General features: G+C 39.1%; 1 long non-coding RNA gene across 1 annotated transcript; it reads right to left on the bottom strand.

The window, feature by feature from the left end:
- Positions 1–20,118: 20,118 nt before the first annotated feature.
- Positions 20,119–47,339, bottom strand: LOC308064065. Its single transcript, XR_013928193.1, has 2 exons — positions 45,832–47,339; positions 20,119–45,085 (listed from the first exon to the last, which is right to left on the bottom strand). It is a non-coding gene; the product is annotated as an uncharacterized lncRNA (long non-coding RNA).
- Positions 47,340–72,089: the final 24,750 nt, after the last annotated feature.

The following is a 72,089-nucleotide window of genomic DNA, read 5'->3' on the forward strand; positions in this document are numbered from 1 at the left end:
CTCTTTAACCTTCCTGGCAAGAGGGAATAAGGTCTCACATTAATGGCACAGAGTGGGGTAATAGCATTATCCAATGGGTGCTACAAATAAGAGCAGATAAATGATTTAGTTGAGAAGAATCATTGCTGGACATTTCCAAATATGTTTGGTCCTTCGGAACTGCATTGGGAAAGAACTTCTACTCCAAATATACCTTACTGGTATAAGCTTCAGCTGTTTAAACACAGATGCATCTTCCTTGTTTCTGCTTGGGTTTAATAAAGAAAAGAAAAGAAGAAGAATTTTTCTTACATGGAAAATTCTGTTCTGTTGTCACCATGCATCTCAACAATCTTTGCGTTCTATACCTGACTGCTCAGGAAAGCTCTGGCAGATGTCATTGCTATACTACTAGGAGTTCCTATACATGATACTAGTCAGGTTGATTTGTCTTTCAGATAGGTCTCTGAAATTCCAGCAGGCCAGTCTTAGTGCTTGAAAATCAGGACAGAATTAGTCAACATTGTGTTAGCTTAAGTATTGATCAGAAGATGTTAGATATTCCTGACTTGTATCTCTTGATAGAGGATTCAGGCCCTATACATAGAAAAGCTGGTTCTAGAGACAGGTTTTCCTTTTCATTTTTGTATCATTATACCTTTCAACACTGGATAGCTTATAAAACAACAGTTTATAGCTGACACAGCTTTGCTCATGTACGCAAGTGTTGCAAACCTTTATTTTTCATCTTCACATCTCTTCTTTTGCTAACCTTAACCACCAGCTAACATCTGCTAAATAAAGTATCTCTCAATGGGATTTAAAGGCTTGATGTGTCAAGCTTTCCTGGAAAGAGGATGTTACTGCCTGAAGATATTATACACATGGTGCTTGGATGTTGGAGGTTTTTCATCCCTCCCTTTAAAAGTAAATATACAAAAGGGTATGGTCATATTTCCATTTCTCTTTCCTCCCAGTAGGAGTATAAGAAAGCAGTATTTCTATGTGGGGTGCTTGTCTTAAGCCAAGTGTTCAAGCTGGCTGAACTGCAGATTGAGTAACACATGTCAAAAGGATGCTTCAAGTTAAACACATCATCTGGTTGGATACAGTCAGCTTCACACAGACTTGCTAAATTAGGGCTGTGGTCTTGCCTCTATCATTTCCCTTATACACTTGCTCTGAGGGAAACCAGAACGCAAGTTATCTTTCAAGGCAAAGTGCCCAACAATAACAGCCTTTTTAGGAGAGGCTGAGAGTTCTGCAAAATGAAGGGCCAGGCCTGGGCTGTCCCAGCAGAGGTTCATCCTGGTGCTCTCAGTACTGCTTCACAGGATAGCTCCAGTCCCACACCCCTGCAGTTCAGCTCCTCTTCTCCATCTCTATGCATCTAGCACTAACTTGCCATATGCGAATGTTTTGTTTTACTGTAACTTCCAACACCAACATGCAAAATCTTGCTTTTGTTAAAAATGTGCTTTTATTTCTATTTTCTGTTCAAAACAAGCTTTTTGGCATGAAGAGCAAAATCTGTCTCATCAAAGGAGAGCGTATAATACAATCCATTCTCATAACAATGAGGGGAGGCAGAAGGTGGTGTTTAGATATGCTTGTAACTTATTTGCTTTGTGTGCCACACATTCCTGTGGTTGATGGGATGCCAACAGTAGAAATAACACTACCTATGAAATGAAGGGCTGCCTTTCATCTTGAGATCAGAAAAATAGGGCTCATGTACTTTAGGCAGTTTTCAAAAGGCTTTTATTTGTGCACAAAGTGCAACTCTACCAGTTCTGCCATGGTGATAAAAAATTGCTGACCGATATAGGAGAGGACCAGGACTTAGGAAGCATGTTACAAGACTATGTGTAGAATTGTTTGCATGGTTTCCAGGACAACATTTTTTCCACCAAAAATGTCTATTGGTCAAAAGTCCATTCATTCTGGGAAGCAACACTGACTTAAAACACTTGTTTCATAAGAAAAACTGAAAACCAGTTTTGATGCAGTTGAAATCCTGCTGTAGGACTTCTTGAAATAATATTTTATATTGTAGCATTTACAATGAAACCTACAGAAATCAGTCATTACTCTTTATTTGCAGGAAGCTTCCTATTTATTTAAGCCATTGCCAGATGTTCCCCAAAGTACTAGCTCAGACTTCTAGGTTCTCGTAAAAAGTCAGGTCCAGTCTATACTGACTATACTGACTATACTGACTATACTGTCTATACTGTCTAGACTGACATTAATTTAATGATCTCAATGCAAAGGTCCCTTCAGGTGTCTGTGGTATTTTGACTATATAGGCACAGTAATAAAATGGGATGGTTCATCTGTTGTATCCTGACGACATAATAACAAGAGCTGGAAATCTCCTATCAACTAGAAATATATTTCTGTTGTTTCAAATGTAAGAAAAGTCATGATGGAGAGTAGGGTGAGATATGGAAAATGATTATAGGAAGCTATATGAACGGAGAACTTATAAAATACCAGGTATGTTCAAAATTGTTTTCAAAGATTTATGTTTCAGTAAATTCAAAAAGTTTCGGAGGTGAGACTACCATGATTAACATAGATATCTTAGTGACAGATTTTGGATACATTTTTCATAGCCCTTATTAGGGACATAAATTGTGCCAGCTGCAAGTAAGAAAGAAAGAAAGGCTCTGGGGGCAGAGGTGTTGGAAGGCTCTGAGATCTTCTAAGATAGTAACTCAGATCCGTTTCTCCAAGGACCTATCAGAATGTACTATTGGCCTAAGCAAGAACATTTATGGCCTCTGAGTAATTGTTAGGGGAAATTATTTGCAGAATAGAAATAACTAGAGAATAGAAATAAGCAGGTGCATAGATATTACTCTGCTGTGCCCTCATCAACCAAATGTAAAGTAATGGTAGGGTAAAGCAGGAGGCATCGCTTCTCTGTGTAAATATCTGGATTCCACTCCAGTGGAGCCTGTCTTTTTCCATTGACATAGGTTGCTTAGACTATTCTCCCTATGGAAAAATTGTGCTTTGAGACTGGCCTGTGTTGCAGACTAATCAGAAGATAAATCTTTTCATTACTAGCAGCAAAGTTGTGCTCTAAATTACAGCATGAGTGTGCTTCTTGATGTATATCTATGGCATACCATCTACTGAAGAATCTGGTGCTTGCTGTGGGTCTTATGCCCACCCTTTTGAAACCATAGTTGGAAGTGATCACAGGCCCTCTGACATAATATCAGCTGGATTCTTTGGGTCTCTGTCTTCAGCAAACATCATAAAATCATCTGAAGTTAAAGTGTTCCCAGTATATAAAGCACCAGTGAATTTTCTTATTCTCTGACTAAATATCAAGGAAAGAACCACAACTCAACGGCACTTGCAGAACTCAGAATGAGGTTATTTGACAAAAGGAGAAAAGGTTCTCATAGAGGATAGAGCAGTTCTTTTTTCTTGTATCTTGAAAATTGGTACCACTTCTAAAATAATGTCACATCTCATCTTCTATAAATCAGACTTGTGACACTGAAGAAGGAAGTTTTTCTCTTACAGTATCTCACATAGTGTGCTAACCTCTGAGCATAGCAACCAGGATCTTGCTTTTTGATTTCCAGTGAGACTTGCAAGACAAATGAAATGTTGTTGACTTCAGCAAGAAAATGTGTCTGGATTTTCAATGTACTGTTTTCTAAACAATTATGGGAAAATACTTAGTGGAAAATGCTCCTGCCTTCCTGAGAGTTCAAAGATGGGATGTGAAGTCCCTGAAACCTGTATGAGAAATGGTATTAATTACCATCGTCAGTTTGGGGCAATTGACTTATAAAAGTTTTCATTTAGTCTGTTTGTTGGTTATTATTTTTGGTAAAATGCCAAAAGGAAACTACTCACTACTGAGAGTACAGGATGTGAGCCAGAGGCATAACTTCTCACAAAAAGTTTGATCATAGATGGATATAGGATTGGGATGGATAGACCGTTATACACATAATCTTTTCATCACACATTTTTATCAAGCGTTATTGGAAACAGCATACTGTTTTTCTCTTTGGTGTTCCACCAGTTTGTGTCAGTGTGCTGCCCTTGCCAGAGAACACCTTCATTTTTGCAGGAAATGCATCATGCAGATGACTAACAGGTTCCAGAACCACTTACAATTGAGTATCAGGCACACTGTGAATCATCGTGTAGTTGCGTAGTTATTCATGAAGAGAAAAAAGCCCAGTAAAAAAGAGAATTCTAAAGATGAAAAAGGTATCCTTATTTTTCAATTCTGTCATTTCCACCTGTAGATTTTTATGTTTCAACTATCTTATCACAGAATATTTACTGCAAGTCATAGATCAATAAGATGACTCTGCAAAGTTTTATATCTGAATAAAGCATAGGATTATGTAAAATGCTGCAGCTATTTTGCAGAATTGCAATATTAGTAAGTACTAGAGTTAACAATTTACTTATTTTTGTAAGGCTTGCACTCAGTAGGCAGTTGGACTAGAAGAAAAGACTCACTGCAACAATTCTTTAGTTGACTGTTTATATGAAAAGCCTCATTCTGTGTCTGGTTTTGTAACTAACACTATCTATGTAGATAAACTTTTCCTTATCCATCAAGGCTATTCTTACACATGGACCATTAAAGTTATTATGTAAAGAGTGGTCATTTTACAATTATTGTATTTATCAGATAGCAAGTGTTGTATAAAACCTGCCAAGCTGGAGTCTGTCCAACACATCTTCTTGGGAGGGATGTTGATGTATCCATACCATTCCTTTCCAGAGTTCAAACTTGTCTAGAGACAGATTTTGCATTATTAAGTGTTGATTGCTCGTGTGTTGGTTTCATGACTGATCACAAGGCATATACATAGGAGATTTACTCAATTAGGAGTCACTTCATTTGATCCTGGCATCTTAAGATGTATGTTTCCAAGGCTGTGAAAGACTCATTAACGTTCTCCTTGGCTTTTAGAGAAAAAGTTACACTTCTTTGGCTCAGGTTATCTTTGGAAGGAAAGCACTGTCCCAGTAGTTAATCAGCATCCTACCAGATAGTAAGTCTGCAATACATAGTCACTTTTATTGAGTATTCAACCAAAGAAATCTCTTTGCTTTTTAAATGCAAAATTTGACAGCAGTTTAACAAAGAATATTCTGGATATTCTCACACATGCATCATATATTTTTCCTACATTTTCCCCCCAAGTACCACTTCATCCAGTTTTAATCTCCCAAATGTTTCTTTCTCCATTTGTGATTCTCCAATAGAAGTTCATTTCAACATTCTGTTTTAAATGTGTTAGTGATCAAACAGTCTGATTTCAGATCTATAACTCAACTCTTACTGCCACCTTTATATTGCTGTTATTACTTCATTTATACCTTCTTCAGAAAATCAGTGGTACAAGAAAGCAAAGAACTGTAATGCAAGGGTTGCAATATGTACACACAGTGCTGAGACATGCACAAAAGAATGAAATGTAGTGGAGTAATTGTATTTTATTACTCTTTTTCTTTTCTGTCCTCCAGTATTCTCTGTTCAGCATCTGTGCACTTTTTCTTCTGTAAATTCTCTTTCTTCTTCTGTATTGCTATTCTCAAGTATGTTGCTTGGCCCTCCAAAAGCTGGCAGATTGAGCTCAGAAAAGCATGTGGAAGTTCAAAAGTGGTCTCTATATATCCTTATCTCTTTGATCTGAATTTCTCTAAGTACAAGCTTTCCCAGAGACCTTCCTTTCCTTCCTAGGAGGTGCCTGGAAAACATTGTGAGAATCTTCTTTTGCTCTGTATTGCCGAGCTTTCACTCTAGTTCTGTCTTGAATTAGTAAGTGAAAATATGTGTAAAAAAAAAAAAAGTCTATAGAATGTTTTTTAGACATCATACAATATTTCCTGTTCAACTTGTTTTACATTCAACTCATGCTTACAATTGTTGCTGTGTTCCATCCCATTTTGTCAGATACCTGAAAAATTCTTTCTTTTCTCCTGCAACATACAAATTCATAAAATTTCCCCAGTCCTTTATTTCTGCTTCTGCTTTCTGTCTTCCACCCTTCTCCTTATTCATGACATTTTTTTCTTCTCTCCTTGTCCTGCCTGAGTGCTGGACCTTCTTCTAAAATGATAGATGTCCTTCTCCTCTCAAGGGTTTCAACTCTTTATTCCTGTTTTCCTTATATAATATGTAATCTTTCTTATGTTGATTTTTGCACTTCTTTATCCCCTTCTTTTACATTTTACTTGTATGCCTGCCTGACCACACATGGATTTACCCACCCAGAATATTTTAAAAGTTTGCTCCATTATCATTGTTCAAATCATGGACACAGAGTAGGATACACATGTCATGTCATGTGCTGGGTCAGCCCCTGCACTGTGCATCCTGCTGTTGCCCACACAGTCACTGCAGCAAGACTGCTACATGTAAAACAGCATCGATTTTATTTTTTTTTTTTACTTGGCCCTCATCTTGTGTAGTTTCTAATACAAGTTCTGTTTTCAAGTTATATGGGTAAAAAGATGACTGCCTTCATGAAAGCCAGATCTATATAACAAACACAACTTTTTCTTACAGACCTTAATAAGGAACCAGCCCAGGTGTTCCATAGCACAAAATCACAGTCCTATAACTTATGTTTTAGCTGTAGGCATTGAAAGGCAGTGCAAAGAAATCCAGGCAGAGAGACAGAAACTAATGAAGAAATGGAAAAAAGCACAAGACAAGTGATGAAGCAATGAGATTAATGCAGGAATGCTGCTTTTGCCATTCAGGTGCCTGGTTGGCACTAAAGCTTCAGGATAAAATTAACAGATTGGTCACAGTCTACATAAATAGGAGGAGGATGTTTGTTTAATTTCTCATTAACAACACAGATGTGACACTGCAGAGACCATGTGCCCCTGTTAACATCACCTGATGCAGAAAGCACTCCAGGTCATGTGGCTAAGAGATGCTCTACTTCTTAGTACAACCATTCCTCTTCTCCTCTGTCTCCTTCACTTCTTTGACACTATATCCAATTCTGGCCTCAAGCACCAACCTATAAAAATGAGGAGCATAACATTTTCTTGCTGTATTGTAAAACCTTCTGGGCAGAGATTTGTAAGTGTCTGATGGTTAATTTGCTGATTTGTGGTTTGCTATGTATTTTTGTTCCTAGACATAATTTAGCCATAGGTATCAAACATAGACTGGAATAAAGTGTAGTGTAGTATGTATGTATGTATATATGGCAATCTGTTAACATGTACTGCACTGTAGCAGTCAGCTGAATGCTACACTGCTGAGTTCCTTTTCCCCCAGCTTTCACAAGTTATGACATTTCAGACAATTTTACAGAAATGGGATCCATCTCTTAATTTGTTCCCTTCAATTCTTTGTTGCTAGTTATCATTCTTTAACACTTCAGTTCAGCAGCAGTGAAAATCTATGTGCCTACTTGCTAGGCTCCATTTCCCCTTACTTTCATTAATTCCAGACAACTACAATGTTTGTTTAATTACATAGCATGGCAAATTATGCTAATAAATCCTGCTTGCACCCAATTGGGATCCCTCATGATACATAGATGTCTGTAGGTGAAAAATGAAGAGAGACAAAAGTGATTAACTCAATAATTCATCATCCTAGAAGCATGTCCAGACCAAACTTCCTCTGCAGGCTCCTGTCCAACCTGAAAAGCTTGGATCCGAGATACGTTCTGAAACCTTTCCCTGAGGGAGGCTGCTAAACTACTGAAAAGATCTTTAGAGTGTCTGAGCTCTTTATAAATAGTTAACAGTTTATGTTTATATTTCCTTTCAGGTGGTTTGAAAAAGGGCTTGTTCTCATCATTCTTAGTAGCGGGACAGTTACATTGCCACATGATGTTCTCTTCTGCTGAAAAATTAATTACAGTTCTGGGACAGGTAAGATCTGCAGAAAAAAAGAGGGGAAAAAGCATATTTTGGTTTCATGCTACCCTACCCTTCAGCCTTCTGCTTCTGCAGTCCACGAAATCTCTGCACAAAGATCTACCTTTTTATTTTCTACCATCCCTAGGCATTGGTCTTAATCTGCCTGGAGACTCTTTGAAGTGATGAGACACAATTGAAAATATAGTATTATAAATACACTTTTTCACACAGGCCTTTAGTGAGTACCAAAATATTGTTACTTCCTTATGTAAGTAACAAAATTCTGACCTATGTATGCTGATCTAATTTCTATGGATTGACAGAAAGAATTGTGAGTACAACACTGCCTCATAGCCAGAATCTGATAAAACTCATGAATTAAAATTTATGCTTAAGTGATATGTGGTGCAATTCACCCTGGAATCTCACCCTGGGAAATGTATTTTATTTAATATTCAGCATTTTGTCATTCACTTGACAGTTGCACCTACTCCTTATATCCTGCCAAACTGTTGCAGCAGGCTGAGGAAACATCATTGCACATGTGATTTCCAATGAAAACTTGAAACAAATTTAAAAACTGGAGAGAGGGAGGACATTTTTTATGCATACTATGGACATATAATTATTTGGAGCAACAGTTTTTTCCAAAAGAATGAAGAGGATGCAATTGTTTTCAGCCACTTCTTTTTCTTACAAACGTATTTCTATTTGTCTGGGAAACACACCAGTAAGTTCCAGACATGCTGACGTATTTTTAATATTGGCAAAAGTACAGTATCACCAAGGGGGCACATTCAGAGGTAAATTGATTTCAGTCTTCTAATGGAAACAATGCATGGTATTCCAAAGTCTTTTGAAAAAACACCAAAATGAAGCAGCATCCTTTTACATATGCTCTGGAATCATTCCCAAGTGCATAAAGATGCTTAGGTGATTTTTAGTCAGACCAAAAAGTTATATCCAGATGTGAATAAATGGCTATGTGAATTGCTTTTCTATTTGAAAAATGGTCTAAGTACCACAAAATAAAATATAATATATAACAGACTACCCTCCTGGTGTCATCTTTGTGATGAATGAACATCATAAGGGAGGAGGAAACTTGCTTTCTTCCTATTGTTCCTTCCATACTTGTAGATTTATATTGAGATGGGAAATGAAACTCTGATGCATTTGCTGTTGTTTTTGAAAGCTACACCCCATTCACTAGCACTGCTCCAAGACATCAGCAATTTGTGGGATAAAAGTGTGGCTACACCTGGGCAGCAACTGGTAGCAAGTGGAGAAAGAGGCATGGGGGCTCTGTTATCTGCTTGCCTTCCTATTGCACAACTGCTTCACAGACAGACAAAAGACTGTCAGTGTAGCATCCAGAGTGCCCCATGCAGGATAACTGTCTGCATGCATGCAGGGAAATTTGAGTCTGAGGGCATCTGTAAGGCCAAAAGCAGGCAGCCTCGGCATGTGAGTTGCTGCACAGCCTCATTGTCCCTCCAACTCCTGTGAAAAACTTTACAAACACTTTCCAAAAGCAGCTTCGTGTAAGAGGCAGAGAGGCAGGTTAACCAAAACAAAGGGATATCCTTTAAATCAATCCAGTGTTGTATTTCTGGGAAGCTCTTTAAGCCATGCAGGAAATCTCCACCATGTTGGCTGACACATCATTACAATAGATTTTTCCCATCGCCCATCTTCTTCCACGTTCTTATGAATGCCTTTTACCTGCACATGTGCAGGAAAAGTGGTGCAGCAGCGCTACATGCATCCAGTTAAGCTCTGACTTCTCAATGGGAGCCTCAAAAGCAATCTCAGCAACCATTTGTTCTGACCCAGACAAGTGTGGATGGGGTTGTGTGTTTTTCACTTTCCCTGTGATTAACATATCAGAAAACAGGACCAAAGTATTACCCGCCTAAGCTTATACTTTTACCTGGGTGTATCTTACCTGATGTAAGACAGGCTGCTTTACATACTCCTTATAGAGACTGGTGATGTTTCCAAAGGAGAACAGACAACCCTAGAGGGAAAGATCATGGCTTTTTGCTTCACTCTGCTGTTGTAGTAGTCAGGAAAAGGTAGGCCTGAGTTTGTTTTAGGAGGAAAACTACACATCCAGATACAAGACTTCATACTTGTGAGGCCAGATGAAGTTAGAAGAAAGGAACTGAAGGAGTGGGGAAAACTGATGCTGGACTCATCACTCAGATTCAAATGATGAAGAATATTTTTATCTATGTTTGTATTACTTATAGGAACTGAAATGAAATATTTGTGACTTTTTCTGATGCTACCAGGACATTCTTGGAAGAGGAAAACATTATTGAGGTGTTACCAGTGTGTTTGTAAGATTTAACTGAATAATGTGGAGAGAACTTCCAAGGCCTTTGTCTTCCAGATAATTCAGATTATTTTGTTTCCTTTTTGGCAGTATTACAGGAAGATGGGAGAGGAAGTGCTACAATGTCAGCTGGGTTGTATATGTCTGTCTGCACAGGAGCCTCTGGTGACAAAAAGGTCATGAAATATCCAAACTGAGAATTTCCTTCTTTTTTCTTTCTTTTTTTTTTTCCTTTTCTTTATTTTTTTTTCATAATATGTAGTATCTTATTTGTGGTGGACTTTGAATACATGTTTTTGTAAAATTTCCCTGGAAATTTCCCTGGAAAACCCCTCACAGATTTTAGATTTGAAATAAACTCTTTGCAACTATGTACAACAGGTATATTTGGTATGCATCCCACACTTCTTCTCTAGAAGAAGATTCCAAATCTTCCAAATATTTTGGGGAATAACCTCACCTCCAAGAACAGCAAGCCAATGACAACATGAAAAACAGATGCCTGAACTCCAAAGGCACTTTCAGAATGATCACCAGTCCTGTCAGTAATCTCAAAAGTGGGAAGGAGATAATTTTGACAGTCATTGATAATAAAAGCAGTTGGAAGAACAAAAGGCATTTTAAATCAGCACTTCACCACAGCTCCCTTATTCCCAACATTAAAATAATTGGTGTGATGCATGTATCACACAAAAAAGAGGTGAGACAGACCCCTCTGACTGAATTTTCCCTGCGACTTTGGTCTATACCAATTACATAACATTTCTTCTCTTAACAGGTCTAGCTGAAGAAAACTCATGGGCCAGAGTAGTAATCAAAACCATTTGGTGGATTGCCCAGTTCACCTCGCTCAGCCAGGATGTACTCCTTTACATCCAGGGCATCGAGCCAATGTCTTTGCTGGTTTTAATAGCTAACATCAACAATAGAGACTTTGCTGGAGAGCTCAGGGGCTCTGAGTTCACAAAGACTTTCCCAAAATTTTCAGTAGGCAAAGGCACAAAGAAGGTGTTTTCCCCACCTGGGAAAAAGCAGCAGAGAAGCTCATAGGACCACTTGCTTTTGCTCCTGCCTCAAAACAGCAAGTGCCCCTGCAGCCTGGAGTGCCCTGTACATGACCTGAAACAAGTCATTTAATCCATCTGTGCTTTGCTTCCACATCTGTAAACTGGAGATAATCCTTCTGCACTTCTCCAGGCAGCTTGGAAGATAAATTTGTTAATTCTTGGGTGCTGCTCAGTACTTTGACAAATTGGGCTCTCTGCATGCAAGCACTTACAAAAAATTTCTGCTCCTGAAGCAACCCTTCTTCTATCTGACAGCTGAAAGATATAGGTTTGAACATACTAATCCACTGGGCCTTAAGACTTTAATCCTCCAAAGTCACCCTAGTGATTATTATGCCTGGTTGAGCATCAGAACTGAACAAACAAATGCTGAATAAAGTTAGCCTGCCAAAAGATTTCATTTCAGACATTTAGGTTTTGTTGGGGTTCCCACCCCCCAACCCCCATCCCCCCAGCTCTCTGAAGAAAAAGAAAACAAGATGATTGAACATCAAGACAGCTGCCAGACTTGGTTTTTACCACAAATACCATGAAACAGCAGCCATGGAACTCAAACATCAACCATCTCGCTGTGGTGAGGGAGGCAAGAAAATGAGCAAGAACAAAGAGAAGCAGAGCATTTGAGGACAGAGGAAACTGTGATAAAGGTGGTCTTGGTCAGATTTGTTAAAGCATTGGGCATCTTCACAGGCAGCAAGCTGTAGCACAAGGCTGGTGCATGGTTAACCTTAGTTGTCACTGTATATACACAGCAGTGATCAGAATCATGCTGGCAGTGTGTTTCCTTCTACTTATTTTTGTTTTACCATTTACTTTGAACTAAGTTTGCTTTAGTGTCCTGAAGAGATGCACAGCGAGAAAAATGTTTTAAAAATAGACTGTGAAAATTTTGCCCCTGTGAAGAAAATAATACTATGAGATGGGCAGATCTTTGAGTGAGTCTTGTTTGATCCCCAGAGGTGTAATGAGGTTTGGACGGATTGTGTGTGAGCCATATTATCTGTCTGATGATTGTGACCATAGAAATATATAACCAGACCATGAATGACAATTGATTTCCTATATCTCTGCATATACCTTCCCCATACTATCTTGCCAGTTATTACTAGTGCTTTGTATAAATCTCATCACTCACTTTTATAGGTCTATGAAATAGGGTGATATTACAAATTATAATTGAAAAGCAAATATTTTAAAACATAATTCTCTGGAAATACAATACCATTATTCAGGAGAACGCATTCTGTAGCAACCAGTCAAGCATTTAGAAAATACAAATCACCATGTATGTTTAATGCTAGGACTAAGTGAGTAACAGTCTTTAGGTTGAAGAAATTTTGTCATCCAACCTGATACCTATAGGAACGTGTACTCACCATTTGCTTTTAACTTGGCAGTATTACTTTGAGATTCAACACTAACTTTGCATTTGCGGGTGGATCTAAGGTTTACAAGTTTGGTGTGATTCTAATCAGCAACATACTGTTCAAGTACTATTTATGAGAACTTGTTGATATGGAAAACGGGGCTGGAAATATTGTAAAAACACACTCAGTCTGGTATGGAAACAATTTCCAAGAAGCTATTTTTGAGCAATTTCCACTTCTTGTCTTGCCCTTAAACAGGAAGCACTAAGAATCATAACAGTAACTATGTTTAAGTTCCTAAGCTTTCTAAAACCTTGGAAACAAGTTAAAGTTTCTGGCACAGCTACTGGGAGATCCTTATTTAATTCAGATAAGTTTTACCATCCTCATCTTATGCTTGCCTGACCAAGAATATCTGTAAATTCAAAGGTGTTTTCAGCAGAAGGGTTTTATAGAAATCAAAGACTACATTCTTGTCTGTGACAATCCTTTGGTAGCAAAGATTTCTATCAGTTCTCCACAGTTGGAGAATTTGGCTGAGAGGTCCTTGTCTAATGGTTTCTTCAACATATAACTACATGAATCACGATGTTTGCTAATGTCCCAAAGCTGCAAAGAATTCTCCAGCAAATTAATCTCCTCATTTGTAAGTGCTCAGGATTTTACTTCAGGACAGGATGGACATTTGTTCAGATTAATAGAAGGAACTCTGCATTGTGCTTCAAATGTACAGCTAGTCCAGGCGAGTGGCAGTAACACTGTGAGTGTGATGCGTTTGTCTTATCTGTCCTTGGCTGATAATAAAGGAACAGACATATGGTGAGAAGAATATTTGTTACACAGAGGAAAAAAAAAAAAAGAAAAGACAAGAAAAGAAAAGAAAAAAAAAAAGCTGCAACTTTCCTTTTGTCAGATAAGGGAAAGGAGTAAAAAAGCCCCATCTTGCACCTGAAATTACTATTAGCAGGAGAAAAGTAAGAAAAGGCACTTTTTCACCTTTCATATCTCTCCAATCACTCAGCATGTCCTACTTGTTTTACTGGAGAAATCATTTTGTCAACTAATTGTGTTTATATAACAATAGCTGATGAAGCACATGGGAAGCTGAGCTACATGGTCACTGCCCTTGCGCCTGCCCAGGGTGTCCACTGCATGCAGGCAGCCTCACAAGCCTTCCCTGCAGAGCTGATGGCTATTGGTGACATTCACGGACCTCTTTTTGGTTTTGGTTGATTTTTTTTTTTCTTTTGTGGGGGTGTGTGTAGTTAATTTAAGATATAAACTGGGAAGGAACTTGTTACCATGAGGGAGGAAAAATATATTATAACCTTTGGGGAAGTGTTTTCTGTGGTCCATATCTCAAAGTCATAAAAATTACTCTGATTGATATGCATGAGAATTGAACCCGGCCAGCAACATTTAAACCAGCAATCTCCTCTTTTTCTTTTGCCCTTCTCTCTTTTCCCCTTCTCTTGACAATGAATCCAGTTTCTCCAAATGTCTTCTCTTTAATCCCTCCTTGTTTAGTTCAAAGGTATGGGCAGATTTGTGCTTTATTTAGGAGAAAGCATTTCATTTAGGTGATGGACTTTGGTAAAAAGGCAAAACTATAATTTTTTTTTTAAACTGCAAAGAATTATTAAGAAACATTGTACAAAACATGATTGTATGCTAGATAAATGAGTTCAGATGATCAATGTCAGCATAGTTTTACAAAAGGAAAAACAAAGATAGATGTATCTTGCTGAAAAAGACCTCAGAAAAGCTGACTGAGAAAGGACCCTAAGAACTGAAGTAATCCCTTTTCCCTTTCTCTGCTTTTAAATATTTACCCCAAGTCACTGTGGATAGATTGCAACGATGAAACTATATATGCCTCACAGTGCCATCGCCTTAGTTAGTTGAGAACACGCAAGGGCTGAAAGTAACACTTATTGTCTTCTGCTTGCTGTAAGGGACAACAAATATCTGTACAGACATACACACACATATACGTGTACGTATGTGTGTGTGTGTGTGTGTATACATACACGCATGCAATTATTGGTTCTTTGATGTTAAAACAAGATGTTTTAAACCCCCAGGAAAGGACGCTTCCTCCAGATACGCACACTTTTCAAGACAGAGGTTTAGGTGATGGTGCAGAATGAGGATGGGAGGAATGCTGTTTGGCACCTGCTTTCTGCACAACTGAACAACAGGATTTCTTAGTGCCATGACACTGTAGAACATTTCAGAAACAGTAAAAATCTGCAATGAGGATGCTTCTGCTGGAATTTGAGTGCTCAGCATAGAGAAGTCAGAAGACTTTGGGCAGTGCGGGATGAAGTAAGCCTTTAATTACCAAAGCTTTTCAGAATTGTAGGACCCGTTTGATGTTAGTCTTATTTTTCTGGAAAGGTGAATGCATGACTGTGCCAGGATGGAAAAGAATCTCCCCAGTTTTTAAAATTACCTGATCTGTGTCTTTCATAATATCTCTGTCACACTATCAACCCTCTCTTAAGGAAAAACAGCAATGGGGAATCTGCCACATCTCAAATAAGCTGTCTCACTAGAAGCCGTGGCTAATTAACCTGACAAAAATGTTGTACTGTTAGTGAGTTTCATTTTGCCCTTCTCCCATTGTTTAATCTTCCTCCTTGATTATCAGTGAAGCTGAGGAAGTAATATTTTAATCGTATTCTGGATCAACTGAAAAAAGAACTCTGAGTCTTACAGCATGCGATTTGTTTCTCAGTAATACAAGCATTGCTGTACTTCTCTTGGTTTTGTTTATCCTTTTTGAAGAAAGGCTAACAGAGCTGGAAACAGATAGCAATAATGGTCTTGGTAATATCTTATCAAAAGACAATATTATCTGCTACTTTTTCAATGTATACATTTGTTTATACATCCAAACCTGACGTTTACTCTCTAAGTGATGCTGTCTCTGTTAGGAGCTCATGCTTAATGTGTTACCTATCAAGGAACATGAAATCCATGTTAGCATCACTACTCTGCAAGATATAATTCCTCTTATAAGTATGACTATACAGCTAGATGAATGACTGTGCATTTCACTGTGCTAAACTGCTTACTGTACAACTGAACCTAATTTATGAAGTTAGTTTGATTGCTAAGTGCCACTGATATGAAGAAATATGAACTCTCCAAGATCACTCAGGGCAGAATTCATCTTTTCAGATTTAACCTAATTAAAAACTGGCTGTCCAGGCTGCTTTAGCCACGTAGGCTCAGAAGATAGAAACAAGCCCTTTCTAAGAGTAATTCATGTTTAGAACAAATGGGATAAATCACAATCTGTGAATTCCTGATTTTCCTCCATTGTATGTGAAGGCAGATAATGTGATTTGCTTGGACTTCACTCCTAACTTACAAGGGACAAAACGGATCAGATGATGCCAATTTTAAAACTTCTACCCTTATCCATTACAATTCTTCTGACAGTTTGTCTTTCTGAACCATGCCAGGAACTTCTCCCTCCCCTGCAGGTAATAATACTGATGGAGCAGTAATTTTAGACATTTTAACAAGTTCAGTGATACTGCATTGCACTGCCAAGACCAATATTCATGTGGAGATGCTATGTTTTTTCTTCTGGTATCATGCCCTCTGGGTTTCTCTGTGGTTTCTCGGAATATAGGGTTTTTTTTTCTGTATTTTTACAAAATGTAAAGTGAAGTTTATGTTTATGTACAAAGTCTTGGAAACCAGAAATATTTATCTCAGAAGTCCAGTAAGGGCACCAAAAGGGCAAGTGAACATTGTTCTGCGAGTAACCCTGAAGGATCCCACACTCCTGGGAGAGCAAGCAGTTCTGATTTTTGCAGTGGTCAGCTTCAAGGTGGCTCACCAGCAAGGTACGGCTTCATGAGCTTTCTCTGCCTGCAATTCATCCTACTCTATCTGTATTTCTCTCATAAATTGCAACAGCTATCAGAAGAGAGAAAAAAACTGTAATCAATGGTAGTCCTGGTCAGAATTGAAGATATGACCAAGAGTAGAGAGGCTTCCTTTCTCGCATATTTTTGCACCCTGAAGGTTTCAACTGAAAAAAACAGATTACACAAAACCCAAAATCTAGGCCAAAATCTTCCTACATACAACTAGGCAGCCCTCACCGATTCCTTAGCCAAAACCTGATGCTGTGAGATCCAAACCCTAAGACTCTAGCAGCAGAGAAACTAGGAAGGTCATATATTTATCCAAAGACCACAGATTTCCTAATTTTGTACTCAGTATCCTAGATTATGAGACACTAACAATGCTGTCCAAACCTCTTTGGGTTTGGATGTATTAGCAACTGCTTATCACACATATATTTTAGATCTTTTGCAGGGAAGCACAATATTCTTTTAAATTGCCTTTTTAAATAGTGAGCTGAAAAAGCTTCTGTGGATGTAAAAATGAAGTGTGTCTGAATTTGATCAAGACTTTGGGATTTTTTTCAAGGAAAACTGACACTGTGATTAAAGGAGTGGACTAGTATTCTCTCACAAAATTTCCAGTTTCTTCCAAAAGTACTGTTTAAAAGCCATTTATTTACAGAGGCAAACATTTAATAAAGGAGTTAGGGCACTGTAACAGTATAGCAAAACCTATGAGGCAGTCTCCCAGCTCCAGGAGTAAAATTAATTACGCTGAGATATCTCACTTTTATAGGTGGTTATATGACACATCTCTTGCTGGAAGGAGTTAAGCTTCTGCACTGAGATCCTCAGCAGCTGGGGCTGGGAACTGGGATGCTTCAGACAGCCAGTAGGAAATGCCCAGAGTGATGTAGGTTTGAAATTTCCTCTCCAAATTGAGTTCAGTACATGTTTCAATGACATAGTTAAGTAGAATTTATGAGGATTTGGCCTTCACAGCCTGAAATGGCTTCAGTTTATCTGTCTCAGCTACAGTTTTCTGTCAGGACTGTTTGCATATGCTGTATCAGACCACTGATGGAAAAATCAAATGTATTCTACAGAGCAGAATCTTCCTATTTTATCTGCATGTTCAGGGCCCAGAAATACTGCTTTTCTGATTTCATATTGGTCTGACTTGCCCTGAAGATATAAGCAGTATTTTTACACAGAAAATCTCGTAGCCTTTTAATATGGTCATTCTCTTGGTATCTTCTGTTGGAGAATCAAGCCTCCAGAAGCTAAGGAGTGTGCAGACCCCAGAGGTGAGAGGTGCTGGAGGTGCTCTGCACTCACCAGCCACCATCCTGACCCAAAGATAGCAGCATCTTTGAGTAGAGATAGCCATCTAGGTAGTCAGCCTAGAAAAGAGAGAGGTGCTACTGATCCATGCAATAGACAGGATGTTATATGGGAGATTTTGCTTCCCTGATATTTTAGGCAAGGTTACCAACATTTCTTTGCTGGATCTAGGGTCTCACACTAAGGATGCTTAGGCACACAAGTTATGTACTGAACCACAGTGATTTAGTTTTCTGAAGTAGATGGTCTGTGGACACCTGGACATCTTGTTGCCCATGGCTGTGGTGCACTGAGCTTAGTGACTGGGTCAGTCCTTTCTAATCCTCTGTTCCTAGAATAGCAAGTGAGCATAGGAGTAGGATTTCCTTTCTTCCATACCTTCTTTGTGATGCTTAGTTTCCAGACTTTTTCACAGCAAACACTCTGCATGTTTGCATCATTTCTGGCATGAAACTTCAGTCATGGCTGGTGCCTGAGGCATTACTATAATTTAAATAAAAAGATGACCCTAACATTTCCTGGAAATCTCTCCTCAGCCTCTGGGTGCACAAGTAACACACAATTTGTTTTATATCACAGCACAGCCTGATTTGTACTTGTCTTGACAAGCTCAGTTACTGCAGTGTGACCTGTATCTTTGAACAGACCTCAGGTTTTTACCCCTACATGAGCCCACCTCCAAGAAACATGTTACACACCATTAAAGGCTTAGTGAAAATAACAAACTGTCATGCGCCAGGCCTTATCTTGCGGACATCAGCAGATGAAAGCAGGAGAACGCACCCAACATTAGGCAACCTTCTTGTGTGGGAGGATGCAAGTGGCTGGGGTCACCGGCTAGGCACACACACAGCAACAGGAGGGAAATTCAGCAAGTGCAGTGCTCCCAGCCCAGCCAAGCACGGAGAACACGAGCCTTGAATTAAGATGCCAATCAATGCTGCCTCCCTTTGATGTCATGCGAGATGGGAGGCATCAGCCACAGGTATGCAAACACAAAGGTTGAATGCCATCAATCACAAGGGAGCAGCTGCCTCAACAAACCAGATGGAACGTGGTTTTCCATTTGGCTAAACCAAATAAAATCTGAGAGAAAAGAAATAAATGCAGATGTACCTAAGTCACAGCTGACCCCTGCACTGTGAAAGACAGGACAGAGAACACAGAAAAATGACAGCTTTCAGATGCACATCTTACTGAGATTATTTATTACAACAAATGGTGGGCAGGGAAAGGGAAGGATATTTGCTTTTCCATTGCCTTTCAATAAGTTTCTCTGAGACTTGATTTGTCACAGCAAGCAACATGCTTTCTGAAAAGCTCCACACATTTGCTCTGCAGATGGAGCTTCCATTTTTATTATCACTTCAGATTGGTTTGTCTGAATCCCTTTGTTATAAGCATTAAGACCTAGATCACGTCACTCCCCAGGGCTGTGAAGTATGGATCTCTCACATTTGATGACTGTCCTGGGACTTCCTGGATCTGCAGTGTAGATGTGGAGGGTTGCAGATGGGCTAAAAAAGACAGAGTGAGCTAAGGAGTGGATGGAAACCTGCCTGAGGTTTCCCAGTCCCTCTGGCTCAGCTGACAAAGCCACCGCTCTGTGTTAAGCCACACTTTAGAGATGCCACAAAGCCAGCATTAGTTTAACTAACTTCTTTTCTTTACTCCAAACAGCACCTGATCCAGGAAAGCTCTTCAGTTCAGGTTTACCTTTAATAGCAAAATGGACCATGGGACTACTGATAACTCAGTATGTATTTCAATGCTGGCAAAATTCATCTGTGAGAGACAGTTCCACTGTGCACATGCTTAAGCAGGTATGTTTTTCTGAAAATGTCCATGGACTGTCATATAGTTATGGAGGATAGTGACTTCAACAAGTTGGCAGGTCAGGCCCTGGCAGCAAGCCTATTGGGCTACTAATTTCAATGGATGAGTTAAGACAACTTGGAGTGAACAACAAGAATATCTTGTCCTCTATCCATTTAGCATCTTCTCAGAAATGTAAGGCTGTAATTAAGGTTTTAATTTAATGATGAATTATTCTGAGTAGCTAATGCTTTCAGCAAGGTGTTAACTGGGACAATAAACATCATGTAGGTGATACACAGAATATGTACGTGTAGCACTAAACATCAACATCATGTTTTTTGGGGAAAGGATTTTCTCACCAAGAAGATCTTTTTTCTCTATGTAAATTTTCATAGACTGCCTGCATGAGAGTCTAAAAACAGATGACAAAATACCTCACAATATACATTAGTATTGTCAACTGAGATTTGTACCTCTCTTTCTGCATTTGTTTTTGTCCAGGCATTCCTTCCCTGCTTCACATCATCTCATTTTGATATAGGACTGCAGAGAGAAGCCAGGCAGAGACCGAAACACTACAATCAAAGGCTTCTGCTGTATTAAGATCACATTTACAGCTGTTTCAAATCACACCAGCCCATCTACCCAGAGACACAGACCACAGAGAGCACATGAGTCTGTCTTCTTTCTCTTCACTGGTGCCCCATTGACAACTCAGTTGAATGCAAGGTTTCATGCTTCCTTTCAAAAGCCCTAAGCGGGACTGACTTCAATTACCGAGTGCACTTCATACTGCATGACTCCCACTTCACTTACGTCCTGCTGGAAGGACAGACTTGTCAGCTTCAAGTAAATATTGCAAGTGCAGGAAACAAGGTTTCCCGAAGGACAGCCCATGACCCTGGAGCTCACTCCTCGAAAGGTGCAAATGACCAGGAAGGACTCTACCAGGGCAAAAGGCAGCAAAATCTTTCACTTTGTCCCACAGCTGCAGCAGGGGATCATGGAAAGAAGCAGCTGCTCAGCTAAACAAATAAGAAATGCACTGCAGTGTGGGGAGCCGTAAGCTTCCCTAACAAGTAAAATATACAGTGAGTGGCTAATACAGCTTGTCCTTTGTTGAAAGGGGCCAGTCACATGCATAAAATAAAAGGCAGGGGGTTGTTGGATCTGAGAAGTGGTCATCATTTCAGAAGACCACGCATTTTAAGTGTTACCAGTTCATCTGAGGTCAGAAGCATGTCTTCCTTCAGTTCCTCCTTGCCCAGCACTCCTACTGTGGGTGAAGATTTTTCCCGTTTCCTTAATTTTCAGTAGTAGCACAGAGTAGATAAGATTCAAGTGCTATAATACATTGATTTTAGTTTTAGTGGGTAAAGCAGGTGACTTCCTTTTAAAAATGAACCTTATAATGTTGTCAGGTTTTAAAAATACTTGGGTTTCATCTTTTTTTCATTATACTCAGTCTGCTAAATATATGCTGATTAATTACCCTAATGGAGCATTAATGTTATTTGTGCCCTTGAAACTGGCATAAAGTCCAAATTCCTTCATTTTACAAAGAAAACAGGCTATTATTTATGATGTTGTAGGCTGTTGTTTTAATACTTCACATTATATCTGTTATTCTAAAGAGTAAGGCTATTTATGTACTTTTTTCTGCATTTAAAGAAAACAAATGTGTCTTTCAAGCTGTGTGCTTTTAAGGATAAAATTATTTTTGTGCACATATAAGAAAAGACTTCAAAGCAGCAGAGATTGTTCTGTCTGTAGAACAGCACAGTCCTACAGCTGGTTACATTTTAGAATACAGTGGAGCAAGTACTTCCACAACTGTGTAGGTCTGTAGAGCACAGAAGAGCATTGGTTACTATGAAAGCTGTCTGGAGAGCGATACCCTCTCCATCCATTGCTGATGTAAGTGGGATGGTTTTCCCCAGCTTCTACGACAAGCACCTGGGAAAAACCCATTGTCTGGCTTTTTAATTATGAATTGAAAAATGAGCTGCTTTTAACCATTTTCAAACATTTGTTTAAGTTTAAATATACAGTAAATAATAAGCCATAAAAATCCATTTTGAGGATTTGCTTTTTAGTGAATATATAGAATATTTCAACATGTAAAAGCAAATGCTAACATCTTCCCCCACATCCCACCCCATCTCAAAATCATAATGTCTTCTGGATCCTCTTTATTAATGATGTAGTAAACATGTATGACACTGAACATCTCTGGAACTGAATGCAAAGCATATAGAATCATAGAATATCTCAAGTTGGAAGGGATGCATATGGATCAGAGAGTCCAACATAGTTGCAGCATACCCAAGTATAAAGAAACTTTACTTTATACTTAACCTTATTTGCAGGCTTAAATACTAGGCATGCCTGGCATTGCAGTCTAGGTGGGTAGCTGCTGTCACTGGTGAACCAAATTCTCCTTATGTTTTACTTCTTTTTGGAACACTAGGCTATTATGGTAGAAATATCTGGGACTCATTAATAAAGATTGTACAGGAACACATAAATCCAGCTTCCTTTAACCACACACAGAGGCAAATGGTTTTGTTAAATAGCCATTCTCATTTCAGAATGAATTATAATTTAAGATGCATTATGTCATTTTTTTTCATGTTGTGCCATTTGGTCTCTGATCAGTGAGGAGGCCCCGTGCTTTCTATGGAATCAATTAACCCTGAAGACTGGCCATAGTTCTAACCTCATCCTTTAATAGAAACCACTAGACATTTTCTTTAGGCACCTCTAAAGTAATGTGTGACTTGAAACATACAACCCTGTGAGCCAATTGGCCAGGAGAGTATGATTCCCTCCATCTCTCCATTTTCACATTTTCATTGCTGTGTGAGATACCTGGACACCTAGAGCACAGCATGTGACAGCAAATAACACAAGTTGGAGGTGGCCTGGCAGACAGTGAGGGAAACCTTGACTTTATCTCTTTTAATGCAATGACAGAAAACAGAAGCATATGCAAGATGCTATGCTGAGTTGAAACAGTGAAATTCTCCAGCCCAGAGGGAAAAAAAAAAAAAAAAAAGCTTACAATAGCAACCCAAATGTTCTCCACCAAGGCCACCACATGAAATTCTAGCTAATGGTGTTGTCTAAATACACAGAAAGACATAAAGAAATAATCTTGTCAAAAATTGCAAACCGATACCTGAAGAACATTTCTGCCCCCACCCACCCCCCCCCGCCCCCAGTATCAGGTTATATGTTTTAACTAAAATGTTTCTGTTTTTTCAATTCTCTTTTCTCTTCCCTTAAAACTCTCCAGTTTTTTTACTGTGGGTATGTTTCTCATCCTGGCAAACAGCATGTAAGTGGAACCTGTGTATTATTTCTGTCTTTAATTAATTCTATACAAAACAACAGTGTTCCAGGAGACATACCCAACTATTTGAAAACATTACTTAAAAAAATCCAACCACTGAATTTCCACAGGTTTTTGCAAAATACAATCAATTTTGCAAATTAAAAATATTAAAAAAAAAAAAAAAGGCTAAAATTCACCTTTGCCTCACCATGCATCTCCCACCCTGTTACCCCTAAAGCCAGAGGAAAACATTAGAGTTTTGCAATTTTCTTGGGAGAGATAATAGATGTGGCTGCCTTCAGACCAAAGATGAAATACATTCCAGACAAGAGTCCATCCTAGCCAGTGGCCTGCCAGCAGTCTGATACTTTCTCAGCTAAGCAGGTTCCAGCCTGTGAGCCTCATCTAATTACCATGATGACAGATTCATACTGGAACGGAAAGGTGGTCTTTTGAGCAGATGATTCCATGCCACTAAGCCAAAGCCAAAAAACCTCCTCCACAAACCAGCAGACCAGTGACTTTTAATCTCAGGGTTCGAGGACACTGTAACTCTATAGCCCTGTTCACATCTGGAGGAAATGAGTCTGCCTTGGAAAGGAAAGCACAATGTTGTCCACAGCTCACAGCCTGCTCAGCTGATGGGCCTGCCACAGCTGGGAACCATGGCAATCTCATTGCAACCTCTCCTGCATGCTCATGGAAAGACTTGCCCTCAGCAAGTGGGTGTCTACATTTTTGTACTTCACCTACTTTGACTAAATGCTCACTGTAGCTCATTTGTGACTTACCATCTTCTGTAGCTTAGCCTTTAGAAGTAACTTTAGAAGTCAAGTTATTGTTTGTTTTACTCTTAGGGAGTGATCTTTCTTATAATGTATTTCAGAAAATTTTTAATATACCTAACAAATATTGTATAAGAATGTCTTCTAGAGCTCTTACGTGTCTTCTATCCAAGAGTGCATCATCATAGCCATTAAACAAGTTTAAAGATACAACAATGAAAGAAGTATTTTGATTTCAGGGGGACAAAATTAACCGTAACCTCGTAAACACAAATCAGGATGGAACATAGCAGGAAAAGGATGCCATGGACTTGTGATTTCATTGAATCTGACAAAAGTCAGTTCGGGTGTGACTGAAATCACTTTATGTGATTGGATACGTCAGCTGCAGATCACAATTAAAAATGAATCTGACTCTCAGTTCACAGGGAAAAGGAAGCTGAGAGTGAGGAATGCAGCATGTGACTGTATGCAATTACCTGCCAGTCTGGACTCCAGAGGCTTTTACTAAAAACTTTTGGCACCAATGAATAGATTAAAGTATAACTGGAATTTGGAAAAAATATTGGTTTAAATGAGAAATTATATCGCCATTTCATTTGGATGCCATTAACAATGCAAAATAAATCCTTTTGTGGTTCTGAATTCCAGGTAATGTTTTGTTCTTAACTCAGATATTTTTTGTTGTTTTTCATAAGAACATTTTTCTGCAGAATATTTTATGGTTCCCATATTACTGATTTTGTTGACATTTATTTCATTTACGTGAAAATATTGTTTTATTTGTAAGTGGTTTGGTTGATCAAAACCTTTCCTTTTTTCCATAGAAGCAGCAGCTAAGTAGAGGCAAAAAGCAGAGACAAGAGTATGCCATATATCCCCTTTGGTGAGGATCCTTCCTGTCCGCATTTGTGTCAACAATAACAGAAAGCAATAGGCAGATTTCTGAGAGTCAGAGCCAATTCTTTATGGCTTTCTCCTGCTCCTCTAAGATACTATATGACGGGTAAGCTATAGAGAGCACAGCCAAAAGTCACAATTCATTTGATACAAATATGAAAAAGAGACTACTGAAGAGTGCCACTTGTCAGATGGGATGGGCTATATTCAGTTCACCTGCCTTTAGAAGACTCATCTCACCAGTTTATGTATCAGCTACAAGTGAGCTGAATCATGCTCTAGAACTCTTCTCTAAAAAAAAAAAAAATGAACCTAGATGACTGCTCAGATGTATTCTACCATTAGCATCTGCAGTTAGAAGCCCAGTGGCACAATGCAAATCTTTTAGAGTTTATTTAAACTGGACAGTTAAATGATAATTCTTCCACTAAAAAAGTCTTTTTTTCCCAAAGGTACTTTTTGCTACCATGTAATCAGACTAACTCTAAAAGAATAAGCTTCACTAAAATATTTTATCTCCTCATTCAGCTCTGTTGGATTGAGGATCTTTCTACTTTCCCACACCAATAATCTCCTGGGTGTCTGGTGTTACATTTCAATAGCTGTACTGGTATTCAATACAGTATTTCAATAGCAGACATGGTACAAGGCTCTTGAGTTGAAGGGTTGCTTCATCTTCAGTGAGTGGTGTGAAGAACCAACTAGTCTGTTCCCCTTCAGGGTTTTTGTTCTGTCTCTTTGTATTACAAGTTTCCTAAAGTAGAAGCAACTTACCTAGCACAGATCTTAGCAGTGATGAACTCCTGGACTGCTACGACAATTAGTAAGTACAATAGCGAAAAGTTCTTCAGCCTTTATTGCTCTGCTTTTCTTGTAAAACCCTTGGCCAGCAGGAAATATTTGAATACCTATTTTGTTCTTGCTTAATGACAGGGTTGCATACAGTTCAGTGGCAGAACAGGGTGCAGGTCTCTTGCCTTTGAACCTGCTCCTCTGTCTGATACTCTGCATTACCTACACGGAATGGTCTGAAGTAGAAAGAGGATGGTAACATCTTGTTTGTGTGGTCATAAGGCTCTTCCCAGTTCCTCTGACCTGTTTTAGTTCTCATCACGGGATGACATATCCAAATCCATTGAATATCAATTTCGAGTGAAGTGAGGAAGGAGTTAATCTCGGTGATAGGAAGAGTTAGCCTCAACTGTCGGTATAGCCACCTGGTACCCATTAAGGAGTAGTTATGAAAGGCGGGTGAGAGATAAAGTAGGGAAGTTTTATAGCACAGGAGAGAATGAATAGCACTGGGACAGTTGTAGGCGTGGTAAGCAGATCCAGGTGTTTGAAGCCACGGAGAGGGGAGATTTATATGCTTCTTCAGAAGACAAAAAGCTACTTTCTTCTCCCATCTGTAGGTAATGAGATAGTGGTAGTGCCTAAACCAACTAAATGCCGATGTAGAGAAAATCCAAATATATCCAAAATAGTTAGCATGAAGATAGGCAGATATTTGCTTAAGACTGGAGCAAGGATCCTGGGTTAATATTCACTGGACGGAGTTACTCATGTTCCAGAAATCAGCTCATGCCCCTGTCCCTGTTGTTAACCTTTTGAGGGTTTTACATTCAAAAGAATCTAAGGAATACCCCTGTCTGACAAGAGTAATTTTTAGGAGACAGCTGGCCAGACTATTCATGAACAAACACTTTTCCTTCTGCAAAATACTTCTTGCCTGAAAAAGACAGTATGTTTCTCAGCTTCTATTACAGCAGGCTGGGCATTATCAATCTTTATTCTCAATGATTAGGGTGTCTGCCACCCCCCTTCTCTGCCTTCCTATTTCCCAGTTCAAAATCTATTGTGAGAAGTATCTAAATCACAGTAGATAACTAACTCCTATACAAAAAATGACTTTACAATTTGGTTGCTATTTCCCCTCCCAAATAACACATTATTTTTATTTGTAACACAGGAGTGAAATAAGACTGCTGAGTTAATTTCTCAAAGGTCTTAACTGCAGGACAAGCATATGAAGTCTGAGTAGCAGAAACAGCTCTGGGTGCCAGCTTCTGCTCGGCCTCCTCTGGGGTCTCCATGGCAGACAGTAGTGCCAGAGCTGCAGGTGAAAGGACATATCATTTCTCCATGCCTTGCTCTAACTTGCAGGTGTTCAGGATCATCCACCCAGAGTCAGTCTTTGTCACTGAAGACATGGTAAGAAGTAAGTGGCCAGCTGAGGATGAGGGTCCTTTCAGCCTCCTGACTTTTATCTGCTTGTCTTAGAGGGTTAAAATGCACGTTGTGGTAATGCATTCAATTTAAATGATAAGACCTGGCCTTACAGTTCCTTTCTGGGTTCTGCTAGCTAAGTCTTAGGGGATTGCACACGTGCATTGTCTTTGTGGCAAAAATGATTGAAATGCAAACTCATAAATTGATGTGCTTTTTTCTACTCATTAATGCTGTGGCATAAGCATTGTTGTGAGAGGCGCCGTTTTGTTCAGTGGTCATTTGGCAACAGTGAGTGCTGGAAACACAAAACACAATAGCGGACGTGCTGGAGCACTTATCTGTTCCCAGGATCCTTTGTAAAGCTATTAAATTCATACATCTTAATGCCAGCAGAACTGGAGTAATTTGAGGAACAGATTTTGCAACATGATTTTTGGGGAAGGGGGAGGAGCAGGGCTGAGAACATTGAATCTTCCCTGTGTGAATACACTGGCCATTCTTCCCTGCGCAGCCAAAATACAGGGTTCTTTTGACAACTTAATTTTATTTGTTTTTTTCGGACTGATGGGAGTTTCAGAGTAGGTCTGCTAAGGCACTCTAAGGACCCCATTCCTTCCCCTTCCCTGTGCAGTTTTTCTGCAGCTGGTCAAATTTTTTATGTTGGGGATTGGCTGAAATTATTTGGTCTCTAATTAACTCAACTAGTGGTAAATTAATTCAGTGAAATACTGGCAGTAGTTCTGCATAATACTGGTTTAATAACTCACTGTTAACTTAGGTGCTTTCCTAAGTGAAAGGTCTTAAGAGAGCCTACACTTGCCATTAGAGTGCTTCCAAAATGCCCTAAGTTTTAGAACATCTCACTTTTTTCCCAATGATTTAAAAACATAACAGCATATAAGCTGGGCTGGTGGAGTACCAACAACAAGGAAGAATGATGTGTTTTTTGCGGAAATCCAAGTATGGTGTCTGTGCCTTGAGAACCCCATGCTGGCTGCAGCTACCTGTTTCAGCAGATTTCTCCCCGTCCCACACAGAGCCCAAGGATTCAGCTATGCCCTGCAAAGTTTCCTGTTTACAGCTGTGTGTCCTTTGAAACCAGAGTGTGCTCTGCTTCCCACATCTCAGAAGCCATAGACGGATTCTGTAACATCCTGTGCCTTTCCGTCATCACAGCACTGCTTTTTCTGAGAACTGCCGGGAGAAGTTGCTCACAGGATTGTTAACAATTGATCATCACCTTCTGGATGTGTCAGACTGTTGAGTACTCCAGGCCATTGAGCCTTACTGACAAGGAAACAATATCAACAAAACATTTGCCCTTTGTTCCTGCTGTATATAGAGTTCACTGCGTATCACAGTGGACAGCGTACTTCCTACAGGGAGAAAACCCACCGTCTTTCGGTTTGAGGCTGAATGTTATATCACTTAAAGTGCACAGACTGAACCAGGACGGAAATGTAGCTCAGTACCGAATGGTCCTGGCAGCTGCATAGCTTATCTTCCCTGTTTCTCTCCTGTGGTTATGGCCAAGGCCAAGGTATGTACGTTGTCTGGCTCCTGCCAGTGCTGTAACCTTCTTGAGGAGAAAAAAGTCCCATCTCCAGCTCCCTCCAAAGAGGAGATTAGATTAAGACTTCGTTCTTCTTATTTCTTCCTCTTCCCTCTACCCTATGATGCATGGCTATTGTCCTCAGCAGTTACCTAACAGCATTCAGGAAAGCATCAGCAGGAATGATAAATTGGAATAAAGAGTGATATCCTCCCTAGTGTGGAAAAAAAAATTATATCACTAGTACTACAGGTAACTTTTGTCTGCTACACAGGCATACTTTGGCAAAAATTAATTAAGGGTGAGCATGCGCTTTTTTTCTTCCCCCGCCAGGTAAGATAGCTTCAGACTGTGTAACCCAAACCTGACCTCAGCCTTGCACCCACTTTTAGTAAGAAGAAATCTGACACCATGAGTAGTGGTCTGCACCACCTTCCACAACATCCCACTCCCTAAGGACTGGCAGGGAGCTGCTCTGGTCCTTCTCCCGGTCCTGCCCATGGCACAACACTGGGATGCTGGTGCCTTTCTGTGTGTCACACAGATTGTGTAAATAAAGGTCAGAATTTGGCCTCAGTTTGCAAATCTAGATTTTCTCTGTAGCATTAAGATTGCATGAAGTTTGGAATTCGTATTTCTCGTTTTAAAGGTTACCTCCCATTAAGCCCTCCCAAACATATTTGAGATTATAGGTACCTCACAACCTTTCCATTGTTCTTGCAGTCAAAATAGCCACAGCTGCAACCATGCACACCACATTATTAAAATAAAAGCACTAGTTTAAACTAAAGACTATAATTACACACCACTAAGCAAAATGTATACTTTAGAAATTCTTTCCAACATATGAAATGATTCAATAGAAGGTAAAATTTATTGCCAAAAAAAGTCGCATTAAGCCTCAAAGACTCTCCCTACTGAAGAAAAAAATATTTTCAAATATAAAAAAACTGAAGAAAGGTAAAATGCTTGAAAAAAGATTGAATAAATCCCAAATCCACTGCTGAAAGAGAGCAAATTCTTCAATTTACTGTTTAAATTAATGCAATAAAAGATGAACTGTATGTTAGGGGAAAACATACTTTCCTTATTCCTAAAGTAAAATCAGTAATGAAATCAAATAGTAAACAGACCTTCCTTCTTACATGTACTCTCAAGAAGTAATCAATGAACACAGAATTTGTGTGAAATAGGGCTTTGGGAAAAGCAATTAGCTGTTGCTAAAGCTCATTAACTCTGCCAACTTCTTAATTCTTTCCCTATCTATCTGCAATACACATATATACCATCTTTCTCAATGAAAAATTAATTACACACACATAGAATATCAAACAAAAAGAAACTCAAAGAGACAATGCAATAACCTGGCACATGCCCTGGAATTTTAATGCATCTTTCTTGTCTTTGTGTACATATGCAGTAGCTTTGTAGGAAAGGAAATACAGACTTTGTTCTTAAAAACCTTACTTAGTTAATTGCTGGAATGCTGGCACACTATCATAGAACAGTTTGGGTTTGAAGGGGCCCTTAAAGGTCATCTAGTCCAACCCCCCTGCAAAGAGCAAGGACATCTTCAACTAGATCAGGTTGTTCAGAGCCCTGTCCAACCTGACCTTGAACGCTTCTAGGGATGGGGCATCTACCACTTCTCTGAGCAACCTGTTCCAGTGTTTCACCACCCTCACCACAAAAAATTTCTTCCTAGTCTAAATCTACCCTCTTTTAGTTTAAAACCATTACCTACTGTCTTACTGCAACAGGACCTGCTAAAAAGTTTGCTGCCATCTTTAAGTACTGAATGGCCATAACAGGGTCTCCCTGGAGCCTTCTCTTCTCCAGGCTGAATAACCCCAACTCTCAGCCTTTCTTCATAGGTGAGGTTCTCCACCCCTCTGACCCTTTTTGTGGCCCTCCTCTGGTCCATGTCTTTCCTGTCCTGAGGGCCCCAGAGCTAGAAGCAGTACTCCAGGTGGTATTTCACCAGCATGGAGTAAAGGGGCAGAACCCCCTTCCTTGATCTGCTGGCCACACTTTTGATGGAGCCCAGGATAAGGTTGGCCTTCTGGGCTATGAGTGCACATTGTCAGCTCACATCCAGCTTTTCATCCACCCATACCCCCAGGCCCTTCTCAGCAGGGTTCCTCTCAATCCCTTCATCTCCCAGCCTGTAGTGATACCAGCGGTTACACAGACCCATGTGCAGGACCCTGCACTTGGCCTTGTTGAACTTCATGATGTTCACACAGGTCCATGTCTCGAGCTTGTCCAGGTCCCTCTGGATGGCATCCTGTCCCTCACCTGTGTCAACTGCACCACTCAGCTTGGTGTCGTCTGTAAACTCGTTGGGGGCATACTCAATCCCAGTAGCTATATCATTGATGAAGATATGAAACAGCACTGCTCCCAGTACAGACCCTGAAGGACACCACTCGTCACTGATCTCCATCCGGACATTGAGTCATTGACCACTACTCTCTGGATGTGACCATCTAACCAGTTCCTTATCCACTGAACACTCCACCCACCAAATCCATACCTCACCAATTTAGAGAGAAGGATGTTGCAGGAGACAGTGTCAAATGCCTTACAGAATTCCAGATAGGTAACATCTGTAACTACTAAGCAATAGTTTTAGTGTCACTCTGCTTTGTTGATGTTGGCTCTTTGGAATTACTACTGGCAAGGCAGGGTTCAGTTTGCCAGAGTCATTTTGTATGGGAAGCTTTCTTTTTGCTTGGAGGGAAGTTTAGACACCAGCTAAGTGCTCTGTTTTACAAGGGTGTATTTGACAAACTGTGCGACTAAGATCACTAAATATATTTATTTCTGTGGGACTGCTATGTGATTTCCTTTAATTGGGTGGTATCTTGTTGCTAGATCACAGTAACAGCAAAGGTGACTCAAGTTCCTTGTGAATTTTGCTGGGATGAAGTCCCCCATGTAATTCAGGAAAAATCTAGCCCAGCCACATCCCACAGCTATTGTGTGATTGTCATTGAGTCAACAAAAGGGTCTGACCCTGAGTGAAATTTACACGGGGCCAAGATAAACTTATCAGTCTCAATAACCTTCACACTTCTTTCTTCCTTCCTTCTATTTCAAGGCATGGTAGTTTCAATGTGTGGCAACACAGATGTCTTATGAGCCACTGTGACCTTCCTTTCCCTTTCTAAATCTCATTACAATACGTCTTCCTCCATCCAAAATTTAATTTACTCTGTGGAACTTGCTACTACAAGCTCTCAGAGAGGCTGTAGCATGTTGTGGCTCTAGAAAGAACAGCATAGCTATGTGCAGGACTACAAAGTGGTGCAAACTGGCACTCGTAGGGCTTGCTACCTCCCAGAAACAAAAGCCTGGAAGAGACCTACAGTCTCATGCTTAATGGCATAGGTTACCCTCTAGGTTAGCGCAGCTCACGTTTGTCACTCCAGGTCTCAAGCACTGTCCCCTGATGTATAAAAGACAGATTATCTGCTGTAACTGCTGGTCTGCCCATTTCTGTGACCCTCTCGTCTTGTGAGCTCTCAGGTCACCTCACCTTAACTGTTCTCAGAGACAGCAATTATTTCTGGGCTTCAGCCACTACTTTATTTTTCAGTGAAGACAAAAGGGAGCATTTTCAATCCCAAACAAAAAGTCCATAAGAACCATGGTAATTTTACCAGCTCAACTTGAGGTTAGGGCTCTAACTTGGCTGTAATTAGTCATGCTTTAGTATGACTACACTGCACCACAGTTACTGATCTTCTAAATCATATCAGTACCAATTGCCTGCCTCCTTCACTGATGCTACAAGCACTTCAACAGGTAAATTTGGCATTAGCTATAAAACTCAAATTATCTGGGTTTGAATCATCCAAGGGCTTCAAGGGGATTCATTAACACAAGCCACAGACTATGCACTGTATTCACCACGTAGAGAAAGCAAATGCCCTGAAATGGAACAAGTTATGCAATTTTCAGAAGCAAATACTATGTTAAAGAAGACCCTTTAACAACAACAACAACAACAAAAAAAAACAAAACCCAAACCAAAACATAACAAATAAAAAATGCAGAAATTAACTTGCAGAGCTCTCTACCTATCCTTTTCATTTTCAGCTGGCAGTTCAAGCTCCATGCAAGGAAGCAGGCATATGCCCAGTTGTAACTTTGCTGTGCAACACTAATTAAGCATTGTCTCTGAAAGAGGTGCTGTTCTTGGGGAATAGCTGTTAGACTAAGGTCATGTGTGCACATCTCTGGTATTTATCTATGTGCTACTTTTATTTAAAGAATATAGAAATAAATTCCAAAATCCTGGTTAATATTTCTTCTATCTCTGCTAAGCAGTTTCTTTGGTTTGAGACCCTATTTGTGAGCTGACTGCTACCTTTACCACAGTAATATGTTACTCTAGTATTTAATGCCATGTTTTGTTGAAAGTTCTGGACATCTAAGACACAACACCCGTGATGCTTGAGAACTAAGTGATTAAATAGACAACACTCCTTAGTATGTAAGTAACCCCACTGTTTATTATTATTATTATTATTATTATTATTATTATCTGAATATGTGTTTGTCTCTTCCAGCACAGTCCTTCCTCCCACGCCACATCATAGATAGTGGCAATTAATTTCCAGATTTTTTTCTTGCTTTTCTGACAGTAGAAACACTGCTACCATCTATGTCATTTTTTATTAAATTCCCCTCTCCATAAATAACAGTGGGACATGCACGTAAAATATAAATGCCCACAAACATGTTTTTTAAGTATTTAGGCTCTGCATTTAAGAATGTTTTTCTGCAGACTTACTAGGCAGGGCAGGATCTGGGTGGTTTTTTTTGTGATATCCAGCAGCTCCTCAGTTCCCTTCCAAATGTATGCAGTATTTATAAGTCTTGTGTTTTACTGGGGTAAGTTACATCCTACTGACAGCCTATTGTCCCTGCTACTTGCCAATGGACTCTGGTAACTTCTTCATTCTCTCTCTTTCTGTACCCGAGGCAAGTTTAGCTGAGGACTGTGCTAGATGGCTTGTAAAAATTCCATTACAGCACTTCCCAAGGTGAAGGAGTCTTGGTGGGGCATTTGTCATACACACTGCCTGAAGACCAAGAGACTGTGTCTATGGAGACAAAAAATGCCCCCAGTGAGAAAGCAGATGAATCAAAAATCTTGCTCTGACCTTTTCTTGCCATGCAAGCAAACAGCAGCCAGACTGATCCAAAGGATAATCAGGTGGGAGCGGTACGAGCAGCAGGATAAACAAGCTGCATCTGTACTGGTGCTCTGCAATAGCCTAACAGAGCAGAGGAATTCAATCCAGATTAGTTTCCTCATTAATTTCCTTTGTAATTCAGAGCAATAGGAAGCACTTTACAGTGATTAGAAAGTGATCTTGACTTAGTACTATTAAGAATGAGGAATGGAAGTGTAAAATCAAGGAGTGAAGATGCTCAAGTAGAATGCACACAATTTATTTGTCATCTGTACCGAGAGTTTGCTTATGAAAAGTATAATCATCCATGAAGGGCTCAACTCATGAAGAACAACATCCATCAGAGCTCCAGTCTGCAGTATAACAGTCAGAATCAAGGAATCTAGTTTCTTCCTTGCTTAGAGCAACATGAACAGAAACCTAATCTTGCCCCAAAAATGAGATACCTTTCAAACTTTCTCTCCTGGTTGCCTGTTCTTCCTGAGTAACCAGAAAGTGTTGAAAAAATAAGGTAAATAAATTCAGAATTTAGAGTTGGAAGTGGCTGATTATGTTACTTTCTCAACCTCTGCAGAAAGTCTGGAGAAAAAAACATGCTAGAAGTACAAAGATTGCACTGGGGCTTTGTTGTTTTTTAGGCCATTTCCCTCTGAATCTATGAATGTAGATCTCATCAAAATTAGTGGAGTTATATTCATATATCAAAAAAAAGGAAGCCCTTCCAATCTCTAACATTACTGACAATTTAAAAAATGTAATTTCTCAATTCCTAATTATTTTCTGCTTCCATTCATTTCCAACCTCATAACCTGGGACAGATACTTCTGTTGCAAGACGTGCCCAGGCTTAGGGAACACTTCCAGCATACGTTTATATTAGTCTTTTGTTCTCCTCCAATTTATTATCAAATCTGTAATACAGAGTGTGATATGAAATTTGACTCTGTTTCTTTAACATTTTACCCCCCAGTGGAAGATCTGACTAAGAGGATGGACATCTGAGGACTTGGTAAATCAAACTACACCGATTTCAGGACAATATCCCTAACATGAATGACTCAACCCTGCAAAGGCAGCATAATCACATCCAGTAGTGATTTTTTTCCCCAAAAGCAGGACAAGCAATTTTATTAGGATTTCAGATCTCTACCTATTAATCTGCTTGGTTTTGCACAGCTACTGTAGCATGACTCAGCCCCTCTGGTCATAACTCCAGTGTGGGTACTGGACTCAATGGAAAAAAAATTACTTCTGCAGTGAGAGTTATGAACACAAGACCAAAGTTAAGAAACCAAGGTGAAAGATAGAGAGGGACTTTTTACAAGGGCATGTAGTGATAGGACAAGGGGGAATGGCTTTAAGCTGAAAGAGGGCAGATATAGATTAGAGGTAAGGAAGAAATTCTTTACTGTGAGGCTGGTGAGGCACTAGAACTGGTCGCCCAGAGCACCTGTGGATGCCCCATCCCTGTCAGTGTTCCAGGCCAGGCTGGATGGGGCTGTGAGCAACCTGATCTGGTGGAAGGTGCCCCTGCCCATGGCAGGGGGTTGGAACTGGATGACCTTTAAGGTCCCTTCCAACACAGATCATTCTGTGATTCTATGATTCTGTGATCTCCCCAGCTGAAGGTTAAGTTGCCTCTTCTTTTCTTACTCGAGTTTAGTACTATTGAGACAGAGCTGTAAGTTACGTTGTGAAAGAGAGATTTATAACACATGGCACAAAATCAGTTGTTACCCTGTCCAATTACATATTTTTTGAGATTGATCTACTCCCCACTGAAGTCAGTGGGTGGTTTTCCACTGAATTCAATAGCTTTTGAATTGAGCCAAAACGAAAGAATGAAGCACTGGGGCACTACAGCACATACAAAGACCAGGACAGTACATTAAGTGCATATGTTTTTTCATCACAATTGGCGTTTCGGGCTGTTAAACCACTGCCTCACCCCATATCATAACAAAAGATATCTGGGCCTGGAAAAGGTAAATTATTTCTGTGGGTTTTCTTCCATTGATTTTTTTTTAGATGTATCCAAATAGTACATGCCAAAATGTGACTCAATTCCTATATTTATGTAAATTCATAGAGGATCTGTTCTGAAAAAAACCACGTCTTTAGCACTCTTTAAAAAATAATCACCTAGTTTTTTTCAAAGTATGTAGGTACTTAAAATTGTTACATTCTCATAGGAAATTACATGTCAGTACACACAGATATATTCAAAACCAAGCAAACATCATAAGAATTTGCCTTGATGGTAGTTCATATGTCTTAATATCCGTTAACATTAGTCGTCTGCACGTTTAAGTTTTGTTAAATGTACAAACTATGTGGAACTCCACCCTTATTGCAACATCAGTTTGCAGTGTCCAGCATTTTTTGTGGATTAAGGACATGTTGTCTATCAGGCCAGTGGTCTGTAAGAAACAGTATTGGCATAGTGAGAAAAAATGAAGAAGGGAAAAAGAAAATGAATTACAAGATTGTGCAGACACTGAGGTAATTTAGTCAATGCATAAAAATTTGTTATTTAATTAAATTTTCTGAAACAAAGTTAAGCCCTGAAAAGTTAGAAACTAATCATGCTAGGGTCAGCCTTTCAATGTAAATTCACCCTTGCTGCATATGTACTTCATAGTAAAGTTTTACATATATGATCAAGTAGCTCTTTTTTTATAAAACTTCCTTCCGTTCAGAAGATAGATTGTGCTCTAATAAGAGTAAGCTGTGCAGTAATGGCTGTAATGAGAGAGGGTGATATCAGACTGTGTTGCTCTAGCTGATAGACAGTGAATAGCTGCAGGTCAGTGCTGATGGCAGGAAGGAGCCAGAGTGGGGCAGGACACTACCTGAAGCCCGCTGAAATTTTTCATTGAGAGAGGGATCAAGACAATACATGATAGCGTGCAAGAAAAAGAGATAATTTTTGAAATTCAGGTTTGGATGGTTTTAGAGAATTAAGTGTCCATGAGATTGCAGAGGAAACTAACTTGATTCCCTAGTTACCTTCCCCATACCCACTCTGTGATTTTTCCATACTGCATACAGGTTAATTTGCCTAAAATTTATTTAAAAAAAAAAAAAAATAACTCTTCTCAAAGCAAAATCCTGGTGTAGTTTGTCAAGGGACTGCTACTTATATGAATTAAGAACAATATTTTTTTCAAGTTTGCCACCTCCTCTCCAGTTTAATTTTCTACCACTGTTCCCATGGTCACTGTGCCCCCCAGCACCCACTCAAGCCACCATGACATATTTCAAGACATGCAACGAAACATGGCATGGGAAGTCTAGCTAGATATTTGCATATGGAGTCCAGAGAACACTTCAAATATCTTGTAGTATCCAGTCTAAAAGGGACTAGCTCTGAGCAATGTGAATTTGAGCCATTTTGTATGATTTGGTCTAGGTGTAAAGAGGAGTCCTTGCAACAGAGGCCTTCAATAAGACTTGCAGGACCTGGAGTAGAATGGAGGCTTAAAGAAATTGAATTAATCTGAGTATATTATACAGAAAGCATCAGCAGGCTTTAATAGCAATCTCTGTGGAAAAGGAAAGTGACAGCAGGAGGCAGCAGGGTCTGTCTAACCCCAACATACATTGATTTGATCGTTCACTCAAATAAAAAGGGCTAAAACTTCATGGGTACATGTGAAATGAGGAAGAACTTATTGTGTGCCATCAGCATAAAACTGTCCTCTGCAACAGAGCAAGTAGAAAGAAATTAACATAATTGGAAAAATAGTGGAGGGAAGAGAGAGGAAAACTAAGATGCATCTCTGCGGAGCTGGTGCTGGGCCTCCCAAGCCTTTAGTTTGTTATGAGTAGCTGCAATATATTCTGCCTCTTTTCACTTCCAGAAGAAATTAAAAATCCTTAAAAACCCCACAACAGTCATGCAGCATCAAATATTGAAAATCTGAGAAACCTTGATGCTTTCTGGGATATTTCCAGATCCCACTTAATGCTTGACTCATGATGGCAATTATCCTCTCCATGCTAGGGGTACAGTAACTAATTAAGTGGGCTCATGAAAGCACATTCAGAATCTGGAAGGAAAACATAATTGATGTGATTATATTCCTGACATATTCCTCAGTCCAAAGCAAGCTTAAAACTGTTAAAGTCCAGAGTTCAAATGAACAGAAATCAAGTGCCAGGGATTGGAAGTACTACAGTTTAATGTACCATTCACTTAAAAAGATATTGTTCTTTGGAGGAGTCATTCGTTATATTTTATGGTGTTTGGAGGCAGAGTTGTCTAATGACAGCAACTAAAAGCTGTCTGTGTTGTAAGTACAAGTGAACTACTTAAACATCATTCATCATGAGGGGAGACTGATGGCTACATTGATTCATAGCCTGCCAAGTTAAATTAAGGGCAAGGTACTGGACCTCCTGGAAACCAAATAAACTGCACATCCTGAGTGAACCCAAAGGACAACACTAGCAACAGCCATGCTTGCACCCTCTCTTGGACTCTGAGTTTCTGAGAAAAAGGATGATCAAAGCTCTCGCGCTCCTTATACTAATTCAGCTGCTTTGGTACCACACCTTTACATCCTTCCTATGGTGGTTTTTTTTTGTTGTTACGATCTATTAAACAGAATTAAAAGAAAGAAAACAAAAGAAAGACTAAAAAAGAAAAATGAAAAGAGAAAAAAAGAAGAAGAAAGAAGGAAAAGAGTCCAAACTTTCTTAGAGAAGAGAATATTAACAAAAATAATGTATTTGTACTGACATTGAATGAGAGTTACGGACCAAGATTTGCTGAGTAAGGAGCTGTGTACAAAGGACCAAAATGTCTTCAGGTTTTTCCTACATCTATACCTGAGTGAGTCACTCAGTCACACCTTATGATGTTAAACTTCTTTGGAGGTGGTACTGTAAAGAACGTACTTTTCACATTGTAAGGAGAAAAGAGAAACTCCCTACTCAATCCTGGATAATTAATGCTCAGACTCCTCCTTCTTCCCTCAGGCAACTGCTGACATTCCAGTTGCTAATATATAGATGGGTATTTAAGAAAGAAGAGAGTTGCTTGGAAAGTGGGAAAATGATGCCTAAAGACTTCCTAGAAAATCTGTGAAATCTGTGAAAATGTGATCCACATTTTCTGTTGTCACTGTTTCAATTAACTGAGAATCCAGTTCATATATAAATATATGTATACCTATATTTGTGTGTATGTGGTATAAATAGATATGTAGCATATAAGCTTAATTTTCTGTGTGCATACGTGTGTGTGAGTGCACCAAAATTTATAGCTCTTTAGAGTTTTCTGATGACTATGTCCTTTTACTTTCCACCTTTTTAATGATTTATATTTAATCAGTTAAAAGCAGAAGACTCTATTTTGTATGTACTCAGCACAAAACACAGACTAGGATATCAGTAGTATTTGACAATGTGATACTCCTCTCCCACCTCCACACACAGTCACTTTCACACAAATGTTCAAAATATAGTAACTCACATTCAAAAAATAGAAGAACGCTACAACTCATCTGAGTCCCTTCAGGAGCAGAAATAGTTCTTGTTGAGTGTTCAGGTCATGGGATCGCGTTGTCACATGCAGTTTATGTAGCTGATTATACCTAGATGACTTCACAGCCTTTTGCCAAAGACCTCAAGCTTTTTTAATGCTACTATTAAAGTTTTCCCTCTGCAGCTAGGTATCAAAGATTTAAGAGTTCAAAGTATTTTCATTACAGATCTCTGACACGGTATTTTCTACTCTGAGGCATGCTTCTGAGAACAAAATCATATAAATAAATAAAGCCCACATGTGACAACATTTCTTGAGACTCAATACTATAAAAATATGTTTTAGCTATTTATGTTAATTGATTTTTAGCCGATCCTTAAACACGTTTGCAATTGCTACTACTTTCTCCCTGAAATTATAGCCTCTCTTTGGCTGAACTATTTAGTCTTTCAAAAGTTTGACACCAGTTTCTCAGTGCAATTATTTTGTTTCATGGTACTTTGCTGTAAATTACGTAAACTCTAAAGCAGGGAGGCATGTTCACCTGCTCAAAATGCTACATAGGCTGAAAATATACAATGTTTTTCTTTCAATAGAACTATCACCTTTAGGGAAACAGAAAGCTATTCCTTTTATGTCTCCTTTTAAAGATATAATGCTTCATTTTATGAATTTTATACTGTATCTTATTGTCTTTTGTTTTAACTATGCATTTTTAAATATAATTAACTGCACCATAAGACAATGATATTGTGTAACTACACTCAGGAACAGATGAGTCTGCCTCTTGGAATGAAAATATATTTCAAAGTAAAGAAGAAGTTGCCTACTATTACAGTCTTTAGTGCAAGTTTCATTTATTTTACATCAAAGAAAATATCAGTCTTCTGAAGTCAAGGGACCAATGATTTTAATCTATGACTTCTGGTAATGGAGGTTGAGTTATTCAGAGCTATCTGAGGTATTTAGCTACAAAACTGCAGTTAAATTAATGGGAACTGCATGTCTAAGCCTTCTGCTCGGTATTCAGTCATAGCATCTGCTGTAGGATCCTAAAAACCTAGGAAAGCTGCTGTCTGCTTTGAAACCGGCTGGATTGCTTAGCATGCCCGCTTACCTCAAGCCTTGTTGGGCAAAGGGTAAACCTTGACATAATTGTTGTGTTTTCTATTTGGCAATAAAGTGTGGAAATCACTTTTTGTTAGTACAAAGGCTTTGCGCTTATAAATCTTGCCTGTCACTACAGCTGTAGTAACCAGGTGGGGGACAGTCACTGTCTTACTGTCCTGAATTTAAGAAGCAATACTCCAATAGGAATAACAGGAAAAAAAATTTAGAGAAGTTGCTGAAGGGAGCAGTGGTCTGTAACATAGAAAATGAAGTTTTATAGCTGCAGAGCAGTAGTATCTCCAAAAGCTCTGTTCTTACTTCTGTCCGTGTTATCTTACATTTGAACATTTAATCTTTGTCCTTCTATTTGCAAGCAGCTTAGACACTGCCCTCATATTTTCAGTTATTGTTATAAGCCTCAAAGTGATCCCAAGAGGAAAGCAGAAGAGAGTTAAGAGAAAACATCCAGGCAAATTAAAAGTATTCTATCAAATTTGCCCAGATATTTTCAAATGTTACAGCAGTCACCGCTTTGCTGCTAAAACGTGCTGACACACAATGGACACTGATGCAATAGGGCCAGGGTTTCCCTCAGACTCACTGAGGTTCTCCTTATTTTTGGTGTGAGCCAGTTCCCAATAGACGCCAGAAACATTTCCACCCCACAGAAATCAGGGGGAGGTGGTGAAGGGCTGCCAAGCAAAGGATCATAGGGAGGGATTAGTAGGAATTCTTTCATTCCCTTATGGGTTGGTGCAACCAAGCAGTGCCCTGAGTAATATTGTTGCAATCTATTCACCGAATGACTCAACGTCAGAAGTTTTGTCTTTTGTTAGTCATAAGCTAGAAGGCTTTTAGGAAAAGGTATATGATGTTTCAGAGCCCTTTTAGCTTAAAAAAGGAAAGTGAGATGTGAAGTGCTGTTCGTATGAAATACCTTTAAAATCTAGCGGACAAAGTAATTTAAAATATGATTGCTGTAGACTTAAGAAAATGGAAACTACTGCTTTTCTGGAGATGAAAGTTTATTGGGAACTATATAGCTCCCTATGCACTATGCAGCTGTGTATGGTCTTGCCGTGCCAGAAGGGTGAGACAGCACTGCTGGGGCTCCATGGGCTGCAGAGAGACTCTGGAAGTCTGTGAAGCACAGGGAACCACGGGGAACCAGGGAGCCAGGCACTTCGCTAACTCCACGGTTCTTCAGATCAGCTGAGAAAAAACAGAGAGGCTGAGGAATCAGCAAGAACACTCTGGAAGAACTGGGACAGAAACTAATTGTTAGATTTTATTGCATAAAAGAAAAAAAAAAAGAGCTACAACTGGGAGCAACAGAGCTACTAAACCCAATCTTTCTAATTGCCTTCATGGAACAAAAACTTCCTTAGCTGGGATCATGTGGGATACTTGCAAAAGTGTCACCATTTCTGGCTGTCAGTTTTAAGAATCTGGAAATACATATCAGCTGGTCACACAATTCATACAAAGTCCTAAATAAAGATTTTAAATGTCACAGTGAAGAAAACTTATTAGACCGTTTCAGTTAAAACAAACTAAAATATAATTTATTGATGATAAGTTATTTTTTATGACTTATTGCCCATCGTTGTCTAGTGGAGCAGCAAGTTATTTTCATGGATAGAGTTGTTCTATACAAACATTCCCTTTCATGGCTCCACATTTTGCACATAAAATGGAAATTTTTTTAAACAGTGTAAGCCTTTAATTTCATATGGGTTCATGCTTTGTAGTAGGAAAGAACCTTTCATTTTAAAAGTATTAGAAAATTGAAAATTAAGTGTTCTTAATATCTATGTCCCTGCCAAGTTTTCATTCCCTTCTGAGTAGGAAAGTTCATTTATTCAGTGTTCGTGAAATGTAAAAAATGTTTTCTCTTAAGTCTTCAGGATTTTATCTGCCTCTTTAAGCCACACACCCTGCTGTCATTATCAAAGGGTCAAAACAAAGAGATTTTAGAATTGCAGGAGCAGGTACCAAGGGAAAATGTAAATCTTTCATAAACCAAAAATATCTCTCTTTTTTTTTTTTTAGTATGCTGTAGACCAGATAGATAATGTCAACATTTTTTCATAACTCTCAGACCACCCACAGGCATCAGTAAATATATAGCCATACATATATGCATTGCATACACAAAGAAATAGTGTATAAAACAGAACTGTTTGGAGAAATAATTTTGTCACTTCTATAAAAAGAAAAATAAAGTCAATAAAAAGATTTGCACAAAGCAAAGAAGAATCAATTCAGGATTCCTTTATAGCCACCAGGTGTTTGTGCAAATATTCTTTAAAATTGCATACAATTTCATTTCTTTGCTACAACAACTCAGGTGCCCAAATTAGAGCTTGAAACAGGTGACTCATTTTGTCTGTACACATACCCAGTTCACCTGAATCCTTTCATGTCTTCTCTTCCTGCTGTTTTTTCCACATTTCGTTTACCTGTCTTGTGATCCTTCAGTGCACAGCTCTGACCAACTTCCCAGAAACAGCTGTCAGAAGATCCTTCCAAGACAGTGTTCTCCCTTCCATTTTCACCTTAGGAAGCAATTTTCCATTACTTGTGTTGTCACTGTAAAGGCAAATAGGTATGTTCTCTTTTTCATAATATGAACATACTGAGAGAGCTAAGTTTATTCAAGTCCTTTGAACAAGAAATCTCCATTGCAGTAGATTGACCTCCACCTCCAGTCTCCAATTCTCTTTGCTGAACACACATCAGGCTTAAAGATCTTGAAAAAGGTTGATCGCTGAGAAAGAGGATTATAGAATCATCAGGTAACTCACACCTAGCCACTCTTTAGAAAGGAATCACCCCCAGTTTGCATGAAAAGCTAGACATGGACAAAGATTTTTATAAAGAGTGAGGAAGAACACCATGCCAAGAAAAAAATGTGAATATTCTTCACTCTAATGCTGCCTGTCAGGTAGATTTGTCTATTTGTCTTCTATCTCTTCCTGAAGTAGTCTGCAAAGAGACTTCAGCAAGTGGTTGAAGGGGATGAGGGGAAGTAAAAAAAAATAATTCATAAAGAATAGTAGGGGAAAACACTCCCATCTAGAAGCTCCACTTGGTGCACAGTAACACCAAGTGACTTCAACACAGTAACTAGGAAAGCTAGTTTTGGATCTCTTTTTTTTTTTTCTGCTGTGAATCTAAACAATGTTTTGTTGTACACTCATGGTGTTTTTTCATGGAAGGTGAGATTCCTCTCACCTAGCTCCAGCCAACTGAAACACAGGCCTCTAGTTTGAGCTAATCCTTGAGGGCTGTGTTATGGATTGTAGTAAGAAAGAGGCTCCTCCAATGAGTAAGTCAGATACTTGTCTTGGGGCAGGATGGAGCATCCTCCAGACATGCCCATGTTCCTCCATTGATTCCAGAGGGAGCTTAAGTGATTTGTTCAGACCAGATGACTAACCTTCATGTGGCTAATGTCAGGCCAGCCTCAGCTTGCAGGATAGCACCCCAGATAAGGAATGGCAGAGTGGACTACAGCTTCAGCCATTCTCCTCACACTAACTTGTTTTCGCTGTACCCCTTCCGAGGGACAAGTCCCTTCTGCATGTTTTGGGAATCAGGGCACATTTCAGTGAGGAAGAGAGATGCACTGTGCCTCCTTTGTTCAATCAAAGTGCCATAAAGTTCCAGATTTCCATGGTTAACTTTTAAGGAACAGGCTGCAGAAAGAGAAATGATCATCAGACAGTTCTGCAGGACAGACAGACCAGCTCAGCATTAAGTGCTCAGTTCACAAAACAGAAAAGGGTCAAAATGTGTGAGGAGAATTTTCCTTTTGAATTAAATAGCTAGTTCTAAACACACATGCCATTCTCACAACCTAAACTATTGTGACAGCCATGCATAAGTGAAATGGAAGTTATAGGAATTTTTATTTTCTTTCTCTTAACAGCTTTTAGGGAAAATATTCTGTGTGAAGACTGACTGTCCTTGCTATAGGGTCTTAGCTCCATCCAAATAACTTTATGAAACACCACATAAAAGCCAATGAAAATAAAGTCTGGAGCATTCAAACTATCCTAAATTTAGATGTCTGGTATTTTATGTCACTACTAGTTATCCTACCCTTGTTTTAATCCTCCACCCATATCAGTTTTATTTTCATCTAGGCTAACCATGTAGCTATTCTTTTAACTTTGCCATTCTTCCAAAAAAAAATGATGTTTTTCTACTAAGAGAGGCTATTGAATATTGATACAGTAGTAAAGCTTGTAAGCACCTTCAAAAGAGTTTAAAATACATCTGAAAGATTTATTCTTTTATATCATTTCACATGGTAGAAAGTGCCACCCTGCTTTACATGTTAAGCAGTTGAATCCAGAGAAACATTTGCAATTATTTCAGGCACCCCAGAATCAAGACCATAAAACTAATCAAAATGGCATGTTATTAGCTGTCACTCACATGATGGGTTATATTTATTCCACCATTTAAATTGCATGAGTCATTTATAAGGTATATCAATCAAAGAGAAGGAAAAAATTGTATCTTTTTAACAATCACCTTTTGTTCTGAATGGTTATTTGAACTTAAGTGTCTTTATTTTATTACTGCATGTTTAAAGACAAGACAAACATCAGGACCTCTTTGCTCTTTGCTGAACTACTTATTTCAACATCACGGTAGTGGGATAATTTACAGCAGACATGTTGACTAATGTACAAGTTTACACCTCTTAAACGTGACAACCTGCAGGTATGAAAACTGGGTGGTGTCTTAAAAGGATGTAGCATTCTTTGGCCCGCATTTCATGTATTTTACCTAGAAATGATAGAATATTTATGAAATTAAAAACACCTATTACATTTTTACAATTATTGACAAATAATTAATATACTGATTCTAGGTGGTTATTGAGCTATTCATCCAAGTCACTCTCTGGGTTATGGGGGGTGGGGGTGAAGAAAAAAAAATTGTGAAGAAATTTCTTATGTGTATGGTGTAAGCCCTCTTAGCAGACTTTCCAGCTCCTTTCTGAAAATGTAGAGATACCTTCTATTGGTAATGCTGAGGGAGACCCTTAAGCTAAAGCTATGCTTCTGTAGTATAATATACAACCCAAAATTGTGTAGCCTATCTAATTGCAACTATGTACCTCAGTAAAGTAAACCCTAGGTTTTTGAAAGTATCTAAAATCCCACACACATATCTGGAGAATTTCTTAGAGGCTGCAGAAAGTGATGTAATGTATCTATGCCTGATCTCAGGAATCTTCTATATAGAACTGGTTTCTTTCCTTACTTGGCACTGGTCTAGAGGAGGCTCATATTAAGGTCAATAGACAAACACTGAGAGACAAAATCACACTCAGATTTATCCTGTCAACTTTTTAACAATTGTGTCTACTTTTTCACGTAAGTTCTTCTAATAAAAAAATATCCCTATCAGTATTTAGGTAGTCATAATCAAATTGTATGATTTTATATTATTGGAAGGGGAAACTGTACCTTTGCCTACTAGATGAAGTAAAACTTGATGCATGACAGTTTCTGTTCCACTTTGCTTACCAGGACAATCTGCTGAGCCACTTCCACTTCTCTCATTCCTTCTGTAGTAGGAAGCAACAGTGACACTGGAAAGTCCTGTCCCAGTTGTTCATGATTGTTCATGGCTGCAGATCTTGCACTGTACAGAATTCCAACACATTCACTAAAAGTAATAATGAACTTCTAATAATGGTATAAGAAAAAAAAAAATATTAGTAAGAATCCCTCACAGACACATGAAAGATATATGCAGTACAGCACAAAGTAAGAATTAGACAGGATACTATATTATGGCCTGAGTTTTTTCTTTAACTGCTCCGAAATTCTTTTCAGAATAGGAAAGTAAGTCTCCAGAGATCTGGATTTTCATGGAAAGGGTATAATTTTCCGGAAAGAAGAAAAAAAAAGGTTTTGGAAAACTGAAACAAAATAATTTGACTTAGGTAAATTCAGCTAGTTAGCAGAATATCAAAATGCTTCTTCTCATTTGAAAAATGGTGAAACAAATTAGCTTAGTATTTCTGAATCAAAATGCTTTATAATCTCTGTTCTACAATGTGCTTTGACCTTTTGTCCCGGTTGGGAAAGTAAACAGGTGCTGAAATGAATAAAAGTGACAGAAACTCCACTTCCATTTAGCTGTATTTATTTCCATGTGCAGCACGGTTAAATTCTGGAGGCCCTTTTAAGCATTCTGCACTCCAGAAAGAAGAACCAGGAGGAGTTGATTTGGGCGCTTGCTTTATTTCCAGCTAGAGCTGTCTATTATATCACTAATGGAAATGACCTTTACAGAGATCAGAACCAATAATATGTACAAATTTGATGGCTACATATTGACATACATTTCAGATGAACAGTTTCAGGTTTAATTTGGATATGGTTATAGAAATAACAAATAGAAAAGTCTCTAATCTGCAGTGCAGTCTCTTTTGCTTTGTCATTTCCTGGCCCGTTTCTTTCTTCATTCCTCACGCCACTTCCATCCCATAGATATGCCTTTTTTGTTGTTGTTCAAGAGAATGTAATGCATAATATCTGCCTCTGAAATAGTTAGCATAGGACAGAGGGAAGTGAGGGTCATTACATTTTTTTGGTAGTGTGTTTGCAAGTTCAGTGCAGACTTGGGTTTAAGCCACAGACTTGGCACTAGATTTGATGTAAACTTTAGGGAGGATGGTTCTGCTGACAGGCAAAACCATGGTTTGTGAAAGCTTCATAGCACTTCCCCGCCTGCTCCCAGTAATACTGCAGGCATGCGCAGCACAAAGGGAGGTGAGATGCCGGTACAAGCCATTTCTTGCACTCAGCAGAACAGGCCCTGGCTGTGGCAAACTGATATTGGTTTTGAAAACAGTCTTTGGGAGCAGCGTACTTTTCTCAGGAAGCTCTGCAGGTGGCCCTCGTGCTGAGCTTTTAAAAGCACAAAAATTTTAGGCGTCATCACACAGATCTGCTGTATGCTTAAGCCTGTTCTTAGGATGGATGTAAGGTGCCTAAATACAATAATAATAATAATAATAATAATAATAATAATAACAACAATAATAACAATAATAATAATAATAGCACTATTAACAAAAACTGTGAATACTCTACCTTACGTGATCCTTAAAAGAGAAGCTTAAAAGCTGAAGCGTAGAAATAGCTTTTTATTGGTTTCTCCTTTCTGTGACATTCATGAGTCACAGGTCTGTCAAGAAAAAAAAAAGCTCCTTTTAATAGTTTAGCTGAAGTTGGAGAAAGATGATGCAAGCTGTTTCACCCACTGCTGACCGAGCTTCTTGCTTGGGACATGACAGAACTTGAATGCAAAGTCAAGAATTCCTGTAAGTGGCAGAATGGGAAAAGGGGTATCCCTGGAGGCTGCTCTGTCTTTCATTGCCAGCCTCTATAATTATACACTGTCTTTCAAAGCAACTTGTGAAAGCTGCCTGTGCAGCCTGCTTCTTTTTCCCAGGCCCTGGGGAAAGTGCATCACAGCTGTTCCCTGCCAAATCTAAACACCTTACGATCGAGCACTTCTAAATATGGCTCTGCAGTAGAGCTGGGGGGGGGGGGGGGGGGGGGGGGGGGAAGAGATGATGAAACTTTTTTTTCCCCAGAAAAATGGCATGTTGTTCAACCCATCAAACTTTACCGCATCAAGGTTTGCCAAAATATCTAGATTGTGATGAATGTCTCACCTGGAAAGTGTTTCCAATCCAGAATAATGCTGGGAGAGTGGGGAGTTGAAAGGCTTTATAGTAGCTGACAGCCTTAACTCACCAATATTTTTCTTTCCATTTCCAGCTCACTAGTTAAAACAAACAGTGTTTCACGGCATTCAGCAAAATCTTTCAAAACCTTAAACCTCTTCAGAAAATGGAAGTCCTCTCAATCTTGCCCTAGTGTCAAAGATGCTGTCAAAACCATGAATAAAAGTCTTTGTGCTATTACTAATAAATTCATATTAAAGCATGGATAACAAAGGATAAATGTATGTCCTCCTGTGTACTTATAGGCAGAGGGAAATAGTGATTTTTTTACTCCCCACAGCCTCATGTGGTAAGAAGCCAGATCATTCCAGCTCATGTTATTGCATTCCTTGGGAACATTCCTGTACAATATTGCACTGCTTCCCCGGTGCTAAGCGATAAGGATTATAAGTCTTTGACTCGGTCTGGTGAACATTTGTGTGAGCAGATTCAATTTCTTAAGTGAGTAAAACCACACTGACATAGGTATGGACTGCAGAGGCTACCTCTAGTTAGGGGAAGGCAAACACAGATGTGTCCTTTGGTTGCTCTTTTCTCAGCTGATTCAGGTTCCTTGGACAAAACTTGTGTTATCCTTTCCAGTGACTGTGCACTTTGGAAGGATAAAGAACTATTTTAAGTCCTCATTTATATGGTGTGCTATAAAATAAGGCCCAAGATGGATGAACAGGGGCTCTGTTTTTTAACAACAGTGACTTAGAGATTTGCACATCAGCCATCTCTCCTGTAGAGTCAGACAGATTTACAGTGCCTGGAAATGTTTGCCAACAAAGATGTTATTGTAACTCCAGTGTCTGTTCAAGGAAGTTTATGAGGTAGAGTTAGAAACTGTTCATGTTGTCTTACTGTGCTTGATGTATAGGAGAGACAATATGACAAATGCATTGCTGAATTAAAAGCAAAGCTACTGCAGCGTTCAGATTGTATTTAACGTCAAGCACCTCACGTTCTTGTCTGTTGTCTCCACCTAGAAAAGAGCTGCCATATTTAACCCTCCTTGTGTGACAGGGGGTAACTCAGTTATCTTTTATGTGGTTTTGCTTGTACAACTGATAAATAAGAGAATGTTCATTATCTGGTTCAAATTATCTTCATCCGTTCAATTCTTTGTGAGAAAGTTACCTAGTCTTTCATATGATTGGTTGTGGTTTACAATACTAATAACTGACTTTTCTCCCTCAGATGACATCAAAGATGTGTCACTAAATGACGGGTCATTTCTATAAGTGGGCATAACTCCATCGGGATTCACAGCAACTGAACTTTTGTCTGGATATTCTTTTTCTTTCCAAAATATGCAAGTGCTTTTTTATTCTTTTTTCATATGGACCTCTTGGGTTGCCATTTTTGCTTATTCTAAACACCCATCAACTGCTAACACAGTTACTCAAGACAGCTCATAAATCTTCGTCCAAAGACAGTTCCTTTTGCTAGTGGACAACAAGTAGCTCAGCTTCTGCTTGTAATTCTTGGAGCGTACAAGAGTTTTATATGTGTTTAGATGTCTAAAATGCACCTTAACTAAATCCCTCCTGTGGCTTTCAAACAGAATATTAGCTGTCTTTTTAATTAGTGAGATTTTCAATAACTTTGCTCCTTTATTTGTTCTCTTGGAGAAAGTTAAGTAGTGTCCATAGTAAATATCCTGCTCAGGGAAGAGTCCCTGCCTCATTTCTTCTACACTTTGCACTGATTGTGTTAAGCCTATGCTCAAGAACCAATACTTTCCTGTGAATACATCACTGACATTAGCTGCACATTCCTTGGATAGCGGCAAAGTATTTGGCTGTCTAGACACAGCCAAATAAGAGCACAAAGCTTACTTTGAACAAATCACTAACAACTTCTGTTGGCCAACAATGGGCAGAAAGGTTCTCTGATCCCTTTAGCTGTGGTGCATGGGAGTAAGTCCAGGCTCTATGCAAACTAAGTCACTGCAACATTTTCCTCTCCATCATTTCCATTCTAGGAAGAAAAATATGATCCAGGGAGACTATAAAGAAATGTGGGAACACAGCCAGAGTAGTCACTGCTAAATCTCTCATATTGATGTGGTCACTTTTTAATAGCCCAGGTGCAAAATAATGTTGGAGGGATATACAACAGGCAGAAGGTACCTGGCCAATCACTCTGTCGTTAGAATGGTTCAGTTTCTCTCACATTACTGTCCAGTTATATGTTTGGAAGATTACTTTGTTTAGGCTGAAAACTTAGCATTTAATATTTTTTCTACTTGTGGTGAAAACAGATTTTCTTTTTGTGATCCATTTGGATTTAGAAGTAAAGTTTTGAGAGGAGTTGGGTTTTTTTGCCTACTTCCTTGGTTTTAGGAACTATTTGCCCAGAAAATTGACTCTTTAAAGTACCCAAGAGCCAGATTTAACCATATGTCCTGCTAGAAAGAATGAGAAAACTGTATGCACTTCTGGATAGCAGATAAACAGGACATGATGAGAGTACCTTCATTCAATGTCTGAAGATATTTTTCAGGCCTGAATGAAAACGGGATAACTGAAGCACTGTTTCCTGTGATTCTATTTTTGTTTCATTTGTTCATTAGAAACAAGCAGAATTCTACTTAATCAAAGATGCAAAGTCATGTGGGTCATTTTTCAGTGCTATGTGTAGCATAACAATCTTGGTGTAACAGAAACTGATCATGTAATCCATTCCGAATAGCACAATAAGGTAGATTGTCATAGTACATGCCATTCAAGTCAGTTAGAGAAGTTGACCTTGTGAGGTATGTGGACTTTCCATCTGTTTTGTAAATGATTTTTTTTAAAAAAATTTTTAATCATCTTCGAACCAAGAAGCCTTGAGATTACCAGTAATATCACAGACAGCACCCATCTTATTTATTTTCCATTCACATTAAAGTCACTGCATCATTTTAATTATATTGCAACCCATAATAAAGACTGAAGTGCTTGGATCCTTGCAGTTATGTTGAAAAACAGACACAGAAGGCCTTGTGAACTGTGTGCTGTTACCAATGGAGCACATAATGCTTCAGCCCATTCAAAGGTTTTAAGCCTGTGAAGGCTTGTGAGGAAATGACAGATAATAAATTATTTACATGAAAATATGTTAAACAAGCAAGAATCAGAGCCAGTAAAATGAGTACATCCATTCTGCTTCATGAACCTTCTCCTGCTTCTCCTGCTGGGAATAACCAAGAGTTGGTGCTGCTTCACTGCTGCGTTGCTGTTAAAATGCACCATGCTGTAGAGCATTGCACAGTGTGTATGTGGGGGGAAAGGTCCCAAAAGGGATTAGAAATTTTTTTTTCCTCTGTCCTTCTTTTGCTTTCTTTCCACCCAAAATACTTCCCTTAGTCCACCAAATATATCTAACAGAAGGTCCTCTGGGTTTACACGTGCTGCTGTTGTCAGCTGTTGTCAGCTGTCCCCAGCCAAGCTGTGGATACAGCAGCAGGGGAAAAGCTTTCCTTTCAAACAGTGTATTATTATTTCAGGATACTGATAAAAGATCTGTGATGCAGCAACAAGTATTCGAGTGACTTTTTCTATCCTTCAAAATGTATAACCAAATGGCTCAGACACAGCTAAAGATTTCCTGCATGCAAACTAGAAACAACTGAAATAGTAGTTGGCTTTCAGAAAACTGATTTTCCAAAGCGCTCTAAGCACATTGATGGCCTTTTTGCTCATTTTCAAAAAGCAAATGTTTTATTTAGAAGCAGAGGTTTCTTTAGAAGCAGATGTCAATGACAGCCTTAGAACATGCTCTTTATACTTTTGCAGCCTCAGCTGGCCTTGCAAGGAATGAAGTTCAATGTCATCAACAAGGAATGTTCCAGAAAGTTATCATATTTAGCACAAAATAGCACACTCATCCATCATCTCTGTGAAGCAAACAGGATTTTGACAAACGGCATGTTTGTACAAAGTGCCTGAAACTATTGCTATTTTAGGAGGCCTTGCTCTATTGTCAAAGTGAAAGAGCTAAAGCTATTTTACTTCTTTGTATAGTAAAATCACCTGTTGAACTGTGGCACTACAGTCTTGCTGATAATCAGCCTGAACAATTTGTATGTGCCTATTCTCCCTGCTCTGCTGTAATGCATTGCACACATCATCCTCAATAGCAACAGGGTGAATAGGGTCCCTCTGTCCACTTCAGCTGACTGAAGGCAGAGTGCTGTTCTCCAAAGGCTGCACAGACAGAGTTCGCTGGCAGTATAAGACACCTCTCCTCTCAACCTCACCTGGGGATGGAGACCTATGTCCCTCAACTGTCCTTCTTACCACCATGCTTTCTCTTTTTCTTTCCTCCTTCCTCTCTGATGTGCTAGATGGCCATCTTATTTTTCCAGACAGTCTTCTGCCATTTCATTTAAAAGCCTTTATTTTTGTCTGTGCTGTTGCAATGTCCTTCAGCAGCACTTGAGAGCAGATACCTTGAGAGGTGGAAGATCTGATGAGGAGGATGAAAGCAGCGAAGATTTTGTCTGCAGATAGCTTCAGTCTCTCAGCTGTCATAAGACACACACAAATGAGAGACACAAGAGAGCCTGAATGTGATAAACTAATACAGTCAGTTGCCTTTGTTGTCTTAATATGCCTTCACTTTCAAAATTAGGCAGTGCATTTTAGTATCTTTCCTATTTCCTCCTTCAGAAGCTGCTGGTGTGTCAAAACCAATGAATACAGATTGAATGCTAACAATAGGTAAGGCAATTATCTATATTTCCTATGGTTTGTAATTCTATTTTCTTATTTTGAAATTTGTTGGGAATATGTTTGTTGAAGGGCATTCTTTTTTTCAATTTGTTGTATATAGTGTTTTGATATTGTTTTTGTGACCTTTATGAGTAGGTTTTAATTGTAGTATTACCCAAATTCTATTGTGCTTTCATTGATCTCCCATGACTGTACTCTGACAAAACATCATATTTTGTATCCCAAAGACCATCAGCAGTATCAGTGTGATGACCTTCAGCACCCTTCAGTCTAAGCAGCAGATGCTATCTTTGAGCTCTTTATCAGACCGTTTTCCCTCTCTCTTACTCATCTTGCAAATTAAAGCAGAGGTTAACCTCAGCCCAGTACCACCCGTAGGCCCACACATCTCGATTCTCCACTGCACCTCATCCCACAGCTCCAGTCTTTTTGGCATGCTGCATTTTCCATTTGCTCTGTAACTCCCTAAAATATTTGAAGATATGTACACACAGGGAAATCCTAAGAATTCCTTTACTTTAGTCAGCATGGGAAACAGATCAGTCCAAGCAAAATTAGACATATTTCCCTATGTTTCTTACATTTTTGAGCAGCTTGGAGATATCTTTCATCTTGCACGTTGCTCCCCTTCTGTCTTTTTGTAAATGTCCAAATACCTGATTCCTTCTCTGGTTCTTCAGTCACAAATAATTTGATAGAAGCATTTCCCTGCTGGAAGAGTGGCACTTTCCCTTCCTATCTTATGTCCATATTTCTTGTTCCCGTGTGTGTCTTTGCATTCACCTCTTTGGCCTTTCTGTTTTCAAAGGGATCTACTAGAACTTTTTTAGTTGACTCTGTCTCTGAAGAAATGCTAATGACGTAGACCCCAGTGCCTCACACGGGAGCTTTCCCCTAAGCTTCAGCTATCCTATTGTTTTGTCTGACCAAGTCTATTCACAAGATAATAACACTTAATGAGTCCCTCTCTCTCTGCTTCTTCCCGCAGACAGACTTGGAGACGCCACTCTTCAGCTTTTTAGCGTTAAGGGTAGGAAGCAGTCACTACAAAGGCATGTCTACATTGCAAGCAGAGATGTGATTGCACCACATACAGCCATGCTTGAGTTACCTCTGCAGTACTCCCAGTACCTTGCTGGGTTACTGGGACCCATTCTTTCAGCCCCAGGAAACAGCGTGCTTACCTGTGCCCTTAGCCTGTGCTAAACTACAGCCTCCTGCAACTCCATCTCCATTTGCAGCTGGGTTCCCCCAAGTATATTCCCACAGGTGTGTATCCAGCAGACCTCCTGTTGTATTGTAAATATTTTGAAAGGCTGTCAGATATCCGAGTAACACCAACATTCATAAAACCAGTCTGGGATCCATGCAGTTATTAAGTAAGTTTCTATGCAGACTCATGAAGAAACAGGCTTATGCAGTGCCTGGTAAGAGATATTATGTTGCAGGAAAGTATTTTCTGAAAAGGTGGCTTTGGCCAACTTTATACTAATTGTATCATGCCAAGGTATGCAACAAAATGGTCTTAGCAGGCTTACAGATGTACTCCTACAGCGGCTTTTGATGTCAGGGTAGTGTTGCCAAGTGCGTATTTACAGAGCAGCAAAGGAGAATGCATCTCTGTTGGGGTGCTCCAGTCACACACAGGCACTGCTGGGCACCCTCTGTGCTTACAGCCTTGAGTACAAGTACTTTTCTGACACAATTCATACATGTAAAATGTGCTGAGCAGCTAGTGATCTATTTCCACTAAGATTTGTCTGTCTCTGTCTGGAGTCTCCCACGTTACACCATCTCCTTCCCTGCATCATGGATAGAAATATGCTGACAGAGAGGCAAGAGTGTCCTGGCTGGACACTTGACTGCCTTCTCCCAGGAGAACCCTCATTTTTAGCTCATGTCATGGATTTCTCACCTCCGTTGCTGAATGGTGAGCAGCTGCCTTCCCCTTTCCTTTCTTTCTTGTTTTTCTACATCTGGCCAAGATCCCTAAGGAACACTTCCTTCCTGGTCATACAGACAAGAGGGCTTTTGCAGACAGCTGTTCCCGTGCAGATGCCAGACAAATGATGAACCTTCCCCATCCTGAAATTTTGCTTTGCAGTTAAGCCCCCTTTTGCCATTCTCCTTTTCCTAATAGATGTTATATAATCTGGGGTTTTTTTAAAGTCCCTTTGTTTTATATGTGAGCAATCACTGTTGCATTATTTATTGCACTTATCTGCTTTGTCTGAGGCAGTATTTGCAGATTAGTGAGATCCATAATTTGAAAATTATATTGATAAAGAATATGGGAACTTGAAAGCAGTGTCATGTTCTGGCAACTGTGAGGATGATCTGCAGGTGTGAGTTGCAATTTGGGAAAAGTAGCCCTGAATTCTGAAAGTTGATTGTTAAGTTTGTTATGTCTTGCTTTTGCAGCCTGTATCCGATTGCACTAAGACTGCCAGTTGGTTGCTCCTTTCATATCAACGAAATGCAGCTATATGTCTTTTTCTTATATATCAGACCTGCTTGAGAACTCTAATTAAGATTTTTTTAAAGTACCAGGGATTATTTTAGACCAAGATCTTGGCTGGTAAAGTATCTAAAGTAACAGCTGTTATGTTTTGATCAAGACTTCCTTGATACCATTCATAATATTAACATTGAGCTGCTAAAGTTGCTGGCTTGCTGAACACTAGCTCTTTTGTTGCATTTTATGATCCCTAATTTCCTTGCTAATAAGCTGTGTGTCCTTAGCATATTTAGCACGTTAGCTGCAACCTCGGCAAACACCGATCCATCTGTTCTTTGAGTAGGGTGCAAAAAAGGCTGACAATGCAGAGAGGGTGCCTAAAGCAACTTGTTCTGCAATGAATTCAGCTGCACAAGTGTGACTCGGTGCCTGCTCCTCTCATTAAATTAATTGTCCAGAATAGCTGACTCAACCAGCCTATAAAACTCTGCCCATACAAAGAGCTCACCTACACCATTTGACGACTTGTTTTTGCTGTTTTGTGACAAGCATTCTCAATCTATTCCTGCAGGGTGAACCCCTGCCCATAGGACACCATCCACCTCTCTGCTGAAAGCACTGAGACCTTTGCAGTTGTCTCCAGCAATATGTGGACCCTGTGATCACCTCCATACAGATATTAGTCACCAAAAACAGTCCCCCTCCCACCATGTTTTCATTATTTGCTGGACACCTTCCTTTCCCACTGCCTTTTCACAGACTGACTTCCCAACTCTCCACTCATTGGACTCCCAGCCTCTGGAGAGATAACTTTAAGGATGGATAGGTTGAAAATTGTGAGGGACTGTCAAAGGGAGTGCTATGGGACACTGAATACCCTGAGTCACAAGAAAGTGAAGTAGTATGTGACTGTGTGGTCCTCCACCCACACATCTAGCCTGGACTCTCTCCTCGTATTAAAGAAAAAGTGATAAACATAATGTAAGCACCATCTTCTGAAGTAAGCTAATATATGGAAACAACAGGCACAAAAACAGGGAACAAGCTTCATGCTGAAAAAAGTGACTGTTGCTCGTACCAAGCTATGATGAGGTCTGTGCTGCAGTATGTCTTGTCAGATTCATGCCAAGGACACATGTGATTCTTCATAGAATGTGTGTCAGAACTTACAGGTGGGGCAGGTCACACAGCTGACTCCATGTTCATGTGAATACACCTCCTGCATGTAGATTAGATAGGAAAACTCACAAACTTTGATCAGAGAAGGAGGGTTAGCAAGCAGAGTCATGAACATCAGAGAAGAAACTGTTGTATTAAAGAGAAACAAAAAAGGAAGGATAAGCTGGTAGACGATTGGGAGAATAAGAAAAGAAGTAAAAATCTATGGAAAAAAGTTACAGAGCTATATATTATCTCAGCCTAACTTCAGTCACCAAGTGTTGCTCTGGTCTACCCACTTCAACCTCTTCCCTCCTCTTCATTTTGTCTTACTCTAGCTTCACTCCCCAGTTCACACAAATTATCTTTTATTAATCACAGATTTTTTCAATTATTAGCCATGTTTTTCAATTTGCTCACCTGTCAGATAATTATATCATCATCTCCTTGTCTCCAGGACTTCTGTGTTTTAAATATTCATCCCTCTGCTAACTTTTCAACAAATGTTCATCCCTCTGCCAACGTTTATCTTCAACGTCTGTCCTCAAGGTTTCATGGCCTTCTACCCAAAACTTCCTTACCATTCAATTCAATGGAAGTGTCTTGTCCAGTAATTTTTAGATCTGCTTTTCCAAAATCCATTTCTATTTTTTCTATTGAAAATGTGTCCAAGAGATTGTGCAGAGGAGCAGAAATTTCCCCTGAAAGGAAAATCTAGGAAAATAACTGACAAACATACAGTCATATTTGTTAAGATTGGGGAGGTAATAAATATGAATTTTGTTTAAAAAATTTCCTTTAATATTGATTATGTAATGGTGTCATTTGAAAATACATAATTACAGTGCAAAAATATTAAAGATTGAAATTGCCACAGTTCCAAAAAATAGTATGTATCAGATATTTTGAAAAGATTGGTTCTTTTCTTCAGAATTTCACTTATTTTTTTTGCTATCATTAATGATACCAAAGTTGAAAAGGGCTGCTTTGTTTTACAAGGAGTAAAAACTTTGAAATCATAACACAAACTACAAAAGTCCTTCTTCTGCATAGCTTTAACTTGCAATTTATAGCATAAGCCAAAATACTTTCAAAAGTCCAGGGGGGGTGTGTGTGTGTGTGTGTGGAAATTATATGGAAATATTGGGGACAATTCTGTTTCACAACTATTCTGGATGGATGACTAGACTATGATAAGAACTCTCTGATTTTCTTACAGGTAAGAGCATGTTAAGTCTTAGTTTTGTGAAGTGTTTCTGCCAATTTCCGATTGCAAATATAGAAAAACCTCATGATTTGAAATGTTTCCAACTCAAAGCAATCATGTTCTATATCTTCCTTCTTGGTATGCAAAGTCTATAAACTCTTGAAAATTCTTTACCAGTGTGTGCCATCATAAAAGTATAATACAAAATTATATGTAATGTCTGCCTTGAAAAACATGTCAGCATTGCATTTTAAATACAAAAATATAACTTGATTCCACTGTGTTATTAAAATCTACATAAAGATGAAATTGTACCTTATTTTAAGATGTATTCCAACCCATTTCTGTAACAACTGAAAATAGGCTTGTGTAAATTCTTCAACAAACCAATTCTTTCCTAAGTAAAGCTAAAATTACAGAATCAGGTTATATTTCAGTAAAATAAAAGTGTTTTGACATTACTCATGGGCCACATCTTTAAGGCAAACAGAGAAGTTATTATCTCTTCCATGATACATTTGAGTAGCCACTTTAAGTCGTTCCAGCTTTCAAATCTGAGGAATTTGCAGCCATGAAAAGCAAATCCATTGTACTTCTGCCTCTCCTGTCACCAATAACTGTGCACTAGTGAGAACAAAAACTAATACACAAACTTTTTAAAATAATTGCATGGTTTTCCATATGATACAAGGAAGAAATGAAACGCTGGAGTTTACCCAATACAGACTAACTCCTGCTACAATTTTTAGAAATATTTGAAGTTAGACCTTTCCACTAAAATTCTCTGTTATCAGTTATGCCAAGGAGTTCACTCCCCTAGGTATGTTTTACTTTCAGCTGATGGTGATTTTTCTACAAGACAGTAGAGTAGCAAACTATATTGTGAGCTAGTATATTAAGCCCAGGCAAAACTGTAGATTCCTCTTAAACCAAACACCAAAACCAACTCATGCATTTGAGACAAGTGGTTGCACACTCTTTGAGGTTAATATACTGACAGCAGGGAAAAAATGTAAATCTAAATCTACAGTAACAATAAATTACACAGATGAGAAAGTCACATATTAATCTTATTACTGGAAAAGAGTCATGAAACAGTGGAACATCAGATGTAAGGCTGAGGTTTTCCTTAACCCCTTCAAAAAGTAATACTGGATAAAAGGTGGGGTAGTGTAGGCACATTTGAATAAACTGTGTCCAGATGTGCACCATGGGCCTGATCCAAGCTGACCTTCCTCACTGATTTCAGAGCTGTTTAGAGCTGGCTCTCAGGAAAGTGACTTCTCAGCAAAGTGCCACATCACCAAGTTGTACCAAAGACTGCTTCTTCTCTAACAGACTGTCTTTAGTCTTCTGCGTAATGCTTCTGCTTGGTGGTGTCACAGCACTCCTGGGAAAGGATGGAAAAGCAGATGGAAAAGTAAGGAACAAATAGGCACTCAGATGAATCTTCCTTGGAGGGATAAAGGGAGAGGGGGAACGGGAAGTGGGATGTGGTGGTGGTAGGGGAAAGAGAGAACAACTGGGAGAGATCAGACAGAAGTTTTTGCCAGGATTTGTGAGTAAATGACATCAGGCATTTACGGAGGTTAAAGCAGTAACAGCCAAATTTCTCTCAACCTTGAGAAAACCCACTAAGGGCTCTGAAGTGAAGTGAAAGGAAGGGCAATCTGTCTAGTACGCCTGCTTGATGTATGTGCATGTTCTGAACATTGACTGTGCATAAGCCTCCAAAACCACAGCACTTCAGTATGCAACCTCTTCTTGTGCTGTAGAATGAATGTATACATCTCTTGCCTTACCTTGGAGGGGACCATGAGCTGATTTTCCAAAGATTTCTGAAAAAAGTTGTGTACTTTCACTGGTCTGGAGAGAAAAATATCTGTGACAATGAAAGAAACACATGGTTTCCTGCTCAGGCTCTCAGCTTCTGTTGAAATCTAAACATGAAGCTAACCACAAAGCTGTGGTCAAAGTCTGTCTTGGTGTTGAATAGCCAAACTCCATTGAAATTCATAGAGTTGAAGCACACAACACTGCACACACTTTTTCCCAGTGCTTCTTTGTGGTTTTTTTTTTTCTTATGTTTATCTCAATATTTCTACAGTAATATCTCACTCTCCAATTTTCCAGTACAGATCATTACGCAGACATTTTACTGAAAGCAAGATGTCTTTTTGTTGGTGGTGGCAGTGGATCAATGTGGACTGGCCAGTAGAGGGTGCTACTTGAATTTGGGAATAAAATATATCGATAACCTTTAAGAATAATCAGATTTCTGTGAGATTATGCAAATCATGGGGGTCATCACCTCCTTCTGCTGTCAGCGTTAAAGAAACAATGACGATACATATTTTTCCTGAAATGCTTGTTTCAGCTGGCAGTACAAAATGCTGAGGAGTGATCTAAGTGAAGCTTTGGATTTATGCTCTGACAGCAGTCTAGATGGCACTAGGTACTGCTGCTCGGAAATAAGTGCTGCATACACAACCCAATACTCTTGCTTCACTTTGGTAGATTTCTCATATTATATTCTCTCCACAGATAAGTTGGAAATCAGTGTGCCACTCCAGGTGAGGATTTTTACCTCTTTGCCTTTCACCATACCAATCCAATCTGCTTGAAATTTCATGAGTATATTATTCTGCCAAAGTAGAATTTTAATGGAAAGTTTGAGGCAAACTCAACACGATGTTTGGGAGACATGAGGGCTCAAAAAAGGAAGCGGTTTCACCTCTTGAAAATTTTCCTAACATTATTGTTGGCTTACAGTAACTGCAAAATGGCTTGGCTGAGAAACTAGAAATTTGTTTTAATCTTTTGTAGATGGTGATTTCTGTTTCCTTTGGCTTCTTTTGGGGTGCTTCAGGGGGCCATTATTTAGTCGCTAAAAGACGTTTATGCAAACATTTAGGGTTCCTAAATCCGCATGTCAGCTTTTATAGGGCTTATGAAATCTACAATAGTGGAATGCAGCCTTCCCAGACTGCACAGACTTTTTGACTTCACTCATGATCAGGGCAGGGCAAACTTCATTTCAGAAAAGACTTTAGTAGGTTACAGAGGCCCTGTGAGAAGCTCCGGAGAGTCCCACCCACAGCACTGCCAGGGCCTGCAAGACCTGCTCGAGGCAAAGGGCATTCCCATGAAGGCATTTTGCTTCCTTTTTGTCTCAACATCTGCTTAGAGCTCTCCTACTTGCCTCTGTTATCTGCACGTATGTCTCTTGGCAGGATTTGAGGGAGAAGATATTCTTCACCACAAATATAAACTGGTTCTGTAAGCTATGCCACTCCCAGTGCATGGCCAGAGGCAGGCCTGGATGTAAAGATGTACCGCAATGACATCCAGGAAAAAAATAAATTTTTGTGTTCTCACTGCTTGGTCAGATGTCCTGTACAGGCCCTGAGGACCACGTCTTTAAGTGTAGTTAACAGTTTTTCAGTAGTTAGCAAAACTTTCTATGCTGAGATTTGAAGGTGATCTGAATTTTCACAGCATGTGATTTGTTACCTCTATTGGTCCAAAGTCTAAGGAGTGAAGCAATTTACTGACAGCACTTTTTGTAGAATAATGTTAAGAAAAAGCTGAGGTTCCCTTATGATTTATGAACAGAATACAGTCAGAATTAGCATCAACATGGTGAAGATACTGTTACATTTTTGAGATTTTTGTACTGCTCCCAATTTCTTGGATTTACCATGAATTATATTATTTTCAATCCAAAAATACAGAAATAAGGAGGCAGGATCCAAAAATATAAGTCAGAAAGAATCTGTGGAAGCTTGGGAAACTTGAAACCAGGCTGTCAGAAAGGAATGAGGGAGGTATGCAAAAGGTATAAGAGAATTAATATTACACCTGCAGGCAGAATTATCTTCCAAAGCACAGAACATTTTCTGAAAATAATTCAGTGTTATTGAAACATTGACTAGAAGGAACAACGTGCAAAGCCAGTTCTGAGCCAGCCATTGCATTATGAGTGAGATGTCCTTCTGTCACCAGACTTTCTTTATCCTGCTCTGTCTTTTGTCCTGTCTTCCCACGTCCTGCTTTACTATAGAATCTTATTTATGAAAGGAAAATGTGTCTTGAAGAAAGCCTTGCTTATATTCACCTATCAGCCTGGCATGTATGCAGTTACTGGCCCAGAGTTTTATGTGTCAGCAACACACATAAAGACATTGTGGCACAGTAGTGTCACAGAAGTAGAAGAGTGGTACTTTGAAAGGCAATGTGCTAAATTTGCATTGGTTAAGTAATGAGGTCCTGGTGAGTTCAAAGAAATATGGACTTGGTAAGGAGCAAAGCATGCCAACCAAATGAAGTGAACAATAAAGTAGAAGTGGCAGCTGTGTCAAAAGGGGGTGAGAAGTAAAAATAAAGAGTATCTAAGAACTATAGAGAAAGGGGTTCTCAAAAGTTTGTTTCTGGAGGGCAAAGGGAAAACAGGAACAAAAATCTTTTCAATGAAAATCTTTGTTACATTTAACAAAATGGCCATGATTTGTAAGTATGCAGCCTGTTTACAAAGACTTTGTTGGCTTCGCTTTGCTAACCACTTCTGTAGAAGGGAAGTCTTCACTGGATGATTTTCAACCCATTTGTTGTTTCTCTTCCACCAAACAGAAGTATTGAGAAAGCACTGATGAACAGAAGAACAGAAATGGAAAACAGATCAGAAAAGAGCAGTACTAGGGCACCTCAGGGGCAACCCTGAATGTTGTGCCTCTTCAAACACTTTCTCAGGAAGAGATATTTTCATCCTGTAACTAATTATGAGGCCCAGTCATCATCTAAAGGAAATTTCTTCATTAAAATCCATTCATCTTGTAATGTCCCTGTTCACAAATATGTGGAATTTTTTTCATCAAACAAGTCAATCACCTTTCCCATACTTGAAAGGGAAGCTCCAACAAAGAGTGTTTGTGGGTTCATTATTTGGCTCAGTTATTTGCCAGATGTGAATGAGGCCATGTTTTGGCTAGCCTGTATGCCTTAATGTAATATTAAACCAAATAAAAAATTAAATGGGCTCCAAGTGCAGACCTGCAACTAAGAGAAACACTTTATGAAAAAAGGAAAATTCCTGAAATTTTACCTTCACTCCTGAGATAATCTAAATTATTTATGCCGAAACCATAAATTAAGCTCAACATTCTGTTAGAAATATGATAAAATCCACGATTTTTCCAGTTAATCTCCAGCAACACTCACCCTATTTTACCTTCAAGATAACACTGCAATTTCTAGAAGAACTGCTTTGTAAGGGATTCTGACCTCTGTTTCCAATACTTCTGAGAATTGCAGGCTGTCTGCAGACCTGGTTTCTATGTATGCCAATTTATAATCATATCAAGAAATTTATTCCATTATTTAAATGGCAAAATTGCTGTTTCTGGTTGGCAGTTCACAAGAGCATCTGAATTATTAACTCATCCACAACTGCCAAATGGCAGGTTCGCTGCTGGTACAATAACAGACTGATTGAAAACTGATAAAATGGAAAGCATTGTTGTATGAAAATATGTGTTAATTGATTTATTTTTTTTCTGGATGGCTTTGGAAGGTTAATAAGTTGTTTATTATTGTGACTCCAAAGTGTGCTTGCAAGATTATTTGATCTCTTTCCTCTTTATCATTGCTATATCAATGAAAATGTACTTTACATGCCTTTATGACTTTATGTATTCAGTTGTTATATAGAAGAGATATCATAAAACACTATCCTAAAGAAACAAGGCACAAAATATGTATTAAGACAACAGAACACACATGAGGAAGCTCAACAAAAAAGTCTGATTTCTGGTGTCACCTGGAGGTAGAGGTCTCTAACTCAAAGTCTGTTCTTTACTGGAGGATGTGGGTTTAGTACAAATCTGCAATTAATGTAAAGCTGTAAGATAATTTGGTTGAAAAATTTTATTTTTCAATTAGTGTTTGCAAATATGAGCCCATATAGTTCCACATATGACCTATTTTCATTTAGGATAAAACTTCCATCAGAATTTTTCTGCCATCCATTGTAGACAAATTAGGAGGAACCAGGAGGTTATCTGAACCTTGAGGTGCGTGGATAATCATGAAAATTGCTTCCTGCTTGTTTACAGGAAGGATGCAAAAATTACCCTTGTAATTGTTTGAAAACTCTCTAAGCTATCCCTCAAATAGGGTTTGTTTAGTTTGTTAGGGCTGCTGTGGGGTGATATGCATTCTTCACTTGCAACCCATCACCTGTGACCGATCACCGACTTGTGAGTAGCATAGCCATCTTCAACTAATGCTGGTATAAATTTGAAACTATGTCACAGCATGACAACATTCACTTATTTCTTTCTCTGCATATGTAATGACAATAATAAATACACAAATAAATACGATAAAAAAACCTCTAGGATTTCATCCATATGCGTGCATACATCCACATGTATAAATATTTATGAAAGAAACACAAAAGATAGATGCATGCATAGGCTAGAAAATGAAAGAGTACATAAAGAAATACTTTTTGGTGTATATGAAAAATTTCATGTACTTGTATCTGTCCTTGACCATGCACATGCGGATGTTTGTACACATATATGAATGTTATAAGTTAAAGGAAGGAACAAAATAGGGTAAAACAACATCTGTTTGAAACAATATTGAATCTCTTCTTAGTGCAAACTAACAGGAATGGAATGATGTTGAGACAGGCCTTTTGTTTAAAAGGCTTTTTTAGCTGTTTGAATTTCAGGCAAGGAAAGGCTTAGACCTGTCTGGGTTTGTAGCATTTTGCCCTAGCACCTCCACAGTTAATGAGTGTAGCAAAGCTTTGTGAAAGTTGTTGATGAAATACTCGTTTGTAGCAGAAATAAAATATATAAAATTATTACTTATATTTCAAAGCAGCTATGATTAGCCATGAAAAATAAGCTTAGAAATTATTACAAACATGGATATCTTAAAAATCACCTGTAGCAAGAACTAAACAGTGATCAGATTAAGGCCATTTGTTACAAACTTCTAATTTGGCAACAAACTGCTTGGAAATCAAGCTGTAGTAGCCAGAAATTACTATAGGTTTAAACAGACATTGTTCAGAGTTTATGGACAATGCAGTACATGTCCCCAGTGGGCCGGAGGCAAATTTACACCCCTGAATTTTGCCTAGGTACTCTAAATTGCCTTGCAAGAGAGAGCCACACTCCTGCTGGGTCTCCCTGCCTGCCTGAGTCTGTGCTCCTGGCATCACAGCTTTCAACTGAAAGGCAAAAAATCCTCTGCCTTTGAATACCCTACACAACAGGGACCTCCTACTGTAAACAAACATGCTTTTTGAGGGAGGTGGAAATTATGTCATTCAAGCTGGTGGGGCTTGACCAAAATCCAGGTGCCACAGCCCCTGGATGTACTCTAATCTTTAGGCCATTGTACAAGAGGGATGCATCAATCAGTTTCTTCAGCAAATGTGCCCACAGCTAGTGAACTCAAACCCATCCAGAAGTGTTACATGAGCTCTGAGCAAACAGAAAATACTTTGTTAATAATTCTCAAATGGAGCTAAGTAGAAAATAGTCGATCATCTCAGATAAGCAGCCACTCTTCTGGACACATATACTTTCAGTAAGCTGCATGGGCTGGGGAGCTTCCATCAGAAAAGGTATGTTCACGTGCTATCTCAGATACTTTGATGCATAAGAATATGAGTGGTCTGACTGGGTCATACCACAGGTCCACCCAGCTCAGAGTCTTATTCTCAAAAAAGTAAAATAGAGGATGCCTAGGGAGGGGTGTAAGTGATGCTACTCAAGAACATTCATCCAGCCTTCAACCATTTGTGCCTCACTGGCTTTTTAAACCAGTTGTCTTTCATACAGTAATCATCAGTGGATTTTTCTTATATGAACTTCTCTAGTTGCCTTTTGAAATCATGTGAACTTTCAGCATCTGAAACACCCTGTGATAAGTAATTCCACAGCTTAACTGCATGTTGACATAGATGGATTAGGGCCAGCTTGTTTGAATCTCTCTCCTGGACCTGAATTACACTCCTGGAATTTAAGCACTATTTACAGTTCATTCTTGGTCCCCTAAACTGGTGACTTGGTTGAACAAAATCTGAAAGCCAAATAACTGTCAGTCCCACTGAAGCTTAAATTTGTTGTCATTACATTTAAGGTATTTTTCCAGGGTGACATTGCAGTGCTGTGCCAGGACTGAAATCTTAAAATTGGGCCACTTTATTAGGCCTGTTGACCCCTGCCTCTCACAGACGGCTTTATTTGTTTCTTAAGTGCATTTCCTTTTGCTAACACTTGCACTGTTTTCTTCCTTCTTATCAACAGAAATAGCATTTATTAATGACAAGCACAACTTTACATTTTAAAAAATCCAATCAGACTCAGCTGAGGTAGGGTTTTAGGACACTGAATCCAGTTTCCTTTCTTAGAGGGAAATAAAAATTCTGTTCAGGTCTTGGACAAGAAACAGCAAGGAGAAGCATGAAATATCAGATTCCTTGTGATGGAGATAGTATATTGGGTTTCCGTGGCAACGTTTTGGAAGCCAGGTGGGGTGGCTACAGGTATAACTTCTGTGAGAAGCTGCTAGAAGCTTTCCCCATGTCCAATGGAGCCAACATCAGCCAGCTCCAGACAAACGGGCTGCTGGCAAAGGCCAAGCCTGACATCAACAGTGGTGGCACCGCGGGGATAGTGTATTTAAAAAGGCAGTTGGGAGGAACTGTTCAATGGCAACTGCAGTCAGAAAGAGGAGCAAGAATATGTGAGAGCAACAGCCCTGCCAACACCCAGGTCAGTGCAGAAGGAGGCAGGAGGTGCCCCAGGCACTAAAGCAGATGCCCCTGCAGCCCCTGGTGAAGCCCATGGTGAGGCAGGCTGTGCCCCTGCAGCCCACGGGGGGTAACGGTGGAGCAGGTACCCACCTGCAGCCTGTGGAGGACCCCACGCCAGAGCAGGTGGATGCCCCAAGGAGGCTGTGACCCCGTGGGAAGGCTGTGCTGAAGCAGGTTTGCTGGCAGGACTTGTGACCCTGCGGGGACCCATGCTGGCGCAGTGTGTGCCTGAAGGACTGCATCCCATGGAAGGGACCCACACTGGAGCAGGAGAAGAGTGTGAGGAGCCCTCCCCCTGAAGAGGAAGGAGTGACAGGAACAACATGTGATGAACTGACCACAGCCCCCATTCCCTGTCCCCCTGCACTTCTGTGGGAGAGGAAGTAGAGAAATTGGGAGTGAAATTGAGCCCAGGAAGAAGAGATAGGTGGGGGGAAGGTGTTTATAAGATTTGGTTTTATTTCTTATTATCCTACTCTGAATTTATTGGTAATAAATTTAATTATTTTTTCCCCAAGTCAAGTCTGTTTTATCCATGATGGTAATTGGTGAGTGATCTCCCTGTCCTTATCTTGACTCATGAACCTTTTGTTATATTTTCTCTCCCCTGTCCAGCTGAGGAGGGGAGCGATAGAGCAGCTTTTGTGGGTACCTGGTGTCCAGCCAGGGCCAACTGACCACAAGCAGAAAGAAAAAAATCTGTTTTGTATTGCAAACATCTTGGTTTTGTTTTTTGTTATTGGTCATTTTATCTGTGTGCAAACAATCCATTTGTTTAACTATAACCCACAGGTCATTTTCTTGCCATTGTATATGCCGTTCCCACTGTGGTATTACAGATAGGCAAAAGAGATAAACACAAGAAGCACATACACAGTCTTCAGTGTGATAAATGCAATTTACAATTAACATGGACAGGGAAAAGATTTTAAGCAGAGGCTTAGAAAAATTAAAAATCCTGATATTCAACTTGTTTCTAAATTCGTCTGTGAACCACTGATAAAATAGAATGAAAAAAGTCTTTGTAAAGTAAATGACATACTATTACACAAAATAATAGGAAGATGCAGTGCTGTAAGTATGAATTAGCCATTCTGTGGTTGACTTTTGCATAATATAAACATACTAGTCAGTCCAATGCTGAAAACAGAGCCAGGAATTAAGTAACCAGTGTCCCTTGTCTGGATATTAGTGACTCCCAAAGTTCCTTGGTATAAAGGACCCATACGGAACTACTCTTGTGAGTAAGGAAAACTGCCAGAGTGAGCTATATATGGTCAGTAATAATATATTAGCTAAAAATTGAGAGCATAAATATATGAAGCACAATTAAAGCTCACTGAATTACATTAGATTTTTTCTATTGGATTTGTTGGCATTGAATCATAATGGGAAAGGAAGACTTGCTTAAGGTACACCTGAGATGATACATACAAGTACATCATTATTCGTCATGATACCAGTACATTACATCTGTTGAGCAAAGGCCTAACAGAGAATTTCTGGTATTGGATTTGGTAATTTTTGAGATGGCAAATTTTCCTCTAAAACCTCATGAAATTTCAAGGATGCTTGAGTGCTGATAATATACCTGAGTTGTTTTTTCTCCTTGCATAGCATGTATACATGCTTAGGGAGATTATCACCCTCTTTACTAGTTTGATGCACTTGTCAGCAGCATTCATTGGGCTTTCTTCATTAGAGTATTAATCCATAAAGACTCAATAACATTTATTTCCAAGTCACTGCTGAGCCAGAAACAAATAACTTCATTTTGTTGGACTGCCACTCATTCCCTTCATTTACTCAGCTGGCCCCTTTCTCTGTTAAGTTCTACAACTATTATATTAATGTTCAATTCATGAACATCTCTCCAAATTTCATTAATATCAACTAAGTCAAATTAAACCCATAAAGTGAGCAGTTCACATTTCTCTTGTTTATTACACTGGATCCTAGCATAGACAGATAATTAAAGACATTTCTTTTCTTCGTACTCCTTGGTGCCTTGATTAAGGCTGTTTTCTACAGTCTGGCATTCCATTAAGTGCATGTCTTCTACTCTTGCCTTTTGATGTAAATTTAACAGTCTTCCAATTAGTGCAGAGGGCTGGTGAGACAGGGACTGCTTACCTTGTGCATTCACTGGACCATGTTGCCTTCCACAAATGATCTGCAAAAGAAACCTTTCTTTTTACCATTCTTGTCTTGTCTTGCTGGTACTTTTGCCTGCTTGCTGCTGTTAGGACTAGGGAATGGCAGCAATGGGAGGTGCAGACCAGCAACAAGGAGATAGCGTGAAGCTTATTAGCAGGATTCCTAGTAGTGCTGTAGCCCCAGGATAACCCAAAGTATCTGCCATTATCAACAGAGTTCCTTCATCATTTAAGCTAGCCCAGGGATCTTTCCTGCTCCTGGACAATCCAGTTGTTAGGATGTCCAACCTTCTAGTAATCTTCCCCCAGGCACAGAACTCTTCATTCTTAAAGGTTTAGAAGAGAATATGATCATCTCTGAACTCTAATGTATCGTGATACTTGGAATTGTTCTGGAGTACAGTTTCTCACTGTCTTTTATAGCACTGATGTTATAAAAGCATAGCACACAACTTCAAAGCTTCAAATTCATGTATGGATTTCTATTTTGTGTACATTTTAAAGGTCATTCCAAGAAAGCAGTCATATGAATATAATGACCAGTTGACCTCCCAACAAATTTGGATTGCTGTAAGGCAAAACATAGGGTACAATTTCAGAATAGAGAATTTTTCACTTGTGAATGCTTAGCAAATCAAGTAAATTGGCAAATGAATCAAATTTGTGAAACAAATAGCTCCAAGTGTACAATCATTACACATAGCTACCTCATAGATGTCTTTGTGGCATAGAATGTTTTGTGTTTAATAACCTGTGTTTTATACCAAATGCTACTAGGGAAGGTAGCAGGCACCAGCAGTATAAATAAGCATAAATTAAACTATTTTCCTGTATATTATACATGGACTAAATCTTTGGTTGCTAGAATGTAACTTATTTTATGACAGAATTAAAAATAACATAGTAGTTTGCTAAATCACCTAAATCTACATTTGATGAACATGGCTAACCAGACCGACATGCATTAAGTGAACCAGAACTAAAAATTATTTAAATACAGTTTTGTTGCTGTCCCAAAATTCCAGAGGAATACTTCTGCCCACCAGCAGTCATGTTCATGGAAAAACTGCTTCTGAAATCCTAAACCTAACATTTTCCTTTTAGCCAGCATAAATGTCCTTAGTGTAAAAATCTGATCCCTTAATAAATTAGAGATTATGTAAACTCTGCAAAATGCTTTTTACAGGCAAGAAGTAGTCCTGATGAAAAGCTTCTGTGATTAGGTTTACTTCTATCTCTATTATTTCCTTGATCAGGAGGAAAATCAGTCCAGGAAAGAGACCTTGGCACTTTCAATGAAAAGTAGAAATAAAGAGACCTAGTAAATTCAAGACACGTTTGCTTTTAAAAATTATGGTTTATGTGTGTTGCCCAGTCCAAGCTTGTTTCAGGATGATTAGTAACTATGTATTTTCCAGTGTGTTGGAGTAGGCAAGGATTTTACATTTGCTAGTCAATGCACAGTCAGCCTTGTTACCGTGAGAAGATTAGCCTCAGAGAAACACACACAACTTCTGGGAAAAATTTATACTACTTCTCTCTTAGGACTTGCACCTCTTTCAATAGATAGTGAAGTAAAATATTTCAGGTGTAGAATGTTACTTTTAAAGCCTAATTTTGCAATTTCTTGCTATAGTCTTTATTCAGAGAAACCACCTCACCAACAGTGCTAGTGGGACTATTTCCTTGATTAAAGCCTTCTCCAGTTTCTGATAGATGAAGATTCAGAGATATTAACAAAGACTATTTCTATTACTCTGAAATCTGGCTTTTCAAAAAAAAAAGAGTTGAATAAAAGAATCTGATTAGACACTGAGACTATTTTAACATCATACATACATCTACAGTTAGGAATTGGTTTCCTCTGTCTCCACTTCAAGTATACAAGAACTCGTGTTGCTCCATTACGGGCTGATAAGAAACTGCGTGAACACAGGTAAAAGCCATGCTGAATCTGAGCAAATAAACCTTGCTGAGCAGAAAGTATCAGAGAACTAAGACTGCATCATACATGTTCACATAGCTTCCATACAGAGGAAAGACAACCTACAGAGGACGAGGGATCCAAAAAGGAATGCGGTATAAATAACACCAAAGCAGGCAGCCTGTTCAACAAAGGCACTTAGTGCCTGAGAGTTGCAAACCCAGCTCTCCACTTTCAGGCTGCCAGATGGCTTCTGTTCAAGCATTGTGGTGCTTCTGAAGCAGTTTCCCTACACTGGATCTGAAGTAAATGTGAGTGGAGTCTGATCATGTCTGCCCTTTTGTAGTGACATAAACACCCCCAGAGGCATCCCTCTGGTCCTAAAAAGAGACTTGAGTAGCTCAGGTTTCCTTTACACTGTCTCAGCCATGGAGCCTACCTAAAGTCTACACAGCATAGTGTTGAGGGTGAGGGGTGGAAAACCAGAATACCAAATTCTGCATGATATCCGCTGGGCAGACAGAGGATCTTGATAAACTGGCTTCCATCTAATTTGCATTTCTACATCTGCATTCACTCCCTTAATGTCTCCTCACACTGACTTCCTATCCAGAAGTTCAAGGAGCTTTATCTGGATGTTGAAGAGTCTGGGAAATCTTTGCAAAAATAATATGCAAAAGTAATCAGGCAAATATTTAGAAAAAATTACTCTGCTTATACCTTCTTCTGTTCAAGCAAATGATTTTACTGTCAAGTATTTTCAAACAGAAAAGCTGAAGTACAGGCTGGTAGTCATTAACAGTGTGTAGAATGTGAGTTCCAAAACAAGAACCTGGATCTAAGAGTAGACCCCAGCCAATCAGAATGGAAGTGCACTGTATGACCTATTTATCCCACCTCACATAATCAAAACAACTCAAACTTCTCTTTCTGAATACATGACAGTCACAACACACTAATTGCAACTAACCTGCAAGCCAAGAATTATTCAGAACAATTGCATGGTAGAGTTTCCAAAACCCACGTATTTGAGAAAGTTTCCACTTGTAGATTTTAAACTGGAAAACTACAGATTATAAAAAATACGTAATGCTGCATAAATAATCTCCTAAGATTGGACATTATTCTTTCTCTCTCTCTTTGTTTCTTTCTTTGTTTCTTTGTTTCTTTCTTTCTTTCTTTTTCTTTCTTTCTTTCTTTTCTTTCTTTCTTTCTTTCTTTCTTTCTTTCTTTCTTTCTTTCTTTCTTTCTTTCTTTCTTTCTTTTTCTTCTGTTTTCTTTTTTTGTTTGTTTGGGGGTTTTTGGGGGGTTTTTGTTTGTTTGTTTGTTTTTTAAGAAAGACAAATAGAAACACCCAATAGCATTGTGCTTTCATTGAGCAGACAAGAAAATAGATTCAAATTCAAATCCCTACGTTTCCTCATACAGGCTATGGGCTTAACCCCAGGTCTGTTACTTTCTAGGTAAGTAATATATATTATAGTGTGGATTCATTATCGTTTTGATAATAAATCCCACACTGTGGATCTGGTGAACATTTTTTTTTGGGTAGAAATATACATTGTCGAATATTCCC

The sequence above is a fragment of the Falco punctatus genome (assembly GCF_963210335.1).
Source record: "Falco punctatus genome assembly, chromosome: 5".
Taxonomy (NCBI): Eukaryota; Metazoa; Chordata; class Aves; order Falconiformes; family Falconidae; genus Falco; species Falco punctatus.